The sequence below is a fragment of the Parambassis ranga genome, chromosome 2 (genome assembly GCF_900634625.1).
Source record: "Parambassis ranga chromosome 2, fParRan2.1, whole genome shotgun sequence".
Lineage (NCBI taxonomy): Eukaryota > Metazoa > Chordata > Actinopteri > Ambassidae > Parambassis > Parambassis ranga.
Window position 1 is genome coordinate 195,084 of NC_041023.1, and position 66,859 is coordinate 261,942.

Consider the following 66,859-nt stretch of genomic DNA (forward strand, 5'->3'; position numbering starts at 1 on the left):
TATGAAGAAATGTGTAAAAGATGTTAGCCTCCTCTGCAGCTGTGTTTCGTTCTTCCTCTCTGATCCTTCTCTTCTCCGAGTTTAGTCCAGTAATCAGTTTGATTATTTTCCTTTGCACTTTAGGCAGGTTCGTTTCCACGAACTCTCCAAAATCTCCTGCTGTGTCTCTCCTTGAAACTGTCCACCAACACCTTTATTGCACAAAGGTGTACCTTTATATAACTTTGGTATGCCTTTGATCTCTGAGTCATCAAAGGTACCCCTGTCAGCCTGTCACCACGGTAACAGCCCTGCCTGCCTGTATCCATGGCAACCTGAATGTTTCTCAACTGCCCCTAACTGCAGCTCTCTCTGTCCCCCTCCTAATGCATTTCTGATGTAAAAACACCCTCTAAACAACTGCTGCTTTTGTCCAAACCGAAGCCTTCAGACAAAAAGTATGGACACAGTCAGAATCACAAGATGTTGCTCTACAACACAGTATATGCGATGTGGACATGTAGCAAACAGCTCCATAGCAATGAATATGGCAGATATCATGCGTAACGATTGATAAAGAAGCAGCCAAATACTATACAGCTGAAGGATGATCAATATGACAGATATAATGCTTAAAGTCTGATAAAGACTACAAATATGGCTGCCAAATGCAGCCAAATGCCATATGGTTGCCAAATATGGTAACAGCTCTGCCTGCCTCATTAAGCTAAATTAATGTTATTTTTTTCAAAAGACTATAGTTTTTCAAATATTAAGCAGTTTCTGTGTCATTTTTAACATGGGAGTCTATGAGAGAGCCCTTCAACCAGGGTCATCTTCCAAATTTCTCTCCTCCTACAAATTTCAAGCTTCACACGTATAGACTTAGCCTGCCTGTGTACGTCATCTCCCCAGTTGTGTTGTTTTAGTATTGGTTGTGTAGTGTTAGCTGTGTTTTTGCCATCGTTCGTTGTTTTCCACACAGGTGTTGGTGTGTTTATAGATGTCTTACTATAGACATATATGTGATGTCACTCCGATGATCTCATCCATGATATGTTACTGTGAAATATGATTGTGCCTGTGCCTGCTCTAAGATGTGTGTGTGTATTCTGAGAAGCTGTGTCTGTTGGATAACAGAGGGTATAAGACCGCAGGCTGGTTGGAGGCTCATGTTTCCAGAACCAGAACCTGAGCCTATAATGTTTGTAGCAGGTTAGTAGCTCTGCACTTGGTCCACATACACCTGGCCGTGGTCATCGTGGTGATAAGGCAGGTGATGGGGGTCTATGTAAGCTCCAACCTGGTCATTGTAGGCGTAGTTCAGCTCCCCCAGGTCATCGGTGGGGGCGTGGTCTCTGCCAGCCAGCAGATCGGTCCGTTTCAGAGCGCGGCCTTCTCCAAATGCACGGTACAGATACTCCGCCATGACGAACAGCACCACCTGCAGAGAGGCGGAAACACTCAGTGTGATGGAGCTAGAGTAACATAAGGTTACCATCCAGACTCACTGTATGAGACAGCGTCTAGTGGACACTGGAGGAACTGCAGTTTGTGCTGCTTGGTCTCAGTACCTACCTCAGTACCTCATCTACTAACAGATACAGAGCTGCGCTGATCTTCCTTCTTCTTCACCCTTAATAAATATTTATGTCATATAACCACAAACAGGCAGCCATGTTGATTCAAAACCATCCAATCAGAAGCAGACAGGAAGTGCTGACACGTCAAAGTGATCTGCTGGTGACTCAGTGAAGACACATAAAAACCCTCAGACTGTGACAAAGGTGTGTTTGCACCCTCTGCAGGCAGTGCAGTGTTACTACCTGCAGTAACTGCAGGGCGACGTCCATGGCGATGATGGTCAGGGAGTTCTCCTGCAGCCAATCACTGAACGTCTGACTGCAGCCCTGAAAACCACAAACCCAGCAGCATCATGGGTAAAACATCACATCACACCAGCGATATGAAACACAGCAGGTTTAGAGCCGCCGGCGCCCCCTCAGGAGCGAGCTCGTGCCGCTCCCTTGGCCAATCAGAGTGAGGTTCAGCAGCTCGGAGCACCAGGAAGAGTTGACGCTGCGCTGAAACGAGTGAAAGCAGGAACACGGAAGCACGTCTGGACTCGTCAGGTTCAGGCTCTGGATGTAGGTGTTGCTCAGCCAATCAGCAGCACCGGTTCTGCCACAGCAGCCGCCCTGTGAGTCAGTCACAGTGTCGGTGTGTGTTTTAGTGTGTGTCAGTGTGTGTGTGTGTCTGTGTGTGTGTGTGTGTGTCTGTGTGTGTGTCTGTGTGTGTCTGCGTGTGTCTGCGTCAGTGTGTGTGTATATGTGTGTCAGTGTGTGTGTCTGTGTGTCAGTGTGTGCCAGTGTCTGTGTAATAATAGCACAGGGTACCAGCAGGGGGCAGCACTAAGAAACAAAACTGGATTTTATTTCTCACAGTGTTCTTTCAAGAAACCCACCACACATCAGCCGAGGGACACAGGTAAAAAACACCTGACTGAGCCCTGGATGTGGTCGCAGCATTTTCCCACGTGACCTGAATGCAGCATCAGACGTTACGCTGACTCACCGTCAGCAGTAGGAACCTGATCTCACAGGTCGCTGCCACGCTGACCGCCAACACCACCGATCACCAGCAGGCCCACGGACACCACCTGCACCTCCTCTGCACACACAGAGACACAGAGACAGAGACACACACACAGAGACAGACAGACACACACACACAGTGTCATTGAGCTATGCTAACAGTTCCCCCTTGTTTACAGTCTTTGTGCTAAGCTAGGCTAAAGCAGCGTCCTCTTTGTAAATGTTGGGCTGATCCTTTAAAGCTGCAGTCTTTACCGGAGGGGAGGGAGTTCAGGAAGCTTCCTCTGTCGAACAGGATCCAGATCGCACAGCCGGCCGCACTCAGACCCACAAACTACAGAGGTCAAAGGTCAAGACAAGGCTCTGAGCATCATCACTGTTCAGACTGTGCTTTACTGTTAAAGTGAACATCTATTCCTACTGTTGGCTTCAAAGAGGAAACTACTAAATAAACCAGCTGACATCAGCAATTCAAAACAAATGAAAAGAAACAGAAAAAGAACACATTGAAAATGTATCCGTGATGATCAGAAGGACTCTGACTGATTAATCCAGAGGAATCTTTTCTCAGACCTCCTGGATGAAAAAGGCCTCTGAGCTTATTGAAGGATGTGAAGATGGACTCACCAGAAACACGGTGTTAAAGACTGCCAAGCAGAACTTCAGCAGCTCCACCTTCACCTCCAGCTTCTCCTCCACCTTCATCTCCACAGGCAGCAGACCACGGTCCGTTCAGGTCCCTCCGTCTGACCCTCAGAGGACCGACACTGCAAACGCCTGCGATCAGAGTTCACTTCCTCATTGTCTGTAAACATTAAACTGGTCTCAGAGTCTCCAAGGAGACGCGGCACACACGTCTATCACATAAGGCCATGTTGTAGGACAGGACCTGGACTCTCTGACAGAGGTGTGCCAGAGGAGGACGTGGTCCAAAATAAAGACTATACTGGACTGTCCCTCTCACCCGCTCCACACTGTGCTGACCAGCTACAGGAGCTCGTTCAGCAGCAGACTCCGACTCCCACGATGCACCACTGAGAGACACAGGAAGTCATTCCTGCCTGTCAATCAAACTACTGAACTCTGAACTGTGACAGTCACTCAGACACTGTACATTCATACTGGTACATTCATGTCCTGCTCTTTACTATGTAAAGGTTTTTATACAGTAGTAAATATGTGTCTTCTTCTTTAGATACAACTCAGGGATTTAAATGCTGTCTAGGTATTTAGATTATTATATATTTCTATTTCAAACTTCAATTTATCTTTGATTTCTTTGTCTGTAACAAAAAAGAATTTCCCCTCAGGGATAAATAAAGGAATTCTGATTCTGATACTTGCAGCTATTTGACAATACCAACACGCGGCCACCAGAGGGCACTGATGAAGCCAAATATAGAGAAAAAACATGGAATTCTTTAAAAAGAAGAAGAGACAAATGCACCAAAATGTTCTTAGGAAACTCCCCCAGCAGTATTTATAGGACAGATGTGAATCAGACAACCCACATAAACTGTTTTAAAGTCTGCAGGCCATTTGAATTTGAATATGAACAAAGAAGATTTGACAAAGAGGATGCTACATCTTCCTCCTGTGTTGCACAGAGGGGGAAATATCTGATCTCCAATGCTACACATCTCATTACACATGCACCATGATGACATCATGTGTGGACACTACCATTCAAAAGTTTGGGGTCACCGAGCCACTTCTAGAGCTTCTCTGATCAGCATTACTCAGCTGTGCTAACATCATCTCACAGCACTGTTCTAATCATCAATTAGCCTTTTTAACACAATCGGCTAACACAATGCACCATTAGGACGACGCTTGTGCCAAAATCTGATCGTGTGCGATTAATCGTCAGAAAAATTGTCACCGATTACTATATTTACCACTCATCAATTACTGCAATTAGTGCCTCGTCATGATGATGCATTTTTGTGTGACGTACTCTCCCCTGCAAGTGCACACATGTAAGCCCACAATAATAAATCACAATAATGGCAGAAGGCGGTGGTGTTCAGTTAAATGACGCGGAGCAGGACATTCTAACAGAGGTTCAACGTCTGTCACCATAAGCTGGAGCACGAAGAAAGGCGAAGAAAGCGTGACGAGGTCACAACGCCAGCTACAGCGAGGCCTCCTCCAGCAGATATTGGAAAGAATTCCAGTCGGCCGAGAATCCGCGACATGTTTAGTATTATGCTCCTTACAACCAACCTAACGTAACGCAGGTTGATTTGCACAAACACACAGTTACATGTGAAATTGTCCAGTTTGTTTGTTTTTTCTGCTGCTGTTCTACAGTATGAGTGAAAACATGCACTAGTGTGGGACGTATTCCAGCCACAGGTTAGCAGGTCTGTTTGCACAGACATTTTTTTAACCTTAAATAATCACTGATGTGTAATCATTATCAGCTAAATGCCATAAATAATTGTGACTCATTCTTTGGCCAATATCGCCCAAACCTAATTACAACACAGGAGTGATGGCTGCTGGAAGTGCCTCTGTTCACCTTTGTATATATTCCATTAAATAACAATACAATATATTATATATATATATATATTTATATACAAAAACATACCTGTTAACACTGGTACACTCTGCTCACTCACAGCACCCTGCTGCAGCTCAGCACACACCCGCAGAAAACACACACACAAAATGAACACATGCCACAACCTTCTCAACTACATGACCGCACACAGACACATCACAGCATGACCCGCTGCTCTCTAACAGCCCATTTACCACACCGACAGGAAACACCTCGTAGGACCTTCAGGAACAAAACACAACGTCAAAAACAACACACAACACCGTCTCATTAATCACATAAACTACACACACACACAACAGTTACACAACACCTGCATCCGCACATGCCTGTCGCTCTGGTTGACAGGCAGCAGCCTCAGCTCCTGTCAAACCAACCAAACACTATCAGTTTATAACACATCACAACGTGTCATCACCAACAAACAGGATCACTGGTCCCACTCCAACAGGACCCGTCACAACAACACTACACAACTCCACATCACAATGTTTCTCTTTCCTCCTCTGGTTCTACTTGAAACATGAACAGTATCATTCACTGACATGGACCCATTTGGCCCGTTGCTTGTCTGAACTGACCCGGTGCGTCCAGGTGCCGATGTTCTCTGTATGACACAGGTGCAGCAACGTGCTGACGGGCCTCCCTCACCAGGAACCTCTCTGAGCTGCTCCGGTACCTCTTACTGGAACGCTTCCTAGCTTCTACAGCTGCTTCTGATGGGTCACAGGCCCAGACAGCAGCTCGGCATAAATCCAGCCTGCAGACACATGCAGACACACAAATGTCTACAACTACACAGCTACATTACACTCACCAACCGCCGACTGTGTTGTACATATGAAATCTCCGCCTTCGTTCACACTGCAAACCTCTGGCTGGCCTTCATCACACAAACACCACTCAACACATTAGCCAGAGACTCTTTTCATCCCATGTGTCACAGCCAGTGGTTAGGCCCTTTGTTTGGAGGAGGTTTGTGACAAAAAAATAATTTTCTCACCAAAAAAGAAATTCAAAATAAGAACTAATCAAATCAAATCACGGCAACAAAACCGGATCTCTCCTCCTGCCTTCCTCCTCCTGCACACACCTCGCCCCGCCTGTCTGCAGGTGTTTTAGAGCTGATTGCCAGGGAGGAGCCATCCATTCATTCTATACAATCCGTACATTCTATCCATAAAAACAATTCAAATCATAATCTAATCAGTAGCAACATAAACTCTGATTGTCAACATATTTACGTCTATTCAAAATTCATCTGGCTCCATGCGTAATGAACACACAGTGACCCGACTCACTGCTTCCCTCTCCACACACACACACAGACAACTGCACACTTCTTCAAAATCTTTATGACTCATCACATGAGCTTCTAAGACCTTTGGACATTTATTAAACAACTACCTAACCTCACAAACTATTTGTGAATGGGAAATATTTAGCAACACAACACACTGACACTGACAAACCATGACCTGAGGGTCAGCTGCTGTGTGTCCTGACACTGGCTGTCGAGCTTCTGTTATCATCACACACAGGGCCTGTGGCATAAACACAACAACGACACATTAACTGTGGGACTTCAGGACGACATTTCTACTCTGTTACACAACATACTCAAACCGCACATACCTGCATCACTGCTGATTCACTCTACACTTCATTCAGCTGGATCATCTTCTGCTCCAGGACCTAAACAAAAAACACATTCAACTCATTTCCACTATTTTAATATTGCAATTTAAATACTGCTAACAGTGTCAGCTACCTCAAAGCACGTCTAACAGCAACAGTAACATTACAGCAGCTCAGCTATGCTAAAACATGTCCTGTGCTGAGGCCACGTCAGCCTCTACACACTATGTTTAAGGCTGCCTGAAGCTGTACTGCTGCTTTGGTCCGGTCTGTCTGAGGCAGACCATCACACTGATTCTAACATGCACACCAACTGCCTACACTGTAAAAAGCCCTTCAATGGTGTCGTCTGTAGGACTTTATTTTATAAAGTATATTTCTTCCAGTAAGTTCATCACCTTTTCTTTTTGAATTTATTTAAGTTGCACATAAGTAAAAAGTGTGAATGTTTTGGCAGCTTAATATTAAAACAGATTTGACTGAACGTCAATAATAAATTACTTCTACAGAACTCAATGTAATTGTCTATATCCAAAAACGTCAGGACCCGCCCACCCGCAGCAGAACAACGGCACCGTTCCTCACTGTCACCTACACCAGAGCAGCGCCATCTGTTGGGGTCACTGTGGAGTGTCTGAGGGCTACATACAACACGCAGCACATGTAGCTATTTACCTGGCTGAAAGTCAGGATTCATGCAGTAACGTTACGTTTAAAAACAACAACAGATAGAGTGTCGGTCATAGCTGCACTTTGAAGGCAGACTAATGTTAAGTAGAGCTAACAGAACATTTACACCGACCGTGGAAGCAGAGATGTTCGGGCTGCTGCAAGTTGACTCTAAGGTAACGTTAGCCTCGGTCAGTGTTCTGTCTCAAGTCACTCGTTTGAAATGTTAGCCTCTGTCCAGCTAGCAAACGCTAGCAGCCCTGCCTCTAGTCCTGGTGTACATATCAGTTAAAAGTGACGCTGTGTTTGTAGTCACTGTCGTCCCTGCATGTTCGCAAAAGATGAGGACATCATATATTTCAGCGTGTCTCTCCCTGTGCAGCGTGGCATCATAAAAATGCGTAAATATGAAAAGGCTACGTGTGTGTGTGTGTGTGTGTGTGAACATTGTTCTCTGTTGCCGATTATTTTTCTGTTTATGTCACAAAGACAAATGGAGACCAGTGTCCAAGAGGAAAATGCAGGTCTGTCTGTGGAGAGCATTGTCCTGAGCATGGATCTGTTGTATGTATACGGAGATTGTACATACACATACTGACTCGTTCTGTTCTATCATTACTCACTGAATTTGACCTGGAAAAATATGGACAATGTCTGCACACGAGGAAGTAGTACTGACCCGCTCAGAGGACAAAGTGGTTCAAAGTAACGACACTCATGTACAATCAAAATCTCTAACTACTGAGCACTAACTGGCAACACGACACACACACCAGGACAAACCATCACCTGATCGACAGCTGCTGTGGCTCCTCACACTGGGGCCAGGGCCGGGGCCAGGGCCAGGGCCAGGGCCAGGGCCTACGGTAAAAACAAAACGAAACATAAACTTTAGGACTTCCAATGCTGTCCCACTACACAACATACAGAAAAAAAACATACCTGCAGTCTTGCTTACATTTCCACCATTTCTGTTAGGCTGACACCACTGTGACGCTCCGTCATCTCCTTCTCCTTAGCCTACATAAAAAAACACATTCAGTTTAATTCTATTTCAATTCGACAGCACGTCTCACAATCTCAACTGTCTCAAAGCACTTCACACACCCAGAGCCACAACCCCTGACCAACAGCGACAAGAAACACTCACTTACATATATATATATATATATATATATATATATATATATATATATATATATATATATATATATATATATATATATATATATATATATATATATATATATATATATATATATGTGTTAAAAACAGTCCATTCCAGTCCACATATTTTACACTCAGGGCCACATTTTCCAAGATGGCGGCGCAGACACGTGCGGCGGCTTCTCTCTCTCCTGATTCTTCATTGTTTTCGTGTTCTATGTTACACGTGCCGCAGACTTATAGCAAGTCATCGCCGTGTTTGTATGTCAGGAAGCGCACATACAGCCGTGAGCTACTTTTTAACATCAGCAGAACTGTAAATGTTGAGTTAGACCCTGCAATCGCTGAAGAGCTACGGGACTGTGGACTACTCCGCCTGCCGGCACGTCTACCGGCCCCTGCAACACCATCTCGCCCGCAGTGGAAGCGCCACAGGCGGTGTGAAAGGAAGCAGAAGAGGGGCAAGCGCGGAGGGATACGGACCAGGCTAGCGGCTAACCCACATAAGCCGGCCATCCCTAGCATCGTACTGGCCAACGTACGCTCTTTGGACAACAAAATGGACTATATCCGGCTACTTCGCGCCACACAGAGGACTATAAGGGAGTGTTGTGTGTTTGTGTTTACGGAAACATGGCTGAACGACAGCATCCCGGACTCCGCCATTCAGCTCGACCGCCTAGCGTGTTTCAGAGCGGACAGAGCCTTGGTTGAAGGAGGTAAGACCCGCGGCGGCGGGCTCTGTGTTTACATCAAGTCAAGTCAAGTCAAGTCAGCTTTATTGTCAACTCTGCTATATGTGCTGAACATACAGAGAATCGAAATTGCGTTACTCTTCACTCCGCAACATATAACATGTAACTAAAAACTAAAGATAAATATAAAGTGTAAAAAATGTACCTACAATGAGGCACACACAAAATACAAGGCACATAATGAAGGCACAATGCAGTCAGAGTGCAAAAGATGTATAGTGCAGGTCAGTGCAGTTGGCATAATATAAACAGGAATGGTTTAACTTATAACAGCTTATTGAGACTGGTATGAGAGTGCAAAAGATGCAATGGTGCAAGTCAGTGCAGTTGGCATAATGTAACAGTCCAGGAATAGATTAAGTTATAGCAGCTTATATGAGACTGGTGTGACATGACAGGGTAAAAAGTGACTGGTGCACAGAGTTCCATCACAGAGTACATCAATGACTCTTGGTGTCGGGACGCTGCTGTGGTCTCAAAACACTGCTCGCCACTTGCGGAGCTTATTATTATTAAGTGCCGGCCGTTTTACCTGCCACGGGAGTTTACAGCTATACTGCTTGTAGCTGCGTACATCCCGCCGAGCTCCAGCAACAACAACAGGAGCGACGCACTGAATGAGCTCTACCTGCAGGTCAGTGAGCAGCAGACAGCCCACCCGGATGCTTTTCTCATCCTGGCGGGTGATTTCAACCATGCAGACCCCAAGACTGTGTTTCCAAAACTTCACAAACACATAGACTTTCCAACTCGTGGCAACAACACACTGGACAATGTTTACACCACCCAGAGAGGCACGTACAAAGCCCTCCCCCTCCCCTACTTCGGAGCTTCTGATCACATCACTGTTATGCTAATGCCAGCATACAGACCACTGGTAAAAGTTGCCAAACCGGTCCGAAAAGAAGTGAGAGTGTGGCCGGAGGGAGCCACAGGAGCTTTACAGGACTGTTTCAGCACAACAGACTGGGATGTGTTTAAGCAGGCTGCAACCCACAACAACTGCACTGACCTCCAGGAGTACTCAGAGACTGTCACTGCTTACATCACCAAATGCATTGATGATGTAACTGAAACCAGGACTGTCAGCATTCGAGCCAGTCAGAAACCATGGCTGACAGGGGAGGTCTACAGGCTGCTGAGGGCCAGGAACGCTGCCTTCAGAAGAGGCGACGACACCAGCCTAAAGTTAGCCAGAGCCGACCTGTCCCGTGGCATCAGGAAGGCGAAGAGACAGTACTCCAGAAGGGTTGCCCACCACTTCAGCGACAGCAGGGACACCCGGAGCCTGTGGCGGGGGATACAGACCATCACAGACTACAAGCCCCCACCACAGACCTGTGACAGCGACACCTCTCTGCTGAACCAGCTGAATGACTTCTTCGGACACTTTGAAGCACTCAACAGCACTCCTGCACAAAAGATCACATCCTCTCACTGACCAGGTATTTTCCCTGTCCCGAGCCAGCGTGAAGACATCTCTCAGCCAGATCAACGCACGCAAAGCTCCCGGTCCTGACAACATACCTGGCCGTGTGCTCAGAGACTGTGCTGAGGAGCTCGCTGAGGTGTTTACAGACATCTTCAACATCTCACTGAGCCAGGCTGTTGTCCCCACCTGCTTCAAAGCCACCACGATCATCCCTGTGCCGAAGAAGTCCACCCCCGCCTGCTTCAATGACTACCGTCCAGTAGCACTCACACCCATCATCATGAAGTGCTTTGAACGGTTAGTCATGAAACACATCAAGACGGCCCTTCCTCCCTCTCTGGACCCCTTCCAGTTTGCATATCGGCCCAACCGGTCAACCAGTGATGCTGTTTCCACAGCACTCCACACAGCTCTCACCCACCTGGAAAATAAAGACTCATACGTTCGAATGCTGTTCATAGACTTCAGCTCAGCATTCAACACCATCATCCCACAGCAGCTCATCAACAAACTGGACCAGCTGGGGCTGAACTCCTTGCTGTGCAACTGGCTGCTGGACTTCCTCACCGGGAGACCTCAGACAGTGCGGGTCGGCAGAAACACATCCAGCACCATCATAATGAACACCGGGGCTCCCCAAGGATGTGTGCTGAGCCCCCTCCTCTTCACTCTGCTGACCCATGACTGCACGCCAACACACAACACCAACATCTTTGTGAAGTTTGCGGACGACACAACTGTGGTGGGTCTCATCTCCGGTGGAGATGAAACATACTACAGGAATGAGGTGCACCTTCTGGCCGGGTGGTGCAGAGACCACAGCCTCTCCCTGAATGTGGAGAAGACAAAGGAGATGGTTGTGGACTACAGGAGAGCACACAGTCAGCACACCCCTCTGACCATCGACGGTGCTGCTGTGGAGCAGGTGAGCAGCACCAAGTTCCTGGGTGTGCACATCACTGAGGACCTCTCCTGGACTAACAACACTGCATCCCTGACCAAGAAGGCACAGCAGCGCCTCTACTTCCTCCACAAGCTCAAAAGAGCCAGAGCCCCTCCCTCCATCCTGTGCACCTTCTACAGAGGGGCTGTTGAGAGCATCCTGTCCAGCTGCATCACTGTGTGGTACGGAGCCTGCACCGCCACCTGCAGGAAGACGCTTCATCGCATAGTGAGAGCAGCTGAGAGGATCACCGGCGTCCCTCTCCCCTCCCTCCAAGACCTCTACGACAGCCGTCTCACTCGAAAGGCCCTCCGCATCACAGGAGACCCCACCCACCCTTCACACCGCTTCTTCAGTCTGCTGCCATCAGGAAAGAGACTGAAGCCTCCGGGCCAGGACCAGCAGACTGAGGGACAGCTTCATCCACCAGGCTGTCAGGAAGCTGAACTCTCTCCCTGCTGCGCCCCACTTTCTCCCCCTTCCCTGACACCACCCCCCCACCCCCTACCCCTACCACCATCCCCTCACCCCTACCACCACCCAAGATAGGAACTCTTTGTACCAGCCACTTTACCAAAGGAACTCTGTGCACCAGTCACTTTTTACCCTGTCATGTCACACCAGTCTCATATAAGCTGCTATAACTTAATCTATTCCTGGACTGTTACATTATGCCAACTGCACTGACTTGCACCATTGCATCTTTTGCACTCTCATACCAGTCTCAATAAGCTGTTATAAGTTAAACCATTCCTGTTTATATTATGCCAACTGCACTGACTTGCACTATACATCTTTTGCACTCTGACTGCATTGTGCCTTCATTATGTGCCTTGTATTTTGTGTGTGCCTCATTGTAGGTACATTTTTTACACTTTATATTTATCTTTAGTTTTTAGTTACATGTTATATGTTGCGGAGTGAAGAGTAACGCAATTTCGATTCTCTGTATGTTCAGCACATATAGCAGAGTTGACAATAAAGCTGACTTGACTTGCAAAATAAATCTGATGTTTTCCAAGCTTATCAATTCAATTTTACACAATAACTTATTATATACTTATAGATTATTCCCAGCTCACAGAGCCCACAAAATTGGGAATTGAACAAAATTAGACTACAGTGATCCCTCATAGACCATTATCAAACAATCGGGATGCAAGAACAGAACAGGACAAACAACACAATGCACTTTTATAAAAACATGCAACGCTGCACAAACAAAAACCCACAAAACAGCAAAGCGCATGACCGCAGGCTGTGAAACACTGTTTTCAGCCGTCATTCTGATCATCCACTCAACTCAAAACACCTGCACAGATGTTCCAAGATGTCTTTACATTGCTTCAACATGAGCAAAACTGCAGACATGACAACTGGCCAGAGGACCATCACCGATACCCTCCATCCGCAACGGTTCATAGCTAAGCTGTGTCCAAGCTTATAAACCTGAGCCAACATACAAAGTCAAGCGTGCCTTTCATTCAGGACTCAAGGTGCAAAAGTTTGGAGAAAAAAAGGACATATTGAATCCAGATTGTGACCTTCATGTTGACGTCCACTGAGTTGATGTGTTCTGTGAAATGTTCCGATTCACGGGTCTTGGCTTTGACCCAGGTATCAACAGGAACTCTTCTCTCCACTTCTTCCATGTACAGATTAGCCACAATTGGAGACATAAGTGATCCCATTGTACTGGAAGCAAGTGCTGTTCAGGCAGAGGTCCGGCAGGTCACGGCTGTGGTCCGGCATGACGTTGGTTCGTTCCTTCAGTGTGCCGTCTTGTGTGAGACATCTTCCTACCATCTCTGTGGCTTCTGAGGTAGGGATGCAGCTCAACACACCTGTGTGTGACTCAACAGCAAGGTAACATCAAATGAGACCCGTGGTGTTTTCCCCTGAAGTCCAAGCTGACGATACTGCAAGCCCAATATGACACATCCAGACTCACCAGGCATACATTTACACATTCCAATGGCAGCTTCGACAGAAACCCACAAATCTGAAATATAAGCAGGTGAGCTGGCACAGCTTGTTGCAGCTGTTCACCATGTCTGTCCAGATAAGAAGGACCTCTGTGAGCACCTGAAGCACACCAAAGGAGTAGCATCGCCTCCTGAGAGAACTCCTGGAACATGTTGAGGCAAATGCCAATGACCTGCTACTTGAGCAACAATGTGAGGTGGCTGAGTAAAGGAAATGCACTGGTCTCGAGTCAGAGAGCAACACAGCTTTCGCTTTATCTGCACGATGAGCACAAGACCAAAATGGTTGCCTTTTTGATGGACATTACGTCACATCTTAATGAGCTTCATTTAAAGCTGCAGTCGGTGTTCGCTCTTTCAAGAGGAAGCTGCACCTTTTCAGAGAAAATCTTCAGGGAGAATGTGAGCACTTCCCAAAACTACAAGCTGATTGGAAACTTCACGAAAAAGTTCAACACTTTCTGCCTCTGGCAGCAGCTCCTCCTCCTAATCCAGAATCCTTTCCTCATCGGACAAGTCCAAGAATTTTCACAAGAACTGACTCATGCAGGACACCTACAGCTTCGATCATTCATCTGCAAGGAAATGCTGCATTAAGAGAGCATTTTGAGGCAACTGACCCTGCTTCTGGCTACAGTCTGTTCCCTGGTTCCACCAGTACACCAAAGTAGCCCCAATACTACTCAAACTCAAGTTAACTTTAGGATCTTTGGATTGCAACTTTTTTGGTTAGGCTCTTTTTGGCACAATGTTCATCTTCACTGTAACGCTGATTGGATTATAGTGACACTTGTACTCTTATACTCTGTACTTAACTGCATTTAATGTAACTTGATACCTCTGGCACAAGAATTTACTTCGGGATTAATAAAGTTTAATCTTATCTTATCTTATCGAATGCAATTTAAACATCAGGTCAAATCGGCCTGTAATTGCTACATGCCTCTATGCAGACAAGCACACAAAAAAACAAACAACATTCGTACAATTATCAATGCTACTTTCATGCACAACACGTGCAGTGTCCAAATTGTCTGACATACTTCTACCACATGACGGCATTCCTGTGAGGCTACAGTGGCTATCTGAGTACATACAAACTAGCCTACAACACCCTTACACAATTAATTAATCTGGCAAAGTAAAGCACAACAACATGTCTTGCACAAGATACAACTCTGAAAACGTTCCTTTCACATCACCCAAAAAGACTCCATCTTCTACACTGCAGAGCACGCTAGCATGCCGGTTCAGCCTACAGTGCTCGACGACCAAGAGAGTGTGACGGTTTCTTCACATTAAAAGGGACTTTCTATCTGGGGGTGAGGCTCTGGGTTTCTCTAAAACAACTTCAGACAACTTTACATGCACAACATGCTACACAAATAACATTCTACATTATTACATCGATGCCACTAATGCCATTAACTCAATAAAACCAATAATAGCGTCAACAACCTTTACCAGAACACCTCCTGCTGACGGGATGCCAGGACAACTCTAGCCGTCTCACAGGTCCAGACTGCAGTTCTGCATCGACATCTGACGACACGCAGGCCTGCGGACACAGTGAAACAAAATCAGCTTCACCATCGTACCTCTTTGGAATAACATCTTTCAAAGGATTCACCAAGTGTTTGGCTTTCCATGGCAGCAATACATCACGTATTTAACTGATGAATACGCAATGCATTTCAAACATTTACCATTTTGGAGACTTCAGCGTGGCTTGACTGCACCCACTGACATGACTGTTATGATGAGCGATGGCATAGATTTTTTCAAATACAGATTGTATGCAATGATTGTAACTTCATGGCATGATTCACACACTCAAAACGTGCGTACAACCTATGACACATCTTGCTTGTACTTTTTAAAGCCACTTTATCACAACAATGTCACTCACAAACACACAACATTGTGTGGGACAATTTATCGACTACAATACCAAGGCTTTGACATTAAGGGGAAACCAGGGTACCGTTTGGCAGGACACAACCACCCACTCCAGACCCTCCAGTCCCTGTGTAAAACACACAAAAATATAACACATGCAATCGTGTAAACTTCAAATCTGTCTTTATCAAAACACATTCCAATGTTCCAAACTCACAAATATGAGCAAACCACAAAAACTTCCATCAACAACTTTTATTCAGTCATTTCACAACATGGCATTGACAAAAATAAACAAAAGGTCGCAGGCTGGAACACAGCGATGCCGGGGAGTGACGTCACCGGAACATCTGGAAGACAAGAGACAAACACGTCAGTGAATCGCCAACTCAAACACACACTGCATTTCAAAATACACTTCGCTTGCCAGCTCCACTTACCATTCCTCGTCAACGGCGCGCCCCGATTGTCGAACATGTCGTGCACATTTCTGCTAAGGCAAATTCTGGACACGACTGTATTGACTGAAACGGATCCATTACAAAAAGCATGTTTGGGTTTGTGGTGATGCAAGTCTGGCCAAAACTGTCCAGGTCAAGACCACCCCTCTGGTACAGAAGACCATTATTAAACAAGGTTAACATGACAATGACAAACAGAATTAAAAGGTTAGGGTTAGCAGAGTAGGGACACTTCCAGTACAAGCTGTGGAAATGTGGAATACATATTTATTGACAAAAAAAACAAGCAGGCCAATTTTTGTCCCCCAGCTCAGATTCTGGCCTTTGCTCCACCCCCCACCACCCCAGTGTTAGGTGGAGTTGGGGTGGCAGTGGGTACCTGACAGATAAGCAACAGAAACAAAGAGAAAAAGCACAGGTTTCTGGAATGATGTGACCATGCAATGCAATGACACCACAAAACACAAGGGGTGGGACCAGAAAAGGATCTTTGTCCTTTTCAAGCACTGACCCCACCTCTCACCTGTCCAGGTGAAAGGCAGCACAAAACCTTTGTTGACAACCCAGCAGCAATCTGCCACACCATGACACACATTTCATTCATTTCCCACATTTTCCCCCCATCATTGGTATAAAGGGACCGTTCTGAAAGTGCTGAGATTCCAAAAAACCAGCACCCCAGCACATTTGAAATCATGTTGGTCACAGAAACTGTACTTGCATTTCCACAATTCCCTTGTGCAAGTACTTGATTGAAACATTGCTGTGACACCTTCATTTGTTTCATGTTGTTTTGAAATTATTTCCCAGTTGTCCACAGCTTTGATTCGGGTTTGGATGCATTTGCTGATAGCATTGCTCGTTTGTAGTTGCAACTGCGTTTTACATCCTTGCTCTTTACTTTAGCAGTCATGTGCTGCTCCAACATCGTGTTTGAGTACGTTTGTATTTCGTTTGTCCACAATGTCTCCTTGCTGTCACCGTTTCCACACAATGGTTACATTGAGAAATCCTTGGTGCCTGTTGTGCGACACATTTGGCGTTCCTTGCTCCTTTTTTGGTTGTTTTTTGGTTGGTTGGTTGCTCTCAGTCCCAGTCAAGTCACCCAAACCACACCTCAACCACCACAAAACTAATCAACTAATCCACAAGCTCAACTCCAACTAACAACATGCCAGCATTCTACGATCTAAGCTACAATATCCACAACCTTTACCCTACATTGCACAACACAATACCACCCACACCCTCAGTCAGTCAAACAGTCAGGGCACGTTAGTGCACGCCGAATCCATCCAGATCCAAATTCCTGGTGAGATTTCACACAGAGAGTCATTTAAATCCTGTCCATCGGGGTTCTGGAGACAGGGCAAAACACTGTTTGAGTGTTCGGCCAAACCTAAAATGAGTCCTTTGACATTTCAAAAAAAAAAAAAACACCAGAAAAACACACAAGTTAAATACCTACAGTTTCACAATGTTTTACAGTACCTCACATCTGCAATAGACTGTTGGTGCGGTCTGAGAGAGAACATTAAAACAATTACTGTACACCACGCTGACAGGCAGAGGCGATGATGCGCAGATGCTTCGGGGTGCTCTTCATCTGCAGAGGAGAGGACAGACCATATTAAGACAGTAACCTTCCTTTGGTTAATTGCCATTGGTGACAATCTGTGACACGGAGTTCATCGCACCTGGTTGAACTGCAGAAGCCACCGACTCCTTCAGCATTTCTTCAAGGCCTACGGGGGATAAAACAGTCACAAAGCAAATATTGTAAGTAAATTACTCAGGTAGGATGCGTTACCATGACTTGCAGACTGAATACTTACACATCCAGGCTTCTAAAATCACACAGCAGCACCCATCTTCACTCGTAGGATGTACTACGATGAGTTGCAGACACATCACTTCACCGGCAGAAATCCACCCTTCAGTGTGATGAATCAGTGGTCCTGTGAAGAAAAAAGTGGTAAGGAATAATGTTCACTGAAAGAACGTGTTAACATAACATGCAAACACACTACCTTACTCGCAGAAATCCAGCCTTCGAGGCGACAAATCAGTGGTCCTGCGAAGCCAAAAAAAAAAAAAAAAAAAAAAACACAGCAGCATGGTAAGTGTCTTCACTGGCAGGATGTATTCAGTTGCAGACATATTACCTCACTTGCAGACATCCAGGTGTCCACTCAGCAGGTCTGTGGAACAATAAAGTCAGAGTGGTAAGCAAGCGTCTTCACTGGAAGCATGTGTAGAGAACAGTTGCAGACACATTACCTTCCTCGCAGAAATCCGGCCTTCCAGGTGACAACATCAGCGGTTCTGTGAAGATGAAAACAGCCATGAACGTACTCATATTTCCTCCAACAACCCACTGTTCTGTTAAAGCCCTCCAGTGCTCAGACAGGAACCTCCAAAAAGCCCATGATAAAAAGCACCCGTAGTGGCTGTGCTACCTAACAAAGTGAAAAGTGACCCTACACTTTCGGCTACCAGCTCGTCCTAAGTTTGAATTAGACTTTCTTTATGCGCTCTACAGCTACACCTTTTTTTAGGAAGCATAGTTTGTTCTAAGAATTTACCTTTGTACGCTACAACTACTTGACATATTTTACAGTTAAAGGGAACACTGACACTTCACCTCTCCTTTAACATATTCTAGTTCATTTGCTGCCTGGTTCACACACCGACACTTTAATCCATCTCACTTATATTAACTACTCTTATTGTTGATGATAAAGATTCTCCAAATTAACCTAAACAACTTTTGTTACGCTCTGTTAAAACACTAATGACGCACGTGCTACTTAACGAACCTCGTTTGGCCACTATTAAAGGTGATATACGCAACATATAAACTTCACTTTTAGGACGCCAGGTTTGGGCCATTAATTCTAGCCTCTACACTACCGCTTTGACTAGTTTGCCTGGTATCCTGTCCTATTTATTACACTAAAAAACTACTCTGGGCATTTTACACCAAACAACTCCCCAATACCGACAACTAGCCCATCGTCAACAACCCACCTACAACCATCACAACAAACCAAATGCCCAGCACCAAGAGCTCCTACAACCACTAGCTACCAGCTAACATAACGTCTGAATCCCTAATGTTACTTATAATAACTACTAACTCTCTCCTACCCTACTTAGCCATTAAAGTTATATACATTATAAATTTGATCTACTAGTAAATAAGGTCTAGGCCATGTTCTCCTGACGTCCTTTTCTTACTATGCTGCTAGCACGTGGTAACGAAGCACAGACTTTAAACGCCTACTTAATTCACATTTTATTGGATTTTTGGCTAGATAACGACAAGTGTTTAGCAAAACTACAGCTAAATTATGTCAGTCCTACCATCCTCTATTATTACTTGTGTTTGATTATTCTGCCCTACATTGTCCTATTTTATATGCTTCCCATCACAACACCTAATGGTTTAATTTAACTCCTACCTCTCCTACACTGTCCTAGTTTATATGCTTCCTGTCACAACGCCTAATGGTTTAATTTAACTCCTTCTCCTACACTGTCCTAGTTTATATGCTTCCTGTCACAACGCCTAATGGTTTAATTTAACTCCTACCTCTCCTACACTATCATTCGTTTGCTTATTCTTCCCTACATTGTCCTATTTCCAAGCCAACACCTCCCAAAGCTCCTACAACAGTTCAGGAGCACCCGTCCTGCAGACGTATTAAACGCCTGTCTCCCCATCTCCTCAGAAATGGACTTCCAGTTTCCACAACAATTGCTGATTGATTGGAACATTGCTGTGACGCTGCTCGTCGTCATGTTGACGTGGCACACGCCGAGTGTATGATCCAGAAGGTTTGTCCAGGTTCTGACACAGTTGCTGAAAGCGTGGATCATTTCTTCTTGTCTTCAACTCTTCAGAGATCCTCACAATGCTTCTTCCATATAAAGGAGTCATGAGCTGTTCCATTCACTGCAAAGTTGATTCATTTCTTTTCTTATTTTCTGTCCACGTCGTGTCCTTTGCTGTCAGCATTTTTATGTCATTGCTTCAAAACTGGTAAAGGCACCCCTTTGGGTGTTGCCTATTCACAGTCAACAAAAAAAAATCTCCATCAATCAAACCCAATCCACATAACCACCAATACCACAGCAGCACATGGTAAGACACAAAAACAAACCCACAACACAGAACCACCACAACAAAAACAACAACAACACTAACCAGATGCCGGCATCCACACACCCCCTAAACAACAACCACAACCTCCTACACACCTGTCGTCACTAAACACTAATTTAATCTTACTTAATCCTACCTTAACGCTCTACTACTAATTTTATATTATAAATATAAATCTATATATTATAGTTATTGTTAGCGACCCTGACTCTATTTAAACATCTATTTTATTATTAAGCCTATTTTAGTTGTCTACTGACATAATCCTAACATTTAGGTTAACCTAATTTCTTTGTCGCACCTTTCCACTACGAACACTACATTTGTTTAATTTATTAATGCAACAACTATGTTAATTTATTTAATTATACTATGAATAATATAATTTTTATCACTACACTAGTGGTAGCCTGCGTGAGGGAAGAAAATATGAGGTGAAAAAAAAACCATGCCATACAGAAATAACAAGAAAACCGATAACCTGACACAGCAGCACATGAAGACGTCTCCTCAGACCACAGGCAGGGCCTGGCTGGTGGATGACCAGGTGCAGGCAGAGGCACTGGAGGCGCTGGTGCTGTGATGTGGTCGTCAGCTGAGGAGGACAAGATGGACCATGTTTAACAACAAATATAACACATGATCTGCACTGCAGAGTTAAAACACTGCAGACATGAGGTCAACATGAGGAAAACCAAACGCTGATGGTGCAGATGTAGCTGTAGGGCTTATAAGTAGTCGCAGTTGAGGACCAGGCCAACACGCCTGACGTTGCCACTGTTCCTCCTCACAAGATGCTACTTTTGTCTGAGCGCTAATCATCTGCCAAAGAACATGCTTTATCTGCCAGGCAGGCCATGCTGCAGTCAGGGACCTCTTCACAGGACAGCAGATGAAAAACAGCAGAGTCTTCAGGTTGGTGTGTCCTACCATCAGCAGTGAAGCAGCCAGGAAACATCCACTCACCTTGTCGAGTTCAATCCACTGCAATGTCTCACAGAAAGCACCAAGGAACGCCTTCAAGGCCTGAAGAGGGAAAATCAGACGTGATGACACAATTTACAACTAAATTCAACTTTAAAAAAAAAAAAAACACACTTCATGACTTCATTGTAAATTCAGCGCTCGTCCTCAGAAAGCCTGGATCCTCTGCAGTCTGTGCATTGCTCCTGAGCTCCATGTGCTCTGATTATCACTGCTTTCAGCTGTGTCTCTGGAAATGGCACATTTCTCCTGTTCAACACTAGATGGAGACAAACTTTGTTAGTTTGGAAGCATTGACTTCACACTGATATTTATGAAGCATTTGAATTTAACACTTATTATTGAACACAGACAATAACAATGCTTCCCTTTGATCTCAGCGACTCTGTAATGAAGTCCAGATGATCTGCAGACATTCACAGGGTGGAAGCACCTGCTCTGGCTTCTAAAGACAAAACAACATTCATCAACTTTTGTCTTCATCTTCACTGTAAACTCAAACAAGCCAACAGCACCTGCTGCAGCTCCTCGCTGTGCACCATGTGCCCGCCAGCAGCAGGCCGCTGCCTCTGCTTCCAGGCCTTTCTGTGGAACCAGGCCTTCTCTCTTCTCCTTCGGGTCGAACCAGGGCCCTTTCTCTAACCCTTCGGTGGATGTTACACACAAGCTGGCGGTGATGTGCAGTGATACTGGCTAGCTGCCGTTACACCACCAGTAAATTAGAACAAGCAGCTGAACTTCCACACCTGTTTCAGGTTGTCTCCAAAATGGCGCTGACACGCTGCCAACTTATCACTTCCTGAGAACTTCTTCTTCTGTTTAATGGAGAGTGACAACCAACGTTTGAGGTGCATTACTGCCACCTACTGTCCTTCTCACCATTCATTTAAACATGAAAACCTGAAAACCTCCTAAACACTGACTGTGTTTTTATATTTTTTATTTAGTCAAATGTACACAGGATGTTGTTTTTCTTTGGCTTTATCAATCACACAATTAATTTACATATAAACAACATATAAATGACCAGTAGAAGCCCACAGTTTCTGGCTAACGACTGGGAACAAGAGCAGACATGAACATTATTTTTGTAGTCTTTAGGTTTGAACTATTTGATTTACATTAGCGGATCAGCTAGTGCTGCAAATAGCAGCAGTGTCAGTGTACGACGTAGCTCCATTCACACACAGCAGCTGTTTGTGGACTCGTATTCCTGCTAGGTTCTTCAGACAGCACTTCTACAGTACAGTCTTATGATTTTTCTGTGGTTGCGTTACAGTGCCACTACAGCAATTTCATATCTTTAGTAATAATGACACTGTCACAAAAAACAATTAGAGATGTTTCATTAAATATTATCTTTACAGTTTTAACTTGATTTACTCAGACATTGCAAGACAGGAAATAAAACCCTCAACCTATCACCAGCTTTGGCTCCATAACCCACTGTTGACAAACCCACGAAACGCAGGGGGCCAGGACGCCCCACTTCTTCTCCTCCAGTCCTCCTGGACTTCGGATCTTTTGTCTTCACTCTTCACCCTGCAGGAATCGAACCTGACTCTTCAAGGGCACAAAGCACTCCCTTAACCACCTGAGCCACTCACTCAGGCATTTGGACCTCCCCTCAGTGAACCTTTCACTCTTCACTTGGAGTGTTTCACTAGAAAAAACACAGGCAGCCACAGGAACTGAACCCAGTCCCACAGAACAACACACCACTCACTTAACCCTCTGAGCCATTCTTTCAGATGCGTGCACATTTTCTCCACTCACTTTTCACTCTTCACTTTGACTGTTCACAAAATAAAAAATACAAGAATTAAACCCAGGTCCTTCAGGTCCGTCCTTGGCCTAGCCAACTCTCCGAGCCACTCTCTTGACTCTCCGAGCCACTCCGAGCCACTCCGAGCCACTCTCTTGACTCTCCGAGCCACTCCGAGCCACTCTCTTGACTCTCCGAGCCACTCCGAGCCACTCTCTTGACTCTCCGAGCCACTCCGAGCCACTCTCTTGACTCTCCGAGCCACTCCGAGCCACTCTCTTAGACACTTACGACACTGCCTAAATCTGAGCCCTTCAAAAATTAAAAAGCGTATTGAGCAGTTCTCTCTGACTCTTGGGCGCTTTCTTGGCTTGGCTTCCAGTCTTCTCTTACAATGTTGAACTAAGACTGGTTTGACTAATGTGCAGAGCTGGTAAACGAAGTTTGCACTGCAAAGCAACCCGGACCAGGCCAACCACACTGTCCTGCAAAAAAGACAAAATGGCAGAGGAGAAGTCTTTCCTGTCAGAGGAAAGACATGGGGACTCCCCATCTCTGGGCAGTTTAGTTAGGACTGAAGTCAAACAAAGACTTCACATAGACTTGGTCGACATTTCACAAAACACAACAATAATCCACACGAACAAAACACGGTGACTTTTCATAAAGTTCATGTAGACAGCAGCGTCACCACAACAGCTGCACTGGACACGGAGCGTATGTTGATGTGCAAAGATTCGTGCACACACACACACATCAACATAATTCAGATAAATGTGACTTACCCTGTGTCTGTATTTCCTGCTTCTTTTCTGGAAGTGACACTTACAACAGAGCAAGGCAAACGTTCTCCACATGACATTGTCCAAATGGTCTAAACTCCCCAAGCCTACTCACTGTTAGTCTCATTAACAGCCTTTTTATATTCAAAGTCACAAAGTTTCACCTGCACATGAGGCTCCATGCCGCAAACAGCAGTCCATGAAAAAGTTGTTTTCAGGGCAGCAAACTGTTGCCGAGCGGTTCAGTGTGTTTCTACAAAGCAGTCGATTCTATAGTAGGAACTCTGGAGTGGTATGTATCAGGGCAGGGGTGCAGGGGAGGGAAGAGAGACAGTGGTGGAGGCTCAAGGGGGATGAATGCTCCGTATTTGACCAAAACCAGAAGCCAGCCTTAGAAAGGTTAGAAGCCACTAACAATGGCGGCTCATACCTTGTACAGATCCTTAACATGGAGGCAGGGAAGCTTTCAATGAGCAGGTACATGACAGGATGGTGGCTTTAGGAGTTTACCGAGACACACTTAGCTTCACATTTATGCTGACATGGGAACAAACTATTGTCCATTGTCTGTCACTATGGGTTTCCAGGCTCTGGTGTCTGGTGTCAGAACCTGCTCACCGGACCAGTAGTTTACTCCCTCGGTGTCACCACCAGCAGTGGCCGACCATCTCTAGCAGCTTAGCAGTGCTCTGCTACAGGGCACGACGTGGATCATGTGACCAACCAACGTCGATCTAATTATGATATCAGACCATTTACTATTATTTTGGGCCACACAGACTGACTGTGACTACAAAGTAACTTCTCATTAGTCTGACCCTGCAGGCCGCACTCGGCCTCCATGTCTGATCTTCTGTTCTTCCAGCCAGAGGTTTGTCCGTCCTTCTGAAGCAGCTTCACCATCCTGGGCGTCTCCTCACTGTGGCACAGAGCACTTTTCAACATCTCTCCTATAAGAAGCAAGACTTACAGCCTGTTGAGTAAACATACAAATTCATTTAATTGGTACATTTGCCTTTTCTGTTTTATCCATGTGTACGGAAAACTGAAGAACAAAGAGTACTGAGACACAGATCTGTAACCTCTGCACATGAACACAGATTGTATGTGGATCATTCAAACCTGAACTTTTTGACAATAACCAGCAGGTTAGAACCAGGTGCTTCATTATGATACAGCTGCAGAACCAGGGCTCTGCAGACAGAGGCAGTGTAGAACCCGAGCAGCAGGACAGTCAAGAGTAGATACTTTACTCCAGAGATGGAACAAAGAAGGGAGCTTTTACAACAATTTTACACAAACAGTTAACTAACCAAAGAAAACATATTCACATTTCAGTCCGGCACAGACTCCAGTGACCCTTTGTTGCCCGTCCCTGCAGTTTATTTTACAAAAAGTGTCTTTAAAGTCTTCATGAATACAGTGGTCCTAGTTTATGCATTCACACTCATAAATAACTAAATCACTATTTTTTAGCACAATCATTGAATCACTGTGAAAGGAATGTGCTCTGTTACACCCGAGGGAGCATCATTTAAAACAGCTCAGTGTAACTGCTCAGAAAAGACTGACCTGAACTCAAGGGTCCGTCCTGACCCAAGACACACACCCTGATGAACGCTGCTCAGACAGACAGGACAGATGCTGCTGGACTTCACAGGGGGACTTCTGAACCTGCAGCATGTTTGTGTGATGATTATCATCAGTACATAACTCACTCATACATGTAACTTAGACCATTTACATTTGTTACAACAATAAAGGGACAATAACATTTGCTCATGATGCACCAATAGTGCTTCATTGACAGTGTTTATATACTGCTCCTCCTTCTGGAGGATCTGGCTCAGTGTCTGCAGGTATCTCATCAGTTTAACCAGAGTCAGGAAGAAATTTCATGCAGTGCTTCAGCAGGTTCAGTTTTCTCTGACACGGCAGCACTGGTTCGCTCCACATCCTCCACCCGGGCCTTAGTGATGGGGCTACTGTCCATAATTCGACGGTTAAGCTGCAGCACGGTGGTCTTTGAGGGCATGGAGGACTGTGCGGCCTCTGTCAGCTGGTGTTCACAGCGGAACAGGATCAGGAAGCAGCGGTAGAACTGTAACGAACAAAGAGGCATCATAAGGATCCAGAACTTTGACATATTAAGCTTCGTTTTATTAAGTACGACCACAATCCACCATCACAGCAGCTTTAACAGTGGAATCACTGTCAACTCACCTGTTTGTTCATGAGGATATAGATGAGGGGGTTGATGACTGTGCTGCTCTTGGCAAGAATTGATGGGATGACGCTGGCAACAGGACTGATGAGGCCGGGCTGGCCAAAGGTGGCCATCATCGCAATGATGCCGTACGGCATCCAGCAGAGCAGGTAACACACAACGGTGGTGACGACCATGAACAGGATGTGAAACTCCCGACGACGGGCGGCCGTTCTCCTGACACGACCCACCTGACATCAGGGAGAGAGAAACATGTGTCAGAGTCTCATTGAGGCGCGTTTTGACTGGCTGAATCAGCGGGATGTGGGGTTAATCATACGACTACTGCTCGCCATTTCAATACTCCTCACACAAAGAGGCGGGAACATTCCAGCACTGATCGTGTTAACATCATACTGCTGCTGGTAGCTATCTTATTCTAAAAAATAATGAAAAAACTTCAACTATTTTGATTTGAAATGATTCAATTGATTCATGTCAATAGCTGCTGATGATTGGGCGAAATCAGAAACACTTTACTCATCTCCAGCTGGGAAACGTCTCTAGCAGCAACAAACACTCTGCATGCTAACTAACGGTAAAAATAAACAGCACAGACATTACAGAAAATAGAAGATAAGTACAGAACAATTCTGTCAAATCTGTCAGTTACAGCCGTCTGTCAGTCAGTCACAGCCGTCAGTCATTCAGTCAGTCGGTCAGTCAGCCGGTCAGTCAGCCGGTCAGTCAGCCGTCAGTCATTCAGTCAGTCGGTCAGTCAGCCGGTCAGTCAGCCGTCAGTCATTCAGTCAGTCGGTCAGTCAGCCGTCAGTCAGTCAGTCAGTCGGTCGGTCAGTCAGTAAGCCGTCAGTCAGTCAGTTACAGCCGTCATTCAGTCAGTCAGTCGGTCGGTCAGTCAGTCAGTCGGTCAGTCAGTCAGTCAGTCAGTCGGTCAGTCGGTCAGTCAGTCAGTCACAGCCGTCATTCAGTCAGTCAGTCAGTCAGTCAGTCACAGCCGTCATTCAGTCAGTCAGTCAGTCATTCAGTCAGTCAGTCAGTCAGTCAGTCAGTCAGTCAGTCAGTCACAGCCGTCATTCAGTCAGTCAGCCATCAGTCAGTCGGTCAGTCAGTCAGTCAGTCACAGCCATCATTCAGTCAGTCAGTCAGTCGGTCAGTCAGCCGTCAGTCAGTCAGTCAGTCAGCCGGTCGGTCAGTCAGTCAGCCGTCAGTCAGTCAGTTACAGCCGTCAGTCGGTCGGTCAGTCAGCCGTCAGTCAGTCAGTCGGTCAGTCAGTTACAGCCGTCATTCAGTCAGTCAGTCAGCCGGTCGGTCAGTCAGTCACAGCCGTCAGTCAGTCAGTCAGCCGTCAGTCATTCAGTCAGTCAGTCGGTCAGTCAGTCAGCCAGTCAGTCAGCCGTCAGTCAGTCAGTTACAGCCGTCAGTCATTCAGTCAGTCAGTCGGTCAGTCAGTCAGCCAGTCAGTCAGCCATCAGTCAGTCAGTTACAGCCGTCGGTCAGTCGGTCAGTCAGCCATCAGTCAGTCATTCAGTCAGTCAGTCGGTCAGTCAGTCGGTTACAGCCGTCGGTCAGTCGGTCAGTCAGCCATCAGTCAGTCAGTCAGTCAGTCAGTCGGTCAGTCAGTCAGTCAGTCACAGCCGTCATTCAGTCAGTCAGCCAGCAGTCAGTCAGTCAGCCGTCAGTCATTCAGTCAGTCAGTCGGTCAGTCAGCCAGTCAGTCAGTCAGTCAGCCGCCAGTCAGTCAGTCAGTCAGCCAGTCAGTCAGCCGCCAGTCAGTCAGTCAGTCAGCCGCCAGTCAGTCAGTCAGCCAGTCAGTCAGCCGTCAGTCAGTCAGTCAGTCGTCAGTCAGCCGCCAGTCAGTCAGTCAGTCGGTCAGTCAGTCAGTCAGTCAGCCAGTCGTCAGTCAGCCGCCAGTCAATCAGTCAGTCAGTCGGTCAGTCAGCCAGTCAGTCAGTCGGTCAGTCAGCCAGCCGTCAGTCATTCAGTCAGTCAGTCAGTCGTCAGTCATTGAGTCAGTCAGTCAGCCAGTCGTCAGTCAGCCGCCAGTCAATCAGTCAGTCAGTCGGTCAGTCAGCCAGTCAGTCAGTCAGCCAGCCGTCAGTCATTCAGTCAGTCAGTCAGTCAGCCAGTCGTCAGTCATTCAGTCTGTCAGTCAGTCAGCCAGTCTGATCTCAGCACAGAGATGAGGTGTTTCACAGTCTTACTGAAAGACTTCCTCCAACGAGTTGTACGAGAACAAAGCGACTGCTGCTTATTTTTCTGCACAATACACGGCTAACGTCCATGTTTGGGCCTCTTTGATGGCCAAGAAGACCATGTGACCCACCTGTTTAACAGCATACAGCAGCCGGCCGTAGCAGTACACCATGACAAGGACCGGCAGACCCAGGCAGAACACAAAAAGACAAATGATGTAAGAGTGCGAGCGAGACGTCCTCTCTGTCCACGTCACTGAACAGCTTGTACCTGCCCCCTCCAGCCCGTAACTGCTCCAGCCCAGCAGGGGGGGCACCGTCCATATCAGCGAGTAGAGCCACGACCCCCCTACTGCCAGCAGTGGCTTCCTGTAGTCTGCTGACCGCTTGTTATACACCATCAGGGTACTGTAGCGGTCGTAGGACAGTACAGAGAGTGAGATCAGGGACACGATGCCTGAAGGAAGAGACAAGATAGGGTTAAAATCATGCCATTGTTTTTGTCATGCTCCAGCCATGATCCACCTGCTGACTGTTTCCCTTCTTGCTTGCATTACTTAACACCTCACAGATCACATATGGTGCCTGTCACACTGAGTTTAACCCTGTGCATGCTTCTTATATGTTACTTGTTTTATGTATGCACTAAATCAATAAAACTTATTATATTTAGTTAGTTTATATATTATATAAACTAACTTATTATATGGCAACAAACAATTCTGATTTGGATTCTGACACATAAGCATCGTTCCCCTCGTGCAGCATTTATATGTGGGCCCACATGGGGCAAGAGGGGGCTGCAGCTTCCATGGTGGACCACAATTCTCTGCCCATAGAGCTTTGAGTCTACCTGAGTCTGAGCACGGCACCATTAAAGGCTGGATCTATGTTCTTGTAAATCATGTTAAAGACCGTCTCCTTTCCTTGTACAGATCTATGTTTACTATGCTGAGAGCCTGTTTGCTGCTGGGACTCATCCCAGCTTGGGACGAGTTACTTCCATCACCTGAAAGGACCTAAAACAGTTTGATGCTCACACCTGAAGCCAGTAGCAGCTCTTTCTTTACAACAACACATCAGACACGTCATGATTCTTACTGCTCGCAGTCACCAGTCAACCTTCGCTCAGACTCACCGAAGCAGGAGTTGACGAAGCCGTACCACATGCAGCCGTGTCGCCCGTACAGCCAGCGGGTTCGCAGGCTGGAGGCGAAGCTCAGCGTCGTGCCGCACACGCAGACCAGCATGTCGCTGATGCTGATGTTCAGCAGCAGCATGTTGACGGGGGTTCGCAAAGTCTTGAAGCGACAAAACAGAACAAGGACGACAAAGTTGTTTAAGAAGCCGAACACCATGATGGAGCCCAGACACACCGAGACCACGCGGTGCCCGCCGGGCGACAAGCGCTCCAGCGGGGCGTCGCTCCAGTCCCCTGGAGAGGGCGACGGTTCGCTAAGGTTGGTCCGGTTGATGTCAGTGACCTCCGAGAACATGACGGGCGACACCAGCGCGGCTTCCTCGGGTAATGACAGCGGCCAGTGCCGACACCTGTGCGCGGAAAATCAACAGTGGCTCCGCCGGAAAAGTTCGGTGACGGACGGAGTCGAGGCGCGCCGCCGCGCTGCTCTCTGCTCCATCATTCCCAGCTGACAACTTTAATCCGGCCGAGCCTGGGACCCGCTGCTGCTGCTGCTGCTGAAAGTCCGGGCGGTCGCGATCCCGAATTTAAGAAGCTCCTCTAAAATCCAAAGGTGAGTGAGAAACGCCGGCGAGGCGCGTCCTTTAAGTAGCGCGGAGCAAGAAGCGCGCGTCTGAGGACGCTGCAAGAAGTAACGGCAAGAAAGATGAACAGTATAACACACTATACCACAACACACACACACACACACACTATACCACAGCACACACACACACACACACTATACCACAGCACACACACACACTATACCACAACGCACACACACTATACCACAGCAGACACACACACTATACCACAGCAGACACACACTATACCACAGCACACACACTATACCACAGCACACACACTTCCTCCACAGCACACACACTCCTTTCACAGCACACACACTCCTTCCACAGCACACACACACACTCCTTCCACAGCACACACACACTCCTTCCACAGCACACACACACACACACTCCTTTCACAGCACACACTCCTTCCACAGCACACAAACACACACACACACTCCTTTCACAGCACACACACTCCTTCCACAGCACACAAACACACACACACACTCCTTTCACAGCACACACTCCTTCCACAGCACACAAACGCACACACACACTCCTTCCACAGCACACACACTCCTTCCACAGCACACACACTCCTTCCACAGCACACACTCCTCAGTATGTGCCACTCTCCCACTGCAGAGGACCTTAATGCTCAGCGTGTCAGCTGACAGAACACACAATGATCCGCGTCCATCTAGAAGAAGCCAAACGTCAGAACACACTTGTTGTGAGAGAATACAGTGTGATGATTTCACATCAGTGATGTTGTGATTAATTGAAGTGACTATTGGTTGAAGGCTGCAGCACATGCTCACAGAGCAGTTTCAATAACAACCCATCTACTGAAGATGTAGATGTGATGAAGACTACTGATGAAGAACATGATGTTCACTGTTTCTTTGTTCAAATGAAATAGGACCACAGGTCTGTGCCTTTCATATCAAAAGGACCAGCATCCCTCATCGTCATCTCACAGGAACTTACCACGCTGTTGAGTTGTGGGCTTTATCAGCCTGAAAACAATAAATAACTGCAGGAGTGGATTTAGACATCTCGGGCTTTTACTCTGAAAGGTTGAAGGAAGTGCACACCTGTCACCTGAACATGCAAATGCTAAAATAATAAAAAATGTTTTCGTTTGTTGTTCCTTCACTTACTTCACACTGGATGAAGGATGCTCAGTCTGACCGTCTCAAGTCAAGACTTACACCGTGGTTCTGATGAAGGAAACAAAACATGGCTGAAACCCTGAAGAAGGGCCATCTGGAGACCACAGCTGCCAGCACTCCCAGCATCGGGGTGCCACCCAGACCCAGCTGACTCCATCAGGCCTCCGCCTTCGGCTGATCCTGATGGAGTCAGACGGGTGCACATGAGTTCATTAGCTTCACACGTATAGCTGCTGGCTGATAACCGCTGTCATTTCTTTTCACACCTGAAATTATTTTTACGTTCTACTCAGCAGGGGGAAACCAACAGATTCTTACCTGGCAGACCCTGCAGCTGTCAGTCGTTCCACTTCCGTCTGACACACAGGAAGTGGTCGGGTCTTCAGCTCCCCCTGACGACATGCCGCAGGTCTGGGGCCTGTGATTTCACCAATGCCTCTGCCAGGGGACCTCTGAAAGATGTACACACACACAGTAGGACCAGCGTCTTCAGATAAAAGCAGGAAACGATTTTTCACAGCAGCAGAATGTGTCTTCATGGACTCATCGTCACAACCTGACAGCTCTGCTGATGAGACGGAATCAAACCTGTCATGTCCATTGATACACACAAAATCAGTTTGTTGTTTTTGAAGTCATGGAAACACAGTTTAGAGAGTGTGGGTGTTGAGAATCCACCCACAGATAAAAAAATCAATCAGCGGCTGTGGCCCCAGTATCAATGAAGTTGTAGTATTTCTGCTCATATACCAATCTATAATCAAACTAGTTTCCTGCCGATCAGTGGCCTAAGATCAGGAACAGTTTACTGAAAAGCAGGACGGCACTTCTGAAGGTCTGGACAGCTACAGTCTGGGATGGTTCGTCTGGGCCTTCAGGACCTCATTGGTCTGATGGGGTTTGGACAGATGCTGCCATCACGTTGGCATCAACACTGCAAGCGCTAGCGAGGCTTTTCAGAATAAAAGCTGCAGCATGTGTGAAGGTCAGGCCGGCTGCAGCAGCGCCCCCCCCCCCCCCCCCCCCCCGGGCTTCATCCTCATCATCATTATCAGCTGAAGATCTAAATACAGATGTTGCATTTGCAGCTGAGGCGTCACAGCCCACAGGAAGTGTGAAAAACTGAAGGTGTGAAGATCCAGCGGCTCCAACTTTGAGTCGACTTTGTTGAATAAACTCACCCCTTCCTGTCACTTCAGTGGCTGCAGAGGCTCCACACATTCGTTAGCACCTGAATTAGAAACACAGCTCATTACATCTCACAATGTTAACACTGAATCATTAGCTCATCGCTGTTCATCTGCTGAGCTCATTTTCAAACAAACACCACACTGACAGACGATGCCATAAACATGAAAACATCACGCATCATCATAAACAATCCAATAAAAAATACCTTCATTTACTGCGGTTTGTTTTATCGGAACAATAAAACCACAGAGAGGTGAGATATTTAAATACTGAATCTATCAACGTGTTTTATTAATAAAGGACATCAGCTGCTTCACAGCACAACGTGTGAAAACTCTCCCTGCAGCCAATCACGTCGCATTCATCTCACACGTCTCATTCTGCTGCAGGACACGAACTTTTATTTTTATTTCTCATCTCTAAACACTCGCTGTGATTAGATGATTACAGGGTGCGCTTCTATTTTGATATGACTCTTTTTACAGTAAGAAAAGGGAACCGTGTTGCTCCACTTACACAAGAAGAAGAAAAACACAGCGCCACCTCCTGGATCATTTGTGATATTCTCCTTAGAATGTTTCTGTGACATCATCCAGATGTTCACTGATGAACTCTTGAGTTTATGTGAACTCCAAGGTTGGTTTACTCTAGAACACAAAACTTTCTGGTGTCACTACAGCTTATCAATAACAGTCACCATGGCAACAGACGCTGAAGATCATGCAGGGTTAGAGCAGCACCACAGAGTGCAGAGGGTTAAGCATTTACTCTAACAAAACCCAAAATTCATCTTCAGGTGATTCTGAGGTGGAAGCAGCTAAAAATGAGTTAACCGAGTCAGTTAAACATGCTGCTATAGTTGTACGTTACATTAATGACATTTGACATCAAGCCTACCGAAAAAATATCACACTTAAACGTCCTCTCATGCGTCACGGTCACATTATTGGAATACAACGAAACAAAAACTGTTGGTTTGTACTTGTGGGAAATCGTGAAGACAAAATGTGAATAATCTGTTTTGATGCGACTGCTCTGACAGGCACAATAAAGAAGTCATCAGAACATGAAAAAAGAACAAACCCCATCAGAGCCTCACATCCTCCCCGGTGTAACATCATCATCCTCCTCCTCTCTGTGGTCCTCAATCAAACACCAGGCCTCCTCTTTCTCGGTTCATTTCAGGCTGAACAGACACTTTCCACTAAACCTGCTTTATGATGAAAATACAGGGGAAGAAACATGTTTGAAAGGTTTTACCTGCTGTAACACGGGATCTTTCCACCTTTGTGCCCTCATCTGCTGGTGGAGGAAGGTCCTGAACTAAAAGTATGACCCAATGTTTACCCATAATTCTCTGCTCCCGTCTCATTCAACACAACCAATCACAGCCAAACATTAATTTACAAAAACATGTACCGTTTCACTTTATTTTAGGTCTTAGTGCTCACATAAAGTCGCAGTGATGTCACTGACTTGTGGGCGGCGTCTGAAAGTGTCAGACACAGCTGAGGGGAAAACAGTAAACCGCACTGAAGACGGGGTGGGAACAGGAAGGAAGGGACAGCACCTGACCAACACAGGCTCAGGGAGTGTTCTAGAAGCATCGCTCCTTTCTGTCATTGTTGTTCAAACTAAGGAGGATCCTTCAGCATGCACGCAGCACTGAGAACCCTCCGGCCCCTCTCACAGTCATTAAGCTGCTTTCCAGGTCACACAACATAGTGGAACCAGATGAATAAATATTAAATACATCCACACCGATGCAGTTCAAGGTGTTTGTGGGATCAGTCCATAGTTCTGTATGCTCTCCAGGTTCAGGACTGGGCGAGCTCCAGTTTGGAAGGTGTTGGAGCAGTGATGATTTCTCCAGACCCAAACAGGTCCTGAAAGACAAAGCACATCAGTATTTTAAAGTCCGTGTTCCACCCGGAGCCCGGCTGCTGTTCGACCACTGTACCTTGTCATAGATCACTTTAACGATGAGTGAGCAGCTCGGACACGTGGCCACCTCCTCTCCGTTCTCCAGGTCCTCCTTAAAACAAGACAAGGCCCAGACTCCTGTTCAAAAGCCCTGCTATCTGTTCAGAGCCTGTCACACTGTCCAATAACACAGATGCACAGCATGGTTTTCTCTCATCTCTAAAACTTACAACTAAAACAGAGCACTTTAAAGTTTGGTTCTGGAACTTTTCTGCTGCGTCACTTGTTTGAAGAGATTTTAAAATGACTCGATTCACCAATAAACAGGTCCTCAGCAGGTCGTCAACAGAGGCTGTTAGCCGTTAGCCGTTAGCTTCCAGTGTCCTCACCTTCGTGATGGCGAAGCGGTCCCCGCACGGACAGGGGAAGTAATACGTCTCCGCGTCCTCGTCGTACTCAAAGTCTTCGATCTCTACCTCGTCGTGAAACACAGACATGTTTCCCGGCAGCCTCGCTACACCAAGCTGCCAAAACACCAGCGAAAACAGGCGCGCTCTGATGACGTACTGCTGTCTCAGGCCTGTGACGTCTTTCACAGAGGAGCGTCAGCGTGGCCGCCATATTGGATGTGGCAAATTTACCACTGCACTAACACTTTGAAACGCACCAAACTTCATGAAGCGTGAAGTGTTTCAGAATCATTTGATTCTGATTCTACATATGTCTATGGCTTAATTTAATCAGCTACAAGTTGTACTTTGACTGTTCAGGTAAAATACATTAAAGCATGGAGATGAACAATAAATACAGTGGTTCAGTTGTTCCTGGTGACGTACAGCAGGAGGCGCTGTTACTGCCTCTCCCCCACTGGACAGGCTGCAGCCTCCTGTGACCCTGTAGTGCAGGACAAGGCAGGTTAAGAGCTGGATGGATGGATGATGTTTATGTGGTGTGAATTCTGTATAAACCTGAAAAATGACCTGAAGCTGTGACTTATCTCTGTTTATTTGGACGTGTTGTTCACAGGAATGACCGCAGAGCTGAGCCCAGCGGGTTGAATTCGAGGAACATAACCTGGTTGTTGGTTTTTACAAGGTTCTGCATGACATTGTTCCTTTTATGACGGCCGAGGAGGAGGATGAAGCTCTTTACATGCACATTAAGGCTGGACGTTGTGTTTCATGTCACCGTGGAAACTACTCTTGTTTCCTGTTTTCTCAGTGTCAGGGAAACAAAGAACAGACACCATGTTAAACCGTTTGTGGGCTCTGCCCTGTAACACTGCAGGGGGTGAGGAGGGGGGGGACAAAGCAGGGAAGCAATGCCGTTTACTTCAAACGCCTTTCAGTCCAACATGTGGGTATCAATAACATCCTGTCTGCAGCTGAACGACATCCTGCCCGCAGGCGACCTCACAGCGATGCTGTTGTTTCCAGCCAGCCAATCGCAGCCTTCTGTCCGGATGGAGAGAGAGGAGGAGGCAGGGAGAGGCTGCAGAGGGACCCGGCTCCCTCCCAGCTTGATGGAGTTTCTGTCAGGATGTTTCCTGGAAGGAGTGATGTCCGAGTCAGATCTCCATTCTGACGGCTGGGAGGCACAGAACAGTACAGGCTGAGCATCACACATGGACCCGAGCATCGGCACTTTGGAGCTGGTGGGGGTCCTGTTGTCGGCAGGAGCCTGGCTCTGCTCGCTGGCCACCACCCTGATGTCCACCTGGCTCACCTTGTCCACAGACCTGCTCTCCACCGAGAGCTATGAGCTTGGTCTGTGGGAGACCTGTGTGGTGCAGGATCTGGGCTCGCTGGAGTGTCGTCCCTACGACAGCCTTCTAGGCCTGCCGCCAGATATAATGCTGGCCCGGATCCTGATGTGCACAGCACTGGGCACTGGGCTGCTGGCCCTGATGCTGGCCGTCCCTGGACTAAACCTGGTCAATGGCTGCCACAGCCAGCTGGAGGACCGCAGCTGCAAGAGGGCCCTGAAGATAGCCGGTGGGACGCTGTGCCTGCTGGCGGGGATCCTGGGGCTCGTCCCAGTCTCCTACATTGCCCACCTGACGGTGGTGCGCTTCTTCGATGAGTCGGTGCCAGACATTGTCCCACGCTGGGAGTTCGGCGATGCTCTGTTCTGTGGCTGGACGGCCGGAGTGCTTCACCTGGTGGCAGGAGCAGTGCTGATAATCTCCTGTCTGCGTCTGAAGCAAAGCTGTAACTTACCTGTGCACATCCCTCTGGTAATGGTGCCGCCAAGACCCAGCTCCACCAGGACCCGGTCTGAGTACGTCTGAGACCAGCAGAGATGCTACAAGTCTGATACCTTATTGGCTCCTCTGCAGGAACCTCAGCCTCAGGAGATCTAGGTCTGCTCTCTCTGGAGGTCTGAACGGGGACATTTAATATTTTCTGTTTTTGCATGAATGTTTGCACCAGTTTTTGAGAACACAACCATAATAAAACATTTCTTCAGCAATTCATTCCGAACTGTGTTAGAAAGTTATTTGCCTGCAGCTCCGTGTCAAAGCTTCTTTTTATGTCTTGGTTTGAAAATGTTTTTTCTGTCTTTGTTTTTCTGAAGCACCAGAACGTTGTCATGGACTCGCTGTAAAGCAACAGTTTAAAATGACATTTCTGTTCAATCAACCACGTGTTTGTCTGTTTGTCACAGAGCCGCTGCTTCCTGTTTGTTTACTGATGACCTGCATTCAAAGATGTTTTTGTTGTTCACTGCCAAGAATGGATGCAAAGCTGTCAAAGATGAAACGTGCCACTTTCAAATCAGCTTTTACTCCATGAGGTTATGAATCGCAGCTTAGATCGATTGGTAGGTGATTGGAAAGAAATAAACACTGATTTGAATGTGAGAGTCTGGATCTCTTCATATTTAGACTGACAAATTACATTTTAAGTTTTTTATTTTTGCAATGAAAGTTGCTGTAAAGCAACAGTCCGTAAGATGTTTTGATGATAAGGAGAACTGCAGAGCATCGTGCTAGCAGAAGTGGGCGTGGCCTCATGTCATCAGCTGCAGCTCTTTGGTAAATAAAGAAGCTGCTGTTGTTCTGCTTCAACAATACCTCCTTCAATCTGAGCCAGCAGCTGGGCCACAGCTGTCACCAGGGCAACCACACCATGTGACAACAGACACACCATAGCAACCAAATCATGTAACCTCGTAGAAACTCCATAGCAACCGCACCAGCTTAATTGTCAGGCTCTATAAATAAACATTTCTGTTTGAGTGACACATGTTGACCATGGACTCAATCAGACCTAAGCTCTGTTCAACCACACTGAAGAATTTAAGGAGCGGTCTGACACCCCCCTGGGGTCTGAGAAAGACGTTGGCCGGAGGATTCTGAGACTTTCTGCGAGATGCAGATAAACGTCGTCTCCTGGAGGATGGGCGGCACGCTTGGGCCCGGTCCTCACAGAGATCTAAAAACACCAGAACATGAAAGAGCCGGCGCTGCCGCCCTCGCCCCTGCTTTAATTACCTTCTTCCTTTTTGGGACAATAGAGCAGTCATTTGGAAAAACCTGGATAGAGATGGAATGAGCTGAGGAGCGTCATGAGGTCCCAGCAGGAAGTGAACCCCTCACCCTAACATTGTTCAAAACAGGGAAAAGCTGCCATGCTCTGCCAACACTGACAGACCTTCAGGTGGGCCCGGGTCCCAGATCATCTATCTGATCCCTTCCTGGATATCCGCCTTGTGTTTATCAAGCGCTCAGCTACTGCTATTGTGTTAAACTTCAGGGTCTTCTGGGGACGCGTGAGCGCTACTGCAAGGTTCAGGATCCATGTCTCTGCACAAACATTTAACCTTCAATATTCAGAAACACTCGATGACAGGAGCACCCATCGGAGGCCGACTCGGAGCACCACCACACAGGTGCTTGTATCTCAGGTGGCCATCAGGCCTGTGTAACTCACTGTGATCACACATCTCTTTGTTAGTTTGCAGCAGTTAGAACTGATGAAGCTGCTTGGATGAGCAGCAAAACGTCTTCAAAAAAAACTCTACTCTACTCTACGCCTTGCTTCAATCTTCTCTACGTATGATGACCTGGATGACTGAGAATCTTCATCAACAAAAAGAAGGAAGGAAAGCACAAGGCCTGGAAACCAAATGTTTTCTCTAGCAGAGCCTCAGTATCTTAGAAAAACAGCCACGACAGCCAAGACAAAGTCATAAATCCTCCAACAGCTTTCTCCTTCACAGCTTAGAACTCCAAACAAACCAAGATGACCTGAAACTCCTCCAGCTTCAGCACCGGCCACCGAGTCAAACTGACCTCGTCCAGCAGGTACTCTGATGTCTGGGTCCAAAACTCGGCCATCCTGTGGAGAACCTGTTCATCTCAGCGTTTCATGCTGAAGAGCACACTGTGTAACAGCACCGATGATGCGGTGGAGTGTCTGTCCACAGTCCAAGCAGAGAGAAGAACCGGAGATATCTGTGCTGATGCCTGATCTCTTACAACAGCCGGTCTCTGCTTGCTGCAGGGACAAAGCTTCTCCTGCAACCAGTGTCACGGGGTTTTAAAATTCACTCGTCCATGGACAAACTTCAGCTCTGTGAGTGTGTGTGTGTGTTCTTGACTGTTAAGGAGGTCAGTGTTCAACAAAGGAGAACAAAAGAGGACGTTATCATCAGGACAGGAAGACATGGAGTGTGTCAGATGGCTCTGGGTGTATGACTCTCTGTATCTTCATAAGAAACGCTGTATGGACAGTTAGGGGACATCGTCCTCATTCTGAGACACGTCTCAGTCTGTAATTATTTCTGCTGTTGATGGATTCTCTTTGTTTTAAAGTCGGGTGGTTTTTGAATGATGATATAAAACAGAGCTGGTTTCATCAGGCATTCAGAGTGCTGTGACAAAAGCATCACAGTGTTTGTAAAAATGTGACCCTCAGACCATTTTACAGTGTTAATACAATCAAAAACAAAGTGTTCAATATACATAGAGTTTTTATTGTATTGTTTTGAATCAAACTGAGTTTTAAAATGTCGTTTTAGTTCAAATTGAAATGACTACTTACAAAAACGACACTAGAGGTAATTCTGCCATTTCTTTTCTTGATCACAGTGAAACTGTGGATCAGAACCTGTGGAGACACGGCTCCTGCTAACAGCAGCTCAGGTGTGTCTGCAGCGCTCCAAAGACTTAAAGCCCCACCTATTATATTAGCATGCCTGATAGCCACTATGCTAACATTCTTTAAAACTTGTAGTTCATGACTGACATCTACATTTTCAGGAAGTAAAACATCACGGGTTGGAACTGCAGTTCACCCAAAGTCATGAGTAAAACTGAGAAAGGACCATTCAGCCACTGGAACCAGAACCTCAGACTGCTGCTGTACTGTTAATGTCCTCACTGAAGACTTGTTATCTGTTAGTGTTCTTCAATCAATCAATCAATCAATCAATCAATCAATCAATCAGTCAGTCAGATGTTAGCCTGTACAAGTCCAACCTGCTGTGAATCCTTCCAGCTGCCCTTGAAGGCAGCATAGTCAGCAGCGCTGGCCCAGGCCCTGCACTGGACACTACTCAGCCCCCTCAGAGTGACTTTGCCCTTGGTTTGGAGCTCGGCTTGGCTCCCCTGGTTCATCCTCTGGACCAGCAGCTTCTCATACAGCAGGGGGTGATAGGCGCCCAGCGTGCAGGCGGCGTCGTGGTAACGTTCGTGATAGTGGCACAGATCGGTACGACGAAGCGATGGGATGAACTCATACACGCTGACCTCATGACACAGTGACATCATCAACATGATGCCTAAACAGAGAAACACAGGATCAGAGAGGAAAACCACTTCCTGTTGAAAGTGCTTTGGTTTTTTCTGAGTACGCTCCATTAGTGACCTATGAACCCGGATGAGGGGGGGTTTGGCTGGATTCGGTCTGAGGTGTTGTTCTGAATCAGGTCCCACAGAGACCAGATGAACTCTGGATGGAGGATGTAAAATGGCTGCTCAGGTCTGAGGCGGCGCAACTCAATGTATGGTGAGAACAGATCAAAGTCCGGCTTCTGGAACCACTGCAGGGAGACAGGAAAGTGTTTAAGATTAATCCAGAGAAAGCGGCTGGAGGCTCAGCCATGTTCAGGCATGCTACCTCGGTAAGGTTGGCAGAGTACGAAGCCGGATCCCAGGCCAGCAGAGTGACGTCCCGAAACAAAGCGCTGTTGCTGAAGTGATGCTTGGGCTGCGACACGATCTGAGCAGAGAAAAGCAAAACCAATGAAGAAGAAGACAATGGGTGAACAATAATTCAAGATGAGGAGTCTGGAAGTCTGTACCTGGGAGTTGACGATGCGTACCGTTGTCTTGTTGCCAACATCTCTCTCAAAGCCTCTGGTGGGGGCGCTGTTAAAGCGCAGAACTGCATCATGGGAGTCTAAGTGCAACAGGAGGATATGTATGATTAGTTCACCATAACGCCTGAGGGAGGCGGAGTGGACACAGCTCTGGGATGTGGACGTGTTCTCACCGATCTCGGCCCCCAGCGAGGAGTTCAGGACGGCCCCTGCTGATGTCACCACGGCACAGGTTTTAAACCGGCTGGTCCAGAGTTGCTGCAGGGTCAGTGACGGCACCAGGCGCTTCCAACCCAGACTGAAAAAGGGCTCCTCGGTCCCATCTACAGTCCGGATCCTGGTCCTCCTTTTCAGATCACAGTACAGCTGTGACTGAGACCTGGGGGGGCCTCTAGGGCCCTGGTACACCACCTGGTGTTTGTTGGAGCTCAGCTGGACCTTCAGGACCTTTTGCAGGCGAGGACTTAACATCTGCACAGTCAGGTTACCGGCCCAGAGCCTCTGCAGTACTTCCAAAGACTGCCTCCTGTAGAAATTCTGAGACCTCTTCCTCCAGTCCTCTGCGATTCCAGCAGGTCTCAAGGTTTTGCTCCTGATCGGCCACTGCACAACAGATGCCAGGTGGCGGGTTTCAATCCAGTTGAGTCGGGACTTTGCAGCAGACCTGGTCCAAGGATGCAGGGCAAATCTGAGGTCCAAGTAGTGACAGAGCAGAGACAAGAAGAGGAAGATCCAGGCCAGGAGAATGGCCAGCAGACACCTTCTCCAGGAGGTCATGCTAAGATCACAGGGGCTGACCTAGGAGGAGTAGTCATTAAACAATGAATCGATCAAGAAGAGAATGGAGGAAGAAGAGGAGGAGGAAGCAGTGGCTGAGCGAGGAGTACTGTTCTAATTGTGTCTATCCTGAGCAGACTCATTGACAGTCTGAGCATGTGCAGCTCAGAATCCGTAACCAAGAAACAGGCAAACATCACCAGGCACTCTGAGGAAGAAGCGTCCTCCTCCTCCTCCTCTACTGACAAACTTTATTTAACACAACATGATGTCAGACAAACACAACTCCAATAAGCCTGAGTGAAATCAAGCGCCCACCCACCTGAGTCCTCACAGTGGTTCTGGCTGCAGGTGCAGAGGAGGGCCAGGACCTGATGCACTAAACAGGGTACGATCTGTGCTCTCGTGCCCAGACTGAGGGAACCGCTTCAGATCAGCTCGGTCCTGTTTGTGTCCCAGCTAACTTTAGACTGGCTGCAGAGAAGCCCGGATGTTTAGTACTGAAAACTACACAAAGACCAACATAAAAAGCCAAATATTCAGAGATGACTGAATAAAATATGATTAATTATTATTATATAAAATGATTTAGTCCTTACTTTACTGCAGCACACATTCATTGTAAGTGTGCTGTTTCCATTGTTAGTTAAAAAAAACTTCCAAAATTCTCTTGTTAATACAATATTATTTATATTGAAATATCAATATTAATTTGACACATTAGCACGATACTGATAAAAACACTCGGCGCCACCAGAGCTAACTGCACCACCTGCTGCTTGGATTAAAATCACCAGAAGACACTCAAAGCTCCGCCTCCTCGCCACTTGAGCTTCCTTTGCTCCATGAAGAGGGTGTTCTTATGAGAGGTCGACATAATGACAAATGATTATTTTCAATGATTATTGATTGTTAATAATACCTCATGAATCATCCGGTTATTAGCTGTCAGGGTAAAGATTTAAAGCAGTGACTGCGCTGAATAAATGAGTTTAATGTAGTGCTTCAAAGACCTATCACACTGATCAATAAACCCATTGATCATACCAACATACCCATAGCCCACATCCTAATCAATAGGACAGACAGTAAAATACATGAAGACAGATGATATATTGCACGGTCTTCATCAGCTGAGGACAAACAGTTTTGATTGACGTGTACATTCAAACAGACGAAGTTCTTCAAGTCAGGAAGCGACGGATCCGCCGATCCGCCTGCTCGATAAGAGAAGCATTTGATGATCGTTTACTGATCAATGTGATGGAGACGGACTCTTCATCAATTCCAGTCTCTTCACATTCAGAGAAAAATCTGCTTTTTGTTACCCGTGGGCTCCGGTCCCACCTCCCAGACTGTCACGGCAGCATGTCACATGTCCAACACAAATACTATGTAAACAAGAACAAGGATCATAAAGTCATCAATGCTTCAAAGATTGAAACACACGCCCCGAAACCTTCCTAACCCATCACCCTTAGACTAAACTGAAGAGGCGCTAACTAGGAAAAGAAAAAAAAATCTAACTGGTCCATTGGCTCTGTGTGTTTTGGGGGTGGGGCTTCTTTTTGTGAATAGATCTTCATGCAGACACTTCCTGTGTGCGGGGCTGTGATCACTTCAGCTGCCTCGCTGTCTCCACCCTTCTGCTGCTGAGCTGTGATTGTCAGGCGATGATGATGAAGATGATGATGTGGTGTCACTGCTGGGCCAGGAGTGCATTCCGATTGGCTTTCATCTTCTCCAGGCGCTTGGACAGGCGGCTGTTATTGGCCTCCAGTTCTTCGATCCGGTCCAGAGCCGAGCGGAGCTGGAGACAAATAAAAACACATCACTGTGTTCAGAAACACAAACGGTCAAATCTGAGACACAAAGTGGCGCCACACCTCCACACCTCTCTTTGGAGCTTCCTCTTCTCCACCTTTAACTCGTCTTCAACCTTCTCCGCGTTCTCTGAGGCAGACTTGTAGCGAGTCACCTGACCCTCCAGACGTAGGACCTGAGACACACAGCTAGTGTTTAGACTGTTCCTCAAAGTCTTGGCGTCACAGACAGACTGCACTCACGTTCTGTTCCAGAGCGGCGACTTCCTGTTCAGATTTGACTAGTTTGAACTTCAGGTCACTGATCTGCCGGTTGGCATCTCCTGGAGAGAAAGAATGAGAAAAACTCATCAACATCGTTTGAATAGTTACTTGAATGAATGAATGAATGAATGAACTCAGGCAGACTGACGCTGCAAGTCTAACAGGTGAGTGTCCGTCCCATTCTCCAGGCTGTCCTGGTCTGGATTTTGGATGGTGTCCGTCCCATTCTTCTGTCTCTGGTCCAGCTGAGACTTCAGCAACCTCACCTGTTCACACATTCATCAACTGAGGCTCATGTTAACGTTTAATGATGAAGACCGACGAAGACAGATGTCTGTGGTCTCACCTGATCCTGTAAACCTTCTCTCTCCTCGAACAGTTTCTTCAGTCGCAGCTCTGAAACAGAAAAACACTCTGACGGTCAAAGATGACAGCGTCCATAAGTCTGACCAAAGCTCCTTCAGCCTGGCTGCATTACACACAGGACGCAAACTATTTGCTGCCCCCTGTTGGCTGAAAGTCTGAAGTGTTAGGTGAACTGAGGTTAAAACAAACTTCATCTCTGAAGCTGGGTCATCATTATTTTATTTTTTAGATGACAGAAAACTCATTTCTGATTACAGCCATTGATTATAAATCCTAACTATGAATATAAACCATAAAAGACAATCAATACATCAACAGTTTACAGGAACTGGTGCCTTTGCTGGACATTCATTCATTTTCCCTCCAAACTGAACCTCCTCCACCCTCTCATGCTGCTCGCCACTCAATGACTTCCACGCCTTCAAGGATAACCGGTCCGCTTTCTTGATGCAAAGCCAGGTCCTCTTCAACCTCCTCACAGCTGTCCATGTCTGCAGCCATCCATTCCTCCAGGAAGTCTGCATCTAACCCCGATGATTCCCCCGTCTGTCTTCCATCTTGAAATCTCATCACTGCCAACTCTGGAACCACCATATTCTTGATTTCTTCAGCTGTGGCTTTGATGAGCCGCCTGACCTTTGAACTCTGGGCCACAGCAGCGTTTGCAGATAATGCTCGACTGCGTTTCAGCTCCTTTGAATCTTCAGCAGGAACTAAAAGACAGCTCCGACTCCTCCACACCTGCGCTCTTTGGTTTCTTCTGGCCTTCATAGCACCAATCCTGTCACGTCTCTCTGGACGTGTTGATGAGTCCAGCACGCCTACATCTGACCTGGACTCCTCTGCTGTGCTGACCACAGGTTCAGCAAAGTATGAGTCAATAAAAACAAACTCCTCACAGCAGCTGGTTACAGCAGTGGACGGTTCATGGTCAGCTATACTCATGTTTACATGTTCAGGATCTTTGGTGGCTTTACTTGGTTCTGGTAGATTCATTAAATGTGTTTCATCCTCTGCAGCCAGTCTATGGTCCATCGTGTGAAGGTTCATTGATTCTTTATCATCATTATTCTCTGAAATCCAGTGTTTGCGGTCCTCAGGTCTTCCTGGCACATCGACATCTGCTGGACAGAGAGGAAACTGATCCTCAGTGGACTTCTGTCTGGTTGCAAAGCTTGGATCTTCAGAACAACCAGAAGAATCAGACTTACTCCTGGAAGCGCCATCCTCATATGAGGTCCATCCTGCAGTCTCATGCCCACTTCCTGGTGTGTTCTTGCCTTCCACACACACAGGAGAATCAGGAACAACCATCTCTTCCAAACATCTCATAAGGTCACATTTCTCTGATGTGATCTCTGAGGTCTCTGAATCATGGTCCACAGCAGACACGTGGTTTCTTGCTGAAACATTTTGCCTCTGTTTGGACACAGAGTGTTTCTTTGCCACCAGTAAACTCACAAAGGCTCTGTTCTCCAGGAGGATGTCTTTAGCAGGTCGAGGTGGCACTAGTCTGGATTTAAGGACTCTTTTGTTGGCAGCTGTGCTAAAAGGAGAAGCCAGCTGCTCGTATCTTCCTGTGTGTGTCTGACCTTGTTTGGGTTTCCCTATTACTTTACAGTACTCCTGCTCCGCCTCTGCCAAAGCACACCCTCCTCCGGATTTCTTCATCGGCTTTTTTTTTGCTTGCCCACTTCGGAGTCTGTGCTGCTGGGTCCGAGGGCTCCCAGGGGGATCCATTTCACTTCCTTTGGTTGCCGGTTGTTTGTTCCCCTTTGGGTGTTTTTCAGTCACATGAGGTCTTTCTCGGGTCTGTCTGTCTGCCTCCTTCACTTCTTTAAAAGTTTGCTCGTTCAGTGACCCCGAACGCTTGTAAACCGTCCAACGATGGAACCTCCTGTTGTCTTTGCTGCTCTCTGCAGGAGGATGAAGCACAGGTTAGAGAAACAGACTAAGGTGTGGACAGATGGAGGAAGGTGTGGATCACAGAGGGATTAAAGAGGGTTTCCTGGTGTGATCTCCCACAGCACGTGCTGTTAAAGACTGGAACTTTGGCACCCTAACATGATTGAAGTCAATCAAACAGTCATGCTCAGGTTTAGACAAACATGCACTTCATGCAGTTAAGCACAGCTGTCCTCAGTGTCATTGTTCCTACCCAGCATGCTCTCTCTGCCCCCCTCCTGAGCCAAATGGGTGACAGACTCTGCGCTGACATCACTCTCGGCTCCGTCCTGTCCTGTGTCCCCGTTGGTGGTGACATCAGAGGAGATGATGACTCCATGAACCTGCGTTAGGGAGAATGAAGAAATTATTTTTTGTTCCATAACCGTTGTTTCACAAACCACCGTCTCCTCATCTGAATACCTTCAGGGCATCTCGCAGCCTGACTACCTCATCTCTGAGCTGGTTGCGTTCGATCCTAACGATGTCAGAAATTTCTCTCTGTCGCTCTAACGCCTGAGCGAGGCAGCCAAGGGGGAGGAAGAGTAGGAGGAGTTAGTGAAGTGAAGTGCTGACAAAGCACATCAGAAAGAACAGAAAGAGGCAGAAATGAGCTTCTTCATTCTGACCCGCTTAATGACAGAAGCCTTCAGTTCAATTGAATTTTAATTATATTGCGCTTCTTACAGTCAGAATTGTCTCAAGGTGCTTCACGGTGACCTGAAGGTTCTGAACCAGCTGATGACCCAGTTTCAAAGCCCAGTTCTGCCTCTGGAGACCTTTACACTCTGTACCATACCCCAATCTTCTTCTCCTTCCACTGCAGAGCTTCCTGCAGGTCAGAGACCTCCTGACAATAACTGCTGCTCTTTAGACGCAGATCGGACACTTCCTGTCCAGCGCAGACCAGCAGAGGTTAGCAAAGGTTAGCAGGAAGAAGCAGAGTACTGGATGTTAGTTTGGGCTGTTTTAAAGATGTCCACCTCTCCAAGGACAAACACCTGCTCTGCTCACACAGTTACACGAGTAATGGTTGGTGGTTGAACTGACCGTCAGCAGCTCCTCCGTGTGTCTCAGAGTCTCCTTCATCTCTGTGAACTGGAACTGCAGAACACTGTGCGCCTGGCGCTCTCGCTCAAACTCCTGAAACACAGCACAGGAGGCAGCAACACTTCTAATGTGTTTCCAAAATAACAATATTGATGACAGCAGGGCGTCGATCATGTGACCTTGGTCTTGTCATTGTAGTGGCGCCGTGTCTCCCACAGCAGCTCCTCCATGTCGCTCAGCTCCTCCTTTAGAGTGTCCACCTGATACATCAGAGCTGACTTCTCATTGTGCAGCTGTGCATTAGAAACCATCGCTTTACGGTACTTCTCATCCGACTCTGCCAGGGAGTCCTGATCAAGACGTCAGTTATCAATTATTATCACAGACAAGGACCCCTGAGGGCAGATCAGTACAGAAATGATTAGCAGAACTGGAAGGGTTAAAGCTGTACCTTCATTTCTCGGATCGATGCCTCCGTTTCCACGGAGAATGACGTGTCACAGCTCCCCCTGCGAGACGAGGCTCCACCCAGCGAGGCCAGTGTGGCGGCTGACAGTGTGGAGGCCGTCCGGGAACCCTGAGACACAAAGACAATATTAAATGAAATTAAACAATTCTAAAAAATTACAGATTACACTTTGAATTTATAATAAAAGAATAAACAGATCGTTCAATAAAATAAGATGGACTTACTTTGTCAAGGAAGTCAGTTCTGTCCTCGACCTGCACACAAACACACACACGTAGTGAACGGATGCACGTTACCACAATGTCTGCATTTATCCTGAGACACTGGGTGCAGCAGCTGAGCCACTGACGATGATGTTCACCTGAGGAACTACCAGCAGGTGACCCAGATTTAACAATAAACACACACACAGACCAGAGCTCACCACTGGGCTCGCCCGAGCGGAACTCGCCCTGGAGGAGGCCCGAGAACCAGAACCCAAAAACCCACTGTAGTCTGAAGGCTAGTTAGGGAGGAAGACAAAAGGAGAACAGAGAGGAGGAGGAAGACAAGGGTTAGTCAGCAGGAAACTGATCAAAGTGATTGATTTGACCCAATCAGCTGATCAATCTTAAGTGTGACTAAATGTGGGTCCAAACATGAGACCAGAAAAATGATCAATTTCAAACGCTTTAGGTCATTACTGACAGGGGTTAATCAAATTCTATTGCACCACGTACTGATCTACTGATCTAGACATAACAACAACAACAAGTGATGCTAGAGACCGACCCGGTAACCGACACACCGAGGAAGATCGGGCTGGAAAAAAAAGAACCAGAGCGATCAATACATAAGACGATTAGAAGATTGATTCATTCAGTCTGATCATAAGGCCTGCAGCTGTTATTGATCAGGGACCACATGCAGGTCTTCAAACTTTGACCACCCCCCCATGTTAGCCCTGGCAGACAGTTCTGAGACTTTAAAAGTCCAGCATGCAGGGGACGTGACACCTGCTGGTGAGCTGGCAAACTGCAGCTCTAATGTTGTAATGACTCACCCTGAGGCTGCCGCGACTGCCCACGGACATCCTCTCCTCATCGTCTGAGATCTACAAACAAGCACACATGTTAACAACAGAGCCGCACAAAACAGGACATCACAGAGCTCCCGCAACCCGACACAGACTCAGGGGTTCTGTCACACAAACTGATTTCTGACTTAAACACGGATCATCACAGCATTCAGGATGATCCACCTTCAGAATTCAGCTCACTACAGAACACTGCGAGTAAGTTCTACTCAGAACAGAACACAGACACACTGAAGCAGAAGAGGAGGTACAGACCGAAGCGTGTCTCCGCGAGTGACGAGCGTAGCGCTCACTGTCCTCCTGAGTGGCACCGAAGAAGACACAAGTTACAGAGCAGCAGAAGAAACACACACAGAGGAGGCACCTGACAGACAAGGAGCAGGGACTAAACACAAGCAGCTATGCAGGAGCCTGGAAGACGTGCTGAGGGAAACACTGCTCTGTGCCTCTAAAATAAAATTCATGCACAAAGCAGCAAATAAGAGAAGAATCAAATGAACTAATGAAAAATAACAACAACAGTTTAAACTCAAGTACGTTCACAGTAAAGGCTGCAAGCAGGAAGCGGTCTGAGCGCGTGCAGAACAAACAGCACCACAGACACAAAGGCGAGCGGCGGCCTCCTGCTGACATGTGAAAACCTCCTGCAGCAGCTGGGGGGGGGGGGGGTCAGACAGGTTTGACCTCTGACCTCCAGTGTCACATGACAGGAGGCTTTCACGGGTCAGACAGCAGCTTATAGTCCTACCATCCACTGCTCAATGTGACCCCACTTATTATCCACTCCATAATACTTCTGTAGCAGGGGGGGGGTGGAGAAGATGTTGAACAAACTTTGATTCAAAGAGAAAAAATTACAACTTTTTTTTTTAAGTGTTTGTTTTTTTTTTCCTGGCGCCAGCAGCCAGGCAGGTGGAGCTGCAGGTGGAGCTGCAGCGAGTAAACTCCACCTGCCTGGGACTCCAGCAGTGAAACACACACACATGGGGAGGGCTGTATGTGGAGGGTGGAGGTATGTGGAGGGTTAGGCAGGTGAGGGAACGTTAGTCGTACCTTGTGGCTGTGAAACAGCTGCAGGAGGAAGAGGAGACGATAACAGAGGTGAAGACCACAAAGGAAAGTATCAATCATACATCTGATCAGCTAAAGATCAGATGGAGCTCCATCACCACGCAGCACACGATGTGTGATCAACAATGACCAGCCATCAAAATGACATCACAACAAACTGACGAGACAATCACTCACTCTATTGACTGATCAATGATGGATGAACAGATCTCTCAAATTAAAAACACACAGATCAGATTTTTGCTGAAAACGAATCGATCTATGATTAATAACCGATCAGAATTTGGCTTAGAAAGTAATTTGAATGTGAAGAGACTCACCAGACAGACGAAGCCGGTCTGAGATCAACCACACTGAGACTGACGATCAATCGGAGCTCACTGAGGCTGACCTCTGACCTCTGACCTCTCTGACACTCAGCTGAGCTCATCACACACACACACAGCCACATTTCAAAATAAAGCCCGCTCACCTCTTTCTGTTGCCTCTCCAGCTCCTTCATCCGGATCTCCCGGGCCTCGGCTCGCGCCGCTCGCTTCGCGGCCAGCCGTGCCTCTGCCTGTCAACACATGGAGCGACACGTCACTACAATGATCAAAAGCCGCCATTGATACGGCACTGATCTCATCAGGGAGCGTCTGTGGACGCTCTGTGGATCCAGGTCATGTCAACAAACACTGCGCTTTTTAAAAACCAAGGTCTACTGAGACAAAAACCGGTTCACCACAAGGACAAGACATCCAGGGACAGACACAGGAAGACAGGAGCATCCACAGACAGTTCTAACCTACACACTGGGGTCCAGTCCCCAGCACAGAGAGCCAGCTTCTCGAGACAGCATCCAGCAGATCATCCACACCTTCAGGGCAGCGGACACTCCTTTGAGGACAAAAATGTCCACAGTGTGGACAGAGAGGACAGATGTCTGGAGGACCATCTATGTAAAACTACAAAACCCCCTCTGTAAACAGAGGAGGGGGCTGAGACCGCAGCTCTGTCCTGTCCCAGGAGGTTTTAACCCCCACCTATAACAATGGGTCATTAACTATTTCCACACATGACCCCCAGATTGTTAACCAACTATTGACCAACAAAGAGTCATGTGAGTCACTACAGGGCCACACACAGAGAAGTCCAGAACAGCAGCAGATCCAGGGGGAGACAAAAGTCTACGAGTCCAGCTGGCTCTAAACTCTGGGACATTATGGACCGTCGCTGACTCAGGAAGAAACCACATCCATCAGTAAAAGGATTCAAAAATATTAAATATGAAAAAAATAATTCCTTGTTTGTTAGTTCCTCCAGCAGAGGGCGCCCCCCCTCAATGTACAAGAATGTGGCTGGTCCACTTGTCTTCATCACCATGACAACAACATTCCCTGCACCTAATATCACACACATGAAACTTCCTTTGACTTATTTTTACGTGACTCAGTGAGAATGTGTTTAGTGTTTCTTCTTCTGCTGTACTTGAAAGTTTAGACATACATACATCACCATGTAAAGCTGTAAATATGCTTCTTTCAGACAGGCATGTTAATGAGACATTTACTAATGTTTCTTATGTTTTTGTCCCCTGGTTTTGCATAAGGCTGATCCGTGTTCATGGACGTGTCTTATTTCTGCACGGATGAGCAGATCTGTGTCATGTTGTGACTGATGGATGCAGATTAATGTTTGTGCTGCCACAGCGGATTAAAGGATGGAGGTCGCACACACTCAGACACACACTGGGTTTGTTGTCAGCGGCCCCAGTAGGTCAGTGGGAGGGAGAAACGGCCCCTTTGTGGCAGCAGCTCTAAAATGACACAATCTGAGGGACAGCATTCCAGAGACTGCTGCAGCCGGTCCATGGGAATGTCCCCAAACCAGTCTGCACACAGGGCGAGGCCCTGCCACAGGTCCACAGGACCAGAGACAGGTCCACACACAGGTCCACACACAGGTCCACAGGACCAGAGACAGGTCCACACACAGGTCCACAGGACCAGAGACAGGTCCACACACAGGACCACACACAGGACCAGAGACAGGTCCACACACAGGTCCACAGGACCAGAGACAGGTCCACACACAGGACCACACACAGGACCAGAGACAGGTCCACACACAGGTACATGGGAATGTCCCCAAACCAGTCTGCACACAGGGCGAGGCCCTGCCACAGGTCCACAGGACCAGAGACAGGTCCACACACAGGACCAGAGACAGGTCCACACACAGGACCAGAGACAGGTCCACACACAGGTCCACACACAGGACCACACACAGGACCAGAGACAGGTCCACACACAGGTACATGGGAATGTCCCCAAACCAGTCTGCACACAGGGCGAGGCCCTGCCACAGGTCCACAGGACCAGAGACAGGTCCACACACAGGACCAGAGACAGGTCCACACACAGGACCAGAGACAGGTCCACACACAGGTCCACACACAGGACCACACACAGGACCAGAGACAGGTCCACACACAGGACCAGAGACAGGTCCACACACAGGACCAGAGACAGGTCCACACAGGACCAGAGACAGGTCCACACACAGGTCCACATACATTATGCCTGAGGTTCTGATGGTCTGGACCCAAACAGAAAGTGCCCCTGTGTCCTGCTAACAGCTGACTGGACGGCTCTGATGACGTGTGCGAGTCACAACAAAAACAATGAAGCCATCAGAACCGTGGAGAGGTCCACGTTCCAGCGTCAGCATGTAGGCGACACACAGACGGACACTTTGACCGATCAATCAGCCAATCAATGCTCTGCTGTTTCTCACACGGTCCTCATCAATAAAGTTCTTCTTTTATCGCTGCCAAAACTTTTTGTCCATTATCAATCCATCAATACTGCTGAGCATCCCTACCTCCCGTGCGATCTGGTTGAGGGCATCGTCCTCCGCGGTCAGCTTCTCCCGGTTCGGGATCCTCTTCCGGCCCGGTCCCTGGGTACCCATGGTTCGGGGGATTATACTCTGAAGCACCCTTTATTCCGGAACTTGCAGGTCCGGAACTTGGCTCACGGAACCTGGCCCACGGAACCAGGGTAAAAACAAACCAACTCAAAAACCCGAAGTGAACAGAAACTGGGATTTCTCTGCTGCTACTGAGCCGGGTCAGCCTGTCTCGGTTCTTGGTGCGCTTCCTGGCCGTAGCTCTGAACCATGTCCCCGTGGTTCAGAGCAGAACTATCCACCACAGCCCGCCTCGGTCCGGAACGTGTGGAGCGGACAGAATAATAATCCGGGTTGTGTTCCTACACACGCGCTGCGGCCAGCTTTAGAATCCCGCAGTTCATCCTCCCAAGGTTTACCGACGGCCCTCGAATCCGTCCTATAGTCCAGCACTGCGGGTCTGAGGTCCAGAACCACCGACACCCGGAACAAACCCGAGAGGCGTTCAAAACGGAGATTCTGCGGCTGCGTTTCGGCGGTGAAAGGACGTCCGGAAGAGCTGCGGCCGAGCTGCTCCGCCGCTCATCCCGCTTTAGCTAGCTGCAGTCGGCCTGCTGCCGACACCGCCACCCCCGGACAGCCGAGGCAGGAGCACGGCCACAGACTCCCGCTGAGTCCGCGCAGCCTCTCGGTTCAAAGCCTAGCGGGCTCGGTCCGCCATCTTCAGCCGCTCCGGAGGAAGAGCCGGTTCCGTCCCCTCCGCGGCACCGACACACACACACAGACACACACAGACTGCCAGGTGAGCTGCAGGTGGGCCGCTCCCGCACCGTGAACGCATCATCCAGACACGCAGTCTGACGCGGAGAGCTCTTATTGTGGAGGAGTCACACTTCAAAATAAAAGCTGCTCATTCAGTGATATCAAATATAACAGTGAGGAATTATCTGTGTCACACCATGCACTGATCACGATGATCATGTTCACACTTTGTATGAAAAAACACAATTACAGCCTCTGCCTTCAACATAAGACACCGGAAGTAGTGTTGTTTCCGGTCTGCGCCCTGCTGTGTTCGAGATAAACCTGAACCAGCAGTGAAGTTCTGCACTCTGTGATCTGATCCAAACACAAATCTATCACTTTGATTGAAGACATGAATTTATTGAAAGCAACATTCATCAATATTCCACATTCAATAAATCAGAGAAACAACGTTATATACTGAGGATCAATAACTTTGATCTGCAATTAACCACCAATCAACGATATTAGTAAACATGATATGATCATTTAGAATAAGCAAAAAGTGAAACGTGTGATTTAAAATATGTTTTCAATTCCTTTTTATCAACATTTCACCTGGAACCATCACAGACTCGCTGACTTCCTGTTCGGGTCTTTGGTCTGATCACCAGGCTGAGGGTGAAACACCCGGTGAGCTCATCACTGAAGACACGAGCTGGTACCGAAACCAGGTGTGTTTAATTCCATCTCTGCATTTTGTTTGAACTCCTCAAAGCTAAATATGACGAATGTTTATAAGACTCTACCTCTGATTATAGAAGACACACACTTTAGATTTGTTGTAGAGATTTTATCTTTACAAATGAACCCAGAAGACTTTTTCAACATTTGTGTTCATTCAGCCTGAAGAGTCCAGGTTCAGAACACGTTGTTGGACTTCCGCTGAGCGCCATTAGCCTCTGTCAAAACAGCAGCACATGGATCATCAGCCGTGACTTCACTGACCACAACAACAACAGGAAACAGGAAGTAAAACCTCTCTTACTGGCGAATTCCTGAGTGGACTTCTTCCGCTGATGAGACCCAGAAACCTGCAGAGGTTAAAATCACAACGTCATCATCAAACCACAGATGAAGACAGAGAGCGCTGAGCGGCTCGCCTCACACACTGACCTTCTTCTTGGACCCCGTGGCGCTCAAAGCTGCAATCTTACTCTCTATGTCTGAAACCTGCAGGAAGCAGCCAGATGGTGACGACAGAGCAGGAACATCAGCAGAGCTGTGACGGTCCACCTACCTCGCTCTCCGCGCTCTGCACCCTGGCGGCGGTCAGCGCCACCACGTCCTCCAGCTCCGACAGCTCAGAGTCCGTCGTTCCTCCGAAGCGATTCTTGGCGCTCTGCTCAAGGCGCCGCAGCTTGGTCTCGAGCTCGTAGGACTGACCGGCCGTGATGTACACCTGAGCAGGTAACAGCACACAAACAGTCACCTGACAGGAAGCCTGCACATCAGGTCACTGGCAACAACATGAAGATGGACACAGGGCCGAGTGTCCGTGGAAACACACAGTACAGCATCCAAAACCAGATGAAGCCCGTGGAGCCACACGGCGAACAGAGACGTGTCTTAAACCGTTAGCCTGCTGCATGATGACTAGCTAACAAACACAGTTTGGATGGATGAGAGCAGCTAGCCTGTGGCTACGCTCCATGTTAAACCAGATGTTTGTAAACGATGCTAAGGAAGCAGTCTGGCTTACAGCTTACAGCTAGCTTTAGCTTAGCTTAGCTTGCTCTCTAATATATCACTAGACACGATAACTAGCTAAACTGGCTGTTCACTTAGTGGCTACTGTTTTTAACTGAAGAACTTTAGTGTGGACCTGGACTGGACCTGGACTGGACCCTGATGTTCCACAGACACCAGCCCTGCTTGTGACACATAGCAGCCGGGAGGTTTGAAGCCAGTCCAGACATGTGTGTCATGCGTCAGACGAGCCAGAGGGTTCGGCTTAGTTCGACCTTCAGACATGAGGAGGTTAGGGTACGAGGAGGAGTTCATGTTTGAAGCTTACATTTTCCTCAAGTTCCCTGAAAGCATCATCAGCCTGCTTTACGTCAGTGCCTACTAAGTGGGACCTGTCGATCGGCTCTGTGAGGCCGTACTCGACCATTGCCTTTTCTGTGGCATTAATGGTTCTCAGGACCTCAGTGGTGAGGTCACAGAGGGCGGCAGCAGTTGATCTCTGAAAGCCATGTAGAGGGACAGATGTTAGCAGCTGGAAAACAACATCCCACCCTGCAGCAGCTACCGGGCCGGATGCCATCACAGTGCTCTGTAAGCATCGAGTCAGAGAGAGGAGCATCCAGGCAGGTAGCTGCCGACCTTTGACCCGACCTGACAGGTTAACTGTAACAGAGGAGGCAGCCTGTTAGTGAGGAGCAGCACTCTCACAGGCATAACATCAGTGATCCGATCTGCAGGGCGCTGCTAGCTGTATATGAGGACCAGGACCGCTGAGATCAGACACCGAAAAACACTCTCACTGTAAAATTATCTGAAACGACAATAGCACTTCTATTTTGGAACAGAACCTTTTGGGGGGAAGCTGAGCCATGCAGCAGGACAGTCAGAGTTTATCGGGTCTGGGACCTGGACATTTACAGAGACAGAATCTCCATCAGCCGCTGAAACGTCCAGGTCCCCACATGCTGTTTCATTCACTTTGGAGCCAAACATCGGAACTGGACCCTCTCCCTACCTTCTGAGCCTTGGTGGGCATCTCATCACTGGATGAGCTCAGCTCTTTGTCCTTCAGGGACTCCAGAGCAACGGCAGCGCTGTTCCTGGTGGTGGCCGGACCTTTGCTCACAGGGAAGGACTTCTTAGCAGCCTCATCGTCGGATGACAGGCCCTTATCGCTCAGGTTCCCTGCCAGCTCACTCAGCTTCCTCCTGAGCTTCTCCTCCTCGCTCTGACCTGATGGAGCCACTGCCTGCAGGTCGACACAGCTTCCACTCAGAGGTTTGAAGCCAGGATTTCACAATAAAACATGTCATGTCTTACCTCTTCACCAGGCGTCATCTTTTCCTCCAGGCGGCTCAGCAGACTTTCAATAGCCGACATTCGTTTATTCAGTTCGTTGATCTACAAAAAGTAAAGAAGGTGAGCACTGTGACTCAGACAGATCCATGGGGATTGGCTGTCTGTTCTTACGGGTGGGGCTTGTCCCAGGTTCTCCTGCGAGGAAGCTTTGCTGTTTCTTCGGCGGTGCGGTGGTTGTTGGTGCATGGGAGGATACCGCTGGTACTCGTCCTCGTCGGAGGTGTCGACATACTGCTGCCGAGCAACCGAGGAGCTGATCTTAGACAGAGAGCGAGTCCGAACCATCCGGCTCTCCCCGAAGTCCTCTGAGGGCACACACAGGTGAGACACAGGCCAACAAACACACAAACACAGCCAGAGTGATGATACTGTCTGTGGGCACTGACCGGGTCTCATGGCATAGCGGTCCAGACTCTTCCTGCGGTTCATCCGATGGCTGTAATAGTCGTAGTCCACATCGTTCCTGTAACAGCGATCTTCCTGCATCTGCTGCAGAACGCACAGAAAAAACAGTGACTGCACACAGATCCGATTCAGAACAGGATGAGAGTATGAACCGAAGGATCGACGTGCTGTGACAACTGTGGTGTCTCAGGTGTTTACCTGCACCGATGGTCGGCGTGAATAGGGGATATATTCCTCCGAGTCAAAGTCCAGAGGATGAACAGAGAGCAGACGTTTGCTCTTCCTCATCTGAAATGGAAACACTGAATGCATGTCTGTGTGTGGCATACTGCAGTGTGTGTTCTTCATTTACCATTCTGAAGCGCTGAGCCTCCACCTCCCCGCCGTCATCCTCGTTACCGTTGTAGGCATCTATAAAACACCAACAGTTCAACAGTCACATCACCCTGCACCCACAGCTGGCTCCTGTGCTAATGACATATCTGCCAACATTTTAGCAAATGAAACTTGACATTCATCTACATCACAGAACCTTTATAACCGTGTTCAGACTCACGGCTGCGGACATCCGGCATACTCTGAGTGTCATCATCACGACCACCTGCCCACACAGATAAGCTTCCTGTTAGCATGACAGCTGTGCTTCTGTGGTTTTCTGGGTAATGGCGACTCACCATCTCCGTTCAGCCTCTTGTACAGCGACCTCATCACTTTTGCGCTGCCAAAGCGCTTGAAGCGGTTTCTCACATTGTCATGGTACCAACCCACAGTCCCGATCTTCAACACCCTGAGCAACAATACAAAACACAAGCAGCACCATGCAAGACTCTGAGAAGAGGTGTTGTATGTACAGCATGGTATATATGGCATAACTATTGGCCAATGAGAGGCACTGACAGAGGAAGGGAAGTGAACAGTTCAGGGACACCAGGACACAGGATAGCAAAAGTCCAGCAGACACAGGAAAGACTGAACAACAACAAGCTGCAGCGCTTGCTGTGACACATGTCACAGGGTAAGTGGCACCAACACAGAAAGACTCATCGAGCAAACTATGGGTGACATGTTGGTGGGGACAAACACACCACAGTGGTCCTGCAGGGACAGACCCTGAGGAACACCTCCTGAATCTTACCAGGCCCACCTGGAGGACTCACCTGGTCATGCGGCAGTTGTCGCACACCCAGCCGTGCTCCTTCTTGTTGTAGCGGCTGCATGACTTGCAGGTGTACATGCAGCAGTCCAGGCACTGGCGCTTGCTGTTGACCAGGAACTTGAATGGCTGCAGGCAGCGGATGCACAGCGAGTCGGACACATTGCTCTGCGTGCCGAGCAGCTCTCGCTTCGTGTCCTCCTTCTCGATCTTAGTTTTCAACTCACTGCGGAAGGATTAGACCAATCAGGGAGGTCCAACAGAGACATGAATGAAGTGTGTGTTGTCTGCTTCATGTAGTGTCCATTATTAAGAGCCCACAGTGTGTGTGTTGTTATGAACATTAAAACAGCTGCTGATGGATCAGTTCCTGAGAACAAAGAGAATCTGAATGTTCCATCAGTCACTATCAATTGTTGAAAGAACAGCTCGTAACCCGCTCCTGATGGCTGTTCTCCCACTCTGCATCTGTGTGAGAGTGCCCCCGGGGCTGATGGGAGTTGAAGTCCTCGGCAGGAGCACAGAGCCTCTTTGTGTGCGTCCTGATGTTCATCCGTGTGACCGCGGCATGATCGACGGCAAAAACAACGACGTCTTTCACACTTCGAATTCCAGCAGACTTCACATGAACGATTCAGACATTCACACACACGAGGCCCAGACTGTTTATGTGCTCTTTAAAACTCTGATCAGCTAAAACTGTATTGATCGATCAGTAACGGGTCATTTTGGCTTCCCCTTGATTCTGCTGCTGTCTGCTGTGTGTGTGTGTCTGTGTGTCTGTGTGTGTGTGTCTGTGTGTGTGTCTGTGTGTCTGTGTGTGTGTGTGTGTCTGTGTGTCTGTGTGTGTGTGTGTCTGTGTGTGTGTGTGTCTGTGTGTGTGTGTCTGTGTGTGTCTGTGTGTGTCTGTGTCTGTGTGTGTGTGTCTGTGTGTGTCTGTGTCTGTGTGTGTGTCTGTCTGTGTGTGTCTATGTGTCTGTGTGTGTCTCTGTGTGTGTGCCTGTGTCTTTGTGTGTCTGTGTGTGTGTGTGTGCCTGTGTGTGTCTGTGTGTGTCTGTCTGTGTCTGTGTGTGTCTATGTGTCTGTGTGTGTCTCCGTGTGTGTGTGCCTGTGTGTGTGTCTGTTTCTGTGTCTGTGTGTCTGTGTCACTGTGTGCATGTGTCTGTCTCTGTGTGTCTCCATGTGTGTGTCTGTGTCTCTGTGTGTCTCTGTGTGTGTGCCTGTGTCTTTGTGTGTCTGTGTGTGTGTGTGCCTGTGTGTGTCTGTGTGTGTCTTTGTGTCTGTGTGTGTGTGTGTGAAGCCACACTTTTTATTTGAAGCATACAAAAACAGATGAGGACAATGAGACAAATTAATGAATGGATGAAGGACGTACCCGAGTCTCTCCTCTTCCTTCTTGCGCAGGTTAAAATCTCGCTGAATCACCTCCCAGATGTGTTTGGCCTCTTCATCAGTCAAGCGGGACAGATCCAGTTTTCGCTCCATGATGCTGAAAGGAATGATTTCGTGAATATAAAGCTCGGTGAGTCCCTGAGGGCTCCACTGCCTGAAGGGAGGAGCAACCTCCAGGAAACATCTCCTCAGACTGACTTCTTATTTTTGCTACAGTAAACATATTTTCTTATTTTGAAGGAAACCCTAACCCAGATCTTTCTCTAATATTTTGGAAGTGAGTTGAACTGAACCTTCATCAGTCTGCAGCTCGTCTGCTCTCAGGTCACCACACCCTGACCGGCTGCTCCGTGCTGCTACGATTTGAACATAAACACTATTTATGGAGCCCTTCATCAGTCTATCATCACTCATTTCAGCCACTGAATGACATCATCCACAGCTGAGAGCAGCTGTCAGAGCATCAGATCCGATTTACAGTCAAGTTTACTGTAACGAGCTAAATGAAGCCAAAATTCAATGAATAAATCAGATTAGAGAAGAGAAGGAACTCACCAGGCTCTGAGCGTCCGCAGCCGACTGATGAACCGTCCCAGCTTCAACTCCGAGCATCAGCTGATCACATGACGACAGCCTCCTGACAGCAGCACACCGCTGCAGGCTGCAACGCACAGGAACACACACAGGACACACACACAGGACACACACAGGACACACACAGGACACACTGAATAACACACACACACTGAAACACACACACACACACTGAAACACACACACACACTGAAACACACACACAGGACACACTCTGAAACACACACACTCTGAAATACACACACACAAACACACTCTGAAACACACACACACACTGAAACACACACACACAGGACGCACACAGGACACACTGAAGCACACACTGAAACACACACACACACTGAAACACACACGCAGAGGAACACACACAGGACACACTGAAACACACACGCAGAGGAACACACACTTAATAACACACACTGAAGCACACACACAGAATAACACACACACTGAAGCACACACACACACAGAATAACACACACACAGGACACACACACTGAATAAGACACACACTGAAGCACAGACACACACAGGACACACTGAAGCACAGACACACAATAACACACACACTGAAGCAAACACACACAGGACACACTCTAAAACACACACAGGACACACTCTAAAACACACACACAGGACACACTCTGAAACACACACACACTGAAACACACACACACTGAAACACACACACACACAGGACGCACTGAAACACACACACACACAGGACGCACTGAAACACACACACACTGAAACACACACGCAGAGGAACACACACAGGACACACTGAAACACACACACACTGAAACACACACGCAGAGGAACACACACTTAATAACACATACACTGAAGCACACACACAGAATAACACACACACTGAAGCACACACACAGAATAACACACACACAGGACACACACACTGAATAAGACACACACTGAAGCACAGACACACAATAACACACACACTGAAGCAAACACACACAGGACACACTCTAAAACACACACAGGACACACTCTAAAACACACACAGGACACACTCTAAAACACACACAGGACACACTAAAACACACACAGGCAGCAACATTTTTTGATTTTTATTTAAACCCAGAGACGTCTGTAATTCCTGGCTTGGGCCACCGGGGGGCGCTTTGCTCCACATCCTTCAGAAATAATAACTCAGTCATCAGACTGTGGTTCCCTCGGCTCACAGCACAGACACAACATACGTGTGCTATAAACAGGACGTGAGTTCAGAAGGTTCACACACGTGTCCGTCACGTTCACAGCGGGCTGAGGTCAAATGGAAGAACCAGGTTCCATTAGTGTTCCCAGTTTGGATCAAATCTTTAATGAAATAAAAGTTTTAGATTTCTAACAACCATCAGCATCATGTCACGCTGAAATGATTCATCACTGCTAATGTTATAAAAAGCTATTCCAGCATTAGCACAAAGGCTAACAGGATCATTCTGTGAATGACAGGTCCTTCAGCCTCTCTCCTCCTCCTCCTCCTCCTCCCCCTTGGTAGATGGGGTCAGTTTGTTGTACAGTGAAGCAGCAGCTGTTATTGCAGTCTAACTTTAGCTTCATGGACTTAACCCAGTGGAAGTCCCCCCCTTCCTCCCCCCCTTCCTCCTCTTCCTCCTCCTCCTCTTCCTCCTCCTCCTCCTCCTGCTGTTATCTGACACAGTGACCCCCTCGGCCTCGTTCACCTGCCCAGGCTTCTGTCTTCGCAGCAGTGGAAGCAACAATAAACCTAATAAACCTGTTCAGTGTATTATTAAAGTGTGTCGCGGTGTTTTCCTGCACAGGCTGAAAATAACCCGCCGCGGGCTCTGAGCCTTTACAGGCAGCAGGATGGAAATAGATCTGAGGAGCAGCTGAGAGCTGCCGGGTCACAGCGTTCACCCAGCGTTCTCACATCAGAACCGAGCCAACGCGGTCCTCCTGATGAAGGACACAGGACAGTGGACCCGGCTGACAGCCTGTTGGCCGGCTTCTCTGTGACACCGCGTGGTTACAGATCCATGACCGAAGGACTTATTACTGAGTCATCGACTGCTGGTCCTGCAGCTGCAGAGACGACACAGCTGACCTTCTGTTTGTGTTGCCACTTCTTGACTCCGAGTGGCGGTCTGATAACGCACGGCTGCGGTTCCCAGCATGCCTCAGTCCAGCTGGGTCATGCTCTGAAACACGACCCCACAAAAACCCTCTTCAACACGTCTATTCCAGACCTCTCACCTCGGCACAGAAATAGCCTCCATTTCACCACAGACGTCTAAACAAGGCCAGGACACGTTCACTGACTCGGGTCAATTTAGGAAAACCCGAGCACAACTAAATACAGCCCAGAGGTCCGAAATAAACAGGCACAGCAGAGACCATCCAAAGAAACTTTATTCACACATTCAAAGTTCAAGTTTTCAGTGTTACAGTGAAGTGGGTCTGAACTCCGTCCAGACAAAACAAACAACAAATAGAAAAGTAGAAAAGGTCAACAACACAGGTCAAGTATAAAACACATTTCTTTTAGTCCAGAGTTTCTGCAGGTGCTCTCCCTTGGCCAGCTGGGACTCCTCAGACATGAACCAGTCCAAAGTCTCTCCTCCCTGACGGAGCTCTCTGTCCTGGGTCCAGCTCGTCCTCAGTTTCCCTCGCCACCATCCTGTCTGAAGTCGATGCGAACGAGCAAAGCCTCCACCTCCTGTGTGTCCAGGCGCAGGTACTCCATGCTCTCGTAGCCCGGCTCAGGCCTCTGCAGTTGGGCCGCTCGGGCCGCCTGCTGGGCCTCGTCCTGCAGCTGTTTGGCGGTGAGCAAGAACTCGGCGGCGCCGCTCTGCTCCATGCTCTGCTTCAGCTTGTCCTGCAGCTGCTGGCTGAGCTGCAGCTGCTGCCTGTACTCACCCGCCAGCGCCCGCATGGCTGCGATCTTGTCCTGCTCTTCGCGGCCGACGCGCTCCAGCAGCTCGGCCTTCCTCTCCTCCAGAAGAGCGTACAGCAGGTCGAAGCTCTCCCCGAGCCGCCTCCTCTGCAGCTCGCCGTTCTCCTCAATCACCCGGCGTGTGTCGTCCATCTGCGCCACCACCGCCTGGAGGCAGCCGTTTCCTGTGGCCAGCAGCTCCACAGCAGCACGCAGCTCGCTCTTCTGGCTCTGGTAGACGGTCTGCAGCGGCGACACCTCACAGTCTTTGTGCTGGCCGAACACCTTGCACATGGAGCAGGTGGGGGTCTGGCAGCTGATGCAGTAGATGTTAATGCGCTCGTCCTCGTGTTCCTTGCACCGTGGCTCCTTGGCGTCCTTGTCCTTCAGCGGTGGGTCCTCACCGCCACCGCCCTGGCTCTCTTGCTGCTGCTTGTAGATGTCGATGATGTTCTCCACCAACAGGTTCCTCTGCAGCCCGTACACGCCGTGCCGGTCCAGAACCACCTCGAAGCGGCAGGTAGGGCAGCGAAAGGTGCCCCCAGAGAAGTGGTAGGGGTTCTTGGACTCATACAGGTCATTGGCACAGCCGCGGCACAGGTTGTGCTGGCAGGGAAGGATCACCACCGGCTTGGTGAACATGTCCAGGCAGATGGGGCAGCTGAGCTGTTTCTCCAGGTCCTCCATAGCGCCGAGTGAGCGCACCAGTTGACCCGTCTGGATGTCCATGGTGTGTCTCTGCTTTGATCTGCGGGGTCTGGAGCTCCTCCGCCTTTTATACCCCGTGGAGGGGTCGCTCCACCCCCATTCGTCCCCTGGCCGGCTGTTTGTCAGGCTGATTCGGAGAAAATAGCTGCAGCCCCTCCTGCACATGCCTCATGTGTGAGGAGACACACACACACACACTCCAAGAACACAAACGTGTTTACATTCTAAATGTGTGAACGCACAAAGAGCAGCTGACCTTTGACCTTTAGGATATAACTTTATGATTTTATATCAGCAGACTCCTGAGACGTCTGACCTGGTTTCAGCCATATTTGAAGAAACTCTGTCAACACCTTCAAGCCCAAACTTCACTGAGACTGTGTGAGTCTTTGTGTGTGTGTGTGCGTGCTTGTTGCAACATCATGTGTTTTCAAACAGCTGCAGTTTCACGTGGTCCCTTTTATTCTGAAACGTTTGAACAGGAAGTGGTGCAACAGAGCTTCGGGTTACATCACACAGCGTCACCCTTAGATTGGACACAAACAACAACATCAGGTGACATTTGTTGCTCAAACAGATGTAAACATCTGCCACAAACAAACCTCTGTCTCCCCCTTGTGGCCATTAGAGAACTGACCCTTCAGAATAAAACACTTGGCTGTAAACACCTGTTGGGGGACAGTGATCCAACCTTAGAGGAAACAGACATGGATCTACTCACCACAGCTGCCGGCTCCTTCAGTCGACCTGTAACAGAAAACCACTGAAGTTCTTTATATGATCGTGAGGATGAAGACTTCACATCTTCATCATCACTGAGGGAAATGAATGAATTACCCGTTTCTCTCTCTGCAGCAAATCTGGACCAATCAGCAGCAAGCAGGGAGCATCATGTGACCTCAGTCTGCTATTCACAAAAACCAGAGCAGTGATGCAGCAGTGACTCAGTGCAGTCTGACACACACACACACACCAGACACACAAAGACAAACACACACACACAGCAGACACACAGCAGAAACACACACACACACACACACCAGACACACAGCAGAAACACACACACACAGCAGACACACAGACACACACACAAAGACACACACACCAGACAAACACAAACACAGACAACACACACACACACAGCAGAAACACACACACACACACACCAGACACACACACACACAAAGACACACACAGAGACACACACATACACAGACACACACACCAGACACACACAAACACAGACAACACACACACACAGACACACCAGACAACACACACAGACACACACACAAACACAGACAACGTACACAGAGACACACACACAGACAGACACAAACACACAGACACACGCAGAGACACACAGACACACAGCACACCGACACAGACAGACACACACAGACACATGCAGACACACACACAGACACACAGACACACAGCAGACAGACACACACAGACACATGCAGACACACACAGACACAGACAGACACACAGACACACAGCAGACAGACACACACAGACACATGCAGACACACACAGACACAGACAGACACACACAGACACACAGCAGACAGACACACACAGACACATGCAGACACACACAGACACAGACAGACACACACTGACACACAGCAGACAGACACACACAGACACATGCAGACACACACAGACACAGACAGACACACACTGACACACAGCAGACGGCAGCAGAATCCAGGAGAAGCCAACAGACCTCAGCTGTGATCATGTGACAGGAAATAAGAGGCACCAGACAGTCAGGTGACTTGTGTTGTTTATGATGGTAGTTTCTGTAGAAAAACAGTTGGCACAGACAAAACACAAACTTACATCGTCAGGTCACATGACCTGCTGCGTCCATGGCAACGGAGGACAGAAGATGCTAATCAATATGATGATCAATGACCAATGATCAGCTCCCTGTTTGTTTTCCTCTGGTAAACAAAAACATTTCTGAATGACATGAGGCTGGAGAGCACATGTGAGGTCGCCATGGTGACTGGTCTAATGGTACTTATAGGTTTGATTGACAGCATGCAATTAAAGTGAACTAGTTTCCAGGCTCTGTTCAGCAGGAGGTCAAAGGTTGCCGTGGTTACAGTGGTGCTCTGCAACCAGTTCACATTCAGACCTCCGTGGGTCAGTGGCTGGTGGGTGAGTCTCACTGACAAATACTGGGGTCCCCTCTCTTTTCTTAACGATCCAGATCCTCCACTCTGCTGTCCCCGCGGTCCTCTTTCCCCTCCTTCACTTCCTGCTTCTCCTCCTCCCTCACCCAGCCCTGCTTCTTCAAGTCCTGGAACACCTCGGTGAAGAAGTGCGGGTCGGCATTGATCCGCAGCATGTCAGCGCTCAGCCGGTCAATGGACTCCAGCGCTCTCTCCCAGAATGCATCTCGGCTGGACTCCACCAGGAAAGGTTTCAGCGGGTAGGAGATCTCGTTGCCCAGGTAGGAGTAGGCCAGGTAGAGACAGGTGAGAAAGGTGGCGTGAAGCTCCTGCTCTGACGACGTGTCCTCGTCCACCAGGTCCCGACACAGCAGGTATACGAAGACCAGACTGGACGGACCGATGAAGCACTGGTCCTGCAGGGGAACGACAGAGGACCGATCTGCTGTCAGTACTGCTGTCAGTACTGCACAGTCTCAGTACCACAGAGACGCACTGACCTGCCAGCCCTGAACCAGCAGCGCTCGATCCACGTTCCTGAACCAGAGGACGATCTGGTTGGACGACAGCTCTTTCAGTTTGACACAGCGACGACAGAGAAAGTTTGAAAGACAGCGAAGGAGCTCCCCTGTGGACGCCTGTAGGAGACAGAAGGAGAGAGGACACAAGGAGGGGGCACAGGAGAGAGGACATAAGGAGAGAGGACAGAAGAACAGAGTACACAAGGAGAGAGGACACAAGCAGATAGGACACAAGGAGAGAGGACAGAAGGACAGAGTACACAAGGAGAGATGACACAAGGAGAGGGGACAGAAGGAGAGAGGACACAAGGAGAGAGGACAGAAGGACAGAAGGAGGGGAGACAGGAAAGGGAACAGAAGGAGAGAGGACACAAGGAGGGGGGACAGGAGAGAGGACAGAAGAACAGAGTACACAAGGAGAGAGGACACAAACAGAGAGGACAGAAGGACAAAGTACACAAGGAGAGATGACACAAGGAGAAGGGACAGAAGGACAGAGTACACAAGGAGAGGGGACATAAACAGAGAGGACACAAGGAGAGAGGACAGAAGAAGAGAGGACACAAGGAGAAAGGACAGAAGGAGAGGGAACAGAAGGAGAGAGGACACAGGGAGGGGGGGACAGGAGAGAGGACAGAAGGAGAAAGGACATAGGGAGAGAGGAGACAAGCAGAGAGGACACAGGGAGGGGGGGGCAGGAGAGAGGACACAAGGAGAGAGGACAGAAGGACAGAGTACACAAGGAGGGGGGACAGGAGAGAGGACACAAGGAGGGGGACAGGAGAGAGGACACAATGAGAGAGGACGCAAGGAG

The 66,859-nt window shown here is 47.9% G+C and overlaps 7 protein-coding genes, 3 long non-coding RNA genes and 1 pseudogene across 27 annotated transcripts in view; 1 reads left to right on the forward strand and 10 right to left on the reverse strand.

Moving 5' to 3' along the window:
• Window positions 1–8,390: 8,390 nt before the first annotated feature.
• On the reverse strand, window positions 8,391–18,029 carry LOC114432729 (uncharacterized). 2 transcript variants are annotated; one of them, XR_003670300.1, is made up of 5 exons: window positions 17,927–18,029; window positions 17,789–17,836; window positions 17,583–17,697; window positions 15,190–15,289; window positions 8,391–8,469 (listed from the first exon to the last, which is right to left on the reverse strand). It is a non-coding gene; the product is annotated as an uncharacterized LOC114432729 (long non-coding RNA). The 2 variants fall into 2 exon arrangements; XR_003670299.1 differs by lacking the exons at window positions 8,391–8,469; window positions 15,190–15,289 and adding exons at window positions 15,871–15,980; window positions 16,071–17,400.
• Window positions 18,030–18,127: 98 nt separating this feature from the next.
• LOC114432732 (uncharacterized) lies at window positions 18,128–20,726 on the reverse strand. The gene is made up of 3 exons (XR_003670303.1): window positions 18,372–20,726; window positions 18,257–18,292; window positions 18,128–18,165 (listed from the first exon to the last, which is right to left on the reverse strand). It is a non-coding gene; the product is annotated as an uncharacterized LOC114432732 (long non-coding RNA).
• Window positions 20,727–20,789: 63 nt separating this feature from the next.
• Window positions 20,790–22,026, reverse strand: LOC114432730 (uncharacterized). 2 transcript variants are annotated; one of them, XR_003670302.1, is made up of 5 exons: window positions 21,759–22,026; window positions 21,597–21,688; window positions 21,358–21,502; window positions 21,226–21,285; window positions 20,790–20,854 (listed from the first exon to the last, which is right to left on the reverse strand). It is a non-coding gene; the product is annotated as an uncharacterized LOC114432730 (long non-coding RNA). The 2 variants fall into 2 exon arrangements; XR_003670301.1 differs by having other exon boundaries at window positions 21,358–21,688.
• A 3,646-nt stretch (window positions 22,027–25,672) lies between these two features.
• LOC114431421 (opsin-3-like) lies at window positions 25,673–29,582 on the reverse strand. Its single transcript, XM_028399019.1, has 4 exons — window positions 29,348–29,582; window positions 28,341–28,666; window positions 26,014–26,247; window positions 25,673–25,891 (listed from the first exon to the last, which is right to left on the reverse strand). The coding sequence occupies exons 1-4, from the start codon at window positions 29,565–29,567 to the stop codon at window positions 25,673–25,675; spliced, it is 999 nt and encodes a 332-aa protein (XP_028254820.1). The 5' UTR covers window positions 29,568–29,582.
• Window positions 29,583–33,749: 4,167 nt separating this feature from the next.
• On the reverse strand, window positions 33,750–34,814 carry dph3 (diphthamide biosynthesis 3). 2 transcript variants are annotated; one of them, XM_028399296.1, is made up of 3 exons: window positions 34,646–34,814; window positions 34,294–34,365; window positions 33,750–34,219 (listed from the first exon to the last, which is right to left on the reverse strand). In XM_028399296.1, the coding sequence occupies exons 1-3, from the start codon at window positions 34,751–34,753 to the stop codon at window positions 34,151–34,153; spliced, it is 249 nt and encodes an 82-aa protein (XP_028255097.1). In that variant the 5' UTR covers window positions 34,754–34,814; the 3' UTR covers window positions 33,750–34,150. The 2 variants fall into 2 exon arrangements, with proteins under 2 accessions (XP_028255097.1, XP_028255096.1); XM_028399295.1 differs by having other exon boundaries at window positions 34,294–34,368.
• A 945-nt stretch (window positions 34,815–35,759) lies between these two features.
• Window positions 35,760–36,890, forward strand: LOC114431907 (putative claudin-24). Its single transcript, XM_028399582.1, has one exon. It carries the CDS (start codon window positions 35,881–35,883, stop codon window positions 36,544–36,546), a length of 666 nt encoding a protein of 221 aa, XP_028255383.1. The 5' UTR covers window positions 35,760–35,880; the 3' UTR covers window positions 36,547–36,890.
• Window positions 36,891–39,462: 2,572 nt separating this feature from the next.
• Window positions 39,463–41,809, reverse strand: LOC114431607 (beta-galactoside alpha-2,6-sialyltransferase 2-like). Its single transcript, XM_028399161.1, has 6 exons — window positions 41,683–41,809; window positions 40,757–41,381; window positions 40,566–40,663; window positions 40,382–40,483; window positions 40,130–40,304; window positions 39,463–40,043 (listed from the first exon to the last, which is right to left on the reverse strand). The coding sequence occupies exons 2-6, from the start codon at window positions 41,358–41,360 to the stop codon at window positions 39,715–39,717; spliced, it is 1,308 nt and encodes a 435-aa protein (XP_028254962.1). The 5' UTR covers window positions 41,361–41,381; window positions 41,683–41,809; the 3' UTR covers window positions 39,463–39,714.
• A 530-nt stretch (window positions 41,810–42,339) lies between these two features.
• Window positions 42,340–53,181, reverse strand: lrrfip1b (leucine rich repeat (in FLII) interacting protein 1b). Of its 10 annotated transcripts, XM_028397703.1 has the most exons (19): window positions 52,288–53,181; window positions 49,895–49,981; window positions 49,405–49,422; window positions 49,100–49,147; window positions 48,607–48,651; window positions 48,319–48,369; window positions 47,701–47,778; window positions 47,501–47,530; window positions 47,259–47,384; window positions 46,987–47,157; window positions 46,808–46,900; window positions 46,557–46,649; window positions 46,181–46,273; window positions 45,972–46,101; window positions 43,794–43,843; window positions 43,596–43,713; window positions 43,427–43,506; window positions 43,255–43,359; window positions 42,340–43,170 (listed from the first exon to the last, which is right to left on the reverse strand). In XM_028397703.1, exons 1-19 carry the CDS (start codon window positions 52,375–52,377, stop codon window positions 43,060–43,062), a joined length of 1,617 nt encoding a protein of 538 aa, XP_028253504.1. In that variant the 5' UTR covers window positions 52,378–53,181; the 3' UTR covers window positions 42,340–43,059. The 10 variants fall into 10 exon arrangements, with proteins under 10 accessions (XP_028253504.1, XP_028253425.1, XP_028253435.1 ...); XM_028397624.1 differs by lacking the exons at window positions 42,340–43,170; window positions 43,255–43,359; window positions 43,427–43,506; window positions 43,596–43,713; window positions 43,794–43,843 and adding an exon at window positions 43,873–45,729; XM_028397634.1 differs by lacking the exons at window positions 42,340–43,170; window positions 43,255–43,359; window positions 43,427–43,506; ... (1 more) ...; window positions 43,794–43,843; window positions 49,100–49,147 and adding an exon at window positions 43,873–45,729.
• A 395-nt stretch (window positions 53,182–53,576) lies between these two features.
• On the reverse strand, window positions 53,577–59,852 carry mlpha (melanophilin a). Of its 5 annotated transcripts, none has more exons than XM_028399286.1 (16): window positions 59,672–59,852; window positions 59,100–59,213; window positions 57,729–57,950; window positions 57,246–57,358; window positions 57,128–57,172; window positions 56,924–56,982; window positions 56,770–56,859; window positions 56,553–56,655; window positions 56,278–56,471; window positions 56,128–56,208; window positions 55,823–56,056; window positions 55,136–55,306; window positions 54,359–54,520; window positions 54,235–54,291; window positions 54,107–54,152; window positions 53,577–54,020 (listed from the first exon to the last, which is right to left on the reverse strand). In XM_028399286.1, exons 2-16 carry the CDS (start codon window positions 59,207–59,209, stop codon window positions 53,980–53,982), a joined length of 1,728 nt encoding a protein of 575 aa, XP_028255087.1. In that variant the 5' UTR covers window positions 59,210–59,213; window positions 59,672–59,852; the 3' UTR covers window positions 53,577–53,979. The 5 variants fall into 5 exon arrangements, with proteins under 5 accessions (XP_028255087.1, XP_028255086.1, XP_028255084.1 ...); XM_028399285.1 differs by having other exon boundaries at window positions 56,553–56,652; window positions 57,104–57,172; XM_028399283.1 differs by having other exon boundaries at window positions 57,104–57,172.
• Window positions 59,853–62,089: 2,237 nt separating this feature from the next.
• On the reverse strand, window positions 62,090–63,393 carry LOC114432649 (E3 ubiquitin-protein ligase TRIM63 pseudogene; annotated as a pseudogene).
• Window positions 63,394–65,118: 1,725 nt separating this feature from the next.
• LOC114431761 (cyclin-dependent kinase 5 activator 2-like) overlaps window positions 65,119–66,859 on the reverse strand; it is a 6,083-nt gene continuing 4,342 nt past the window's right edge. For both annotated transcript variants that reach the window (XM_028399377.1, XM_028399376.1), the window contains 2 exons: window positions 66,025–66,162; window positions 65,119–65,940 (listed from right to left, as the gene is read on the reverse strand). In XM_028399377.1, coding sequence (XP_028255178.1) covers window positions 65,551–65,940; window positions 66,025–66,162 — 528 coding nt within the window. In that variant the 3' untranslated portion in view covers window positions 65,119–65,550. The remainder of the gene's footprint in view (window positions 65,941–66,024; window positions 66,163–66,859) is intronic.

What these genes read in the sequence shown, in the direction of transcription:
- LOC114431421 (XM_028399019.1), bottom strand. Translation starts at nt 29,567, where the DNA reads ATGGTGTTCGGCTTCTTAAACAACTTTGTCGTCCTTGTTCTGTTTTGT. An exon ending in TGCTGTATGCTGTTAAACAG is followed by an intron (nt 26,248 to 28,340) that starts GTGGGTCACATG and finishes CCCTGATGTCAG; the next exon opens with GTGGGTCGTGTCAGGAGAAC. An exon ending in ATATCCTCATGAACAAACAG is followed by an intron (nt 25,892 to 26,013) that starts GTGAGTTGACAG and finishes TGTTCGTTACAG; the next exon opens with TTCTACCGCTGCTTCCTGAT.
- mlpha (XM_028399283.1), bottom strand. Translation starts at nt 59,209, where the DNA reads ATGGAGCGAAAACTGGATCTGTCCCGCTTGACTGATGAAGAGGCCAAA. An exon ending in CACGCCGACCATCGGTGCAG is followed by an intron (nt 56,656 to 56,769) that starts GTAAACACCTGA and finishes TGCGTTCTGCAG; the next exon opens with CAGATGCAGGAAGATCGCTG. An exon ending in ACCTGGGACAAGCCCCACCC is followed by an intron (nt 56,209 to 56,277) that starts GTAAGAACAGAC and finishes TACTTTTTGTAG; the next exon opens with ATCAACGAACTGAATAAACG.
- dph3 (XM_028399295.1), bottom strand. Translation starts at nt 34,753, where the DNA reads ATGTCTGTGTTTCACGACGAGGTAGAGATCGAAGACTTTGAGTACGAC. An exon ending in ACCGCTTCGCCATCACGAAG is followed by an intron (nt 34,369 to 34,645) that starts GTGAGGACACTG and finishes TCTTGTTTTAAG; the next exon opens with GAGGACCTGGAGAACGGAGA. An exon ending in TTAAAGTGATCTATGACAAG is followed by an intron (nt 34,220 to 34,293) that starts GTACAGTGGTCG and finishes TTTGTCTTTCAG; the next exon opens with GACCTGTTTGGGTCTGGAGA.
- LOC114431607 (XM_028399161.1), bottom strand. Translation starts at nt 41,360, where the DNA reads ATGACCTCCTGGAGAAGGTGTCTGCTGGCCATTCTCCTGGCCTGGATC. An exon ending in ACTCTGCCAACCTTACCGAG is followed by an intron (nt 40,305 to 40,381) that starts GTAGCATGCCTG and finishes GTCTCCCTGCAG; the next exon opens with TGGTTCCAGAAGCCGGACTT. An exon ending in CCCCTCATCCGGGTTCATAG is followed by an intron (nt 40,044 to 40,129) that starts GTCACTAATGGA and finishes TTCTCTGTTTAG; the next exon opens with GCATCATGTTGATGATGTCA.
- lrrfip1b (XM_028397624.1), bottom strand. Translation starts at nt 52,377, where the DNA reads ATGGGTACCCAGGGACCGGGCCGGAAGAGGATCCCGAACCGGGAGAAG. An exon ending in TCAACCAGATCGCACGGGAG is followed by an intron (nt 49,982 to 52,287) that starts GTAGGGATGCTC and finishes ATGTGTTGACAG; the next exon opens with GCAGAGGCACGGCTGGCCGC. An exon ending in GGCTGCGAGATGCCCTGAAG is followed by an intron (nt 46,102 to 46,180) that starts GTATTCAGATGA and finishes TCCCTAACGCAG; the next exon opens with GTTCATGGAGTCATCATCTC.
- LOC114431907 (XM_028399582.1), top strand. Translation starts at nt 35,881, where the DNA reads ATGGACCCGAGCATCGGCACTTTGGAGCTGGTGGGGGTCCTGTTGTCG.